Raw genomic sequence first — 60,948 nt, forward strand, 5'->3', positions numbered from 1 at the left:
TAGGTGACTTAGGTAGCTGTTGGACATAAATGAGGGTGATTATTACCCTAATTGTAACGTTCTTTATCTTGATGAGAGAGTTTAAGACCTTTGATGGTCGTTATTGAATGTGTTGGGTGGTTACTCATCTATCTTTGATGGCCTACTTATGACGCAATGATCGTCCATTAAGATGGACGATCTTAATGGTTTTTATGGACTCAACAATAACATAATATTATTATATAATATATTTATATATAATAAAAAACCACATCTAACAATCAAAGAAAAAAAAAATATATAACAGCTTAAAAACTTAAAGCAGAGATGCAAGATTGAATTAAAAATCCACCAAAAGAATATATATACACACACATACATACATAACTCTGAGAGAGAGTAATCACATTTTTTTTTTTTTTTTTAATAGGAGGAGAGTTCAAAACAAAAATTCATTACCTAATAGTGGAGATGCAAGAAAGAATTATAAACCTACCAAAAGGATAAAAAAAACTATGAGAGAGAGAGAGTTATCATATTTTGGTGTGGGAAACATGGATGTAATGAAAGATAATAGTTTATTTATAGTAAAGAAGATGGAATAAGAAGAGTCAACATAAGAAGAAAATAAATGTATAAAGAAAGAGTAACAGTAAGGTAGAGAAAGTGAGAAAGATCAAAAGGGTAGCAACATTAAAATATATATTTGTTTTGAACTAATAAAGAGATAAAAATCAAAGGGTAGCAACATAAATGGAAAGATCAAAAGGTAAAAAGTAAAAATAAATGTTGGAGAAAGTGAGAAACTAATAAAGAGAAGAAGAGTTAGAAATGAAAGAGTAAGAGCTGAAAATAGGTAGATGATGTGGCACAATAAAAGGGTAGCAACATTAAAATCTACATTTTAACTTTTGAATAAATAAATAAATAAATAAATAAATAAATAAATATATATATATATATATATATATATATATATATATATATATATATATATGCCATTGTTTTTCATTGGCCCAATTCGTCTTCTACTTTTTTTTTTTTAAGTAAACGGCTGTGAGGTTATTCAACTACTTATAATTTAAAACGGGATTGGGCTTGGCCCTGAATCCTAAGGGCTAAGAAATCTATGCAGTGGGGTTTGTATCTATTTTGTCTTTCCTCAATCCTCATAGAGAAATGAAAGATGGAGCTCTAAGTCTTGGGCCTGTCTATAGGCGACAATGATTTGGGATTTTTTTTGGAAGCTCGTTCATCATTTGCAACAACTAAATAAAGAAAGAATAAAAAAATGAAATAATATATATATATATATATATATATATATATAATATAATAGAGTAGTAAAAAAAGAAAAAGAAAAAGAAGAATGTGAGACATATAGTGTATTTTTAAATTAAGTAATTAAAACATATATATATATATATATATATAAACTTTTTTACAAAAAATTTAGTCCAACAAAAAATTTAGTCGAAGTATGTAAAAATTCTGGTGCTCTAAAATAAGGGGTAACGCACGAAAAAAAAAAAAAAAAAAAAATTTACCCTCTAAAAAAAATGAACAATTGACTTAAATATTTTTTTAAATCCAATTGAAATAAGCTTGAGTATGACTCTCTTAACGATCTATTCTTGCAAATAAAGTTACAATTAATTTATAAATTTGACCAAATCTGTGAGTATAGTAGTTGATTTTGAATGTGTTTTTTATTTGTTGTTTGTTAAGTGAGACCGGAGGCATGAGCCAGTCGCTAATTCAGTTAATAGTTAGCAAATGTTAACATTAAAAGAAAATTAAAAAATTAGACAAAGAATTTGGGATAGGGGAGTGATTGAGTGAAGAGAAAAACAAATGTTAAAACAATAAAAATTTTCTTAATACAATTACAAAGACCAATAGTTGTCAAAGTTGAGTTGGATTGTTAAATAAAACAATTTTATACAGTAAAGACATAAACTAATTGATAAAAATATGCTAACCAATAATAATTATAGTTCACTTGACAACAATAATTAACATCTTTATTAAATTTTTTAATCTGAGATAAATTTCTACTTTAGTCTAATAAATTTAGCTTAATCTTAATGTATGTATGTGAAACTCCTTCCTAGAATTGAACCCCGACCCTCAGGGACCGACCTAAGATTTTAAGCTAGTAGGGACCAGAGTAAAAAAAAAAAAAAAAACTACAAATAAGCATCCATATAATACTGAAAAAGTATAAATACATAAAATTGTTGTTTCTAAATACATTAAGATGCAATTATCTACCAAGAAAAAACAAAAACAAAATAATGTTTTTTTTAATATTAGGCTAATTAGGATTTTTTTTTTTTTTTGGGTTGAAGTTAGAGCATTCACAATGGTGGTGATAAATTTTTTAGTTTTTAGCACCTCAAAAAATTACTTTATCTATTTTACCACCTCACTTTACAATACACCCAATATCAAATGTTTTATTTTTTTATCACTTCATTTAAAATAATTTAAACAACTCATTAAAATAATAAATGAAGAAAGAGAATTTGAGTTTTTTAGTTGAAGAAAGAGATATAATCTTAATAAAATATTGTATTTTATTTTCAACAACTTGTTACACAGTCAACTGGTAGTTATACCAGTTTACTATAGTTACAAAAAATTTAGTTTTAACTTTTTTAATAACACATGATTTTTTGGTTCTTTGGAGGTAAAATAGTTTTTTTTGCTGAAACACAATCACTATTGTGAATGTTTTTATTGTTTTTGTTAAGTCGTTGGGTTGGATAGTTGTTATTTGAGTTAAACTAGTTAGGCTGATTAGGGAGAAGGATGGCCTAAGGTTTTAGAAAGAGGACCCAACTATAAAAATAAAATATATTATAAATATATATAAAAAATTGGACTGGGGCCCGGGCCCCCACCTAGGTCTGGCCCCCACAACCCTTGCTTCCACATGAGCTCACAAAAACCTATACTAGTCAACTGGCTATCAATCCAAGGATGCATGGTGGTATTGTACCCAAAGAAAATAGAATATTTCCAAGATTTAATCTTAGCAACCATAATTAGTATGTATATTATATTAAGAGAAATAGCATACCAAATGAAGTTATAATTTATGTTTTATTCTCTTCATGTACTATCGGCAAATTTGTAATAAAGAAACTCATAAACCGCAAGATTCATCTCTTACTCAAGATTCTTATTTCTTATTGATCCCTAGAAAAGAAATCCAAACACCGCGATCTAAAATGTAATAGTTTGGGGATGCTAGGGGAGATTGGTTGTTAGGCCATCTTTGTTGCAAGTAGTCATTGACAGAGACAGTGGAACGCATGACTTAAATCCCTTATACCAAATAAGCACGTGAGAACTAAAAATGTGAAAAAAAAATCTTTTTTTTTTAAGCTGAATGAATCAAGCAATAGAAAACGAAGCACTAACAAGTAACAACCAATAGATCAATGAATAGACTACTTAAATAAATGAATGATTCAGCATAAGCCACCAAAATTATTCAACTTTCCAGCTCAAGTTGCTCTATTCAATATGGTCGAATATATTGGAACTAACATAAATTAACAAAAAATATATATGATGACAAACAGTCAACGAAGTACCAGAACAACAAAATGCAAAGCCTATGAAAAGCTTAGGCACTTCAACTATAGATGCTTGAGTCTTTGGAAGAAAAAAAAAAGCTGATTGATCAGGATGGGGAAGGAATCCAGCAGATCAGTGCTTGGTGCAACTTCAGTAGTATTATTGCTTGTTATCTTCATGCTTTACGCTGCATATTTCACATCCGATGTTTGCCCATTTGATTCATGTAATTCATTTTTTTATTTTTTTATTTTTTATGTTAGCTTTTCACGAGTAATTATATAAGTTTTTGGCTCTGTGCTATTTTGGTTTTAACATCTTCTTCTTCCTCTCCCCACCATTGAGTATGCTAATTTGAGTTGTCTGGTAATGCAGGGAAGGACCATCTATCAAATTGGAATGGTAGTTGATAGTGACGTTATTACAAGGTGACGGAACATTAAGAAGCTGACGGAAGTTCACTCGTTACATACTAAATGCACGTTAAGAAACTGACGACAATACGCTATCCGTCAACTACTGTCATTGACACCTCTTTAGCATTCATAGCCATGCCCCTCACGCAGCAACGTTAAGCTGACGGATCACGTGGACGAGTCAGGGGTGACGACCTTACTGTAAGGTCTTTGGGCCGTGATGTCCTTGGCTGACGGACCACGTTGGCGTACGTAAGCTGACGACGGTATAGGAGTTACACGTTGACTGACGACCTTGGCAGGTGAAGGCTGAAGGAATAATCCAACTTTCATTTTTAGCCTATCTTGACCTCTGCCTATGTGAATATAAGGAAAGTTCTTGCGCTACGCGTTCGACTTAGTTAAGAAGATTCCTATAAGGAAAGGGCTCAACACAATAGGCAAAGATCCGCGAATCTTCTTTTTAAAAGGGAAAGTACTTCTTCACCAAGGCGCATATTTCGGCCACACACCACTATATATACCCCAAGACCTTCATGACCCAAAGGTACGCACTGATTACCTCAACTCGCTCTAGGGTTGTTTAAAGATTCTAACTTGATCGTCGGAGGGTCTTGGCGGCACCACACCGGTGCTCTCTGTCGATCACCTACTTTTCTTCGCAGGTGTTGCTTCAAGACGGTGGAGTACTAGCAGCTTACTGGTGATCTCTTAGGCATCATCAGTTGGCGCCGTCTGTGGGAAGAACAAGCATTTAGCCTTGCTCTATTCCTGAGACAAAAAGTTGTATGGTACTCACTCGATCGATGGCAACAGTCAACAACCAAGGCGACGAACCGCATGCTACAGCGCTAGAAAGGCAAGTTCAGACGCCCGGCCGCCGTCGAGCGCCTTACTAAACGGAATCACGACTTAGAAGAGCAACTACGGCAGATGACGGCGCACCAAAGTGCGCCGGGGGAGGACCGAGGAAGTAGCGAGCCGGAGGAGGAATGCCGTCGAGCTGGAAGGTAATCTTGCACCGACTAGGCTGGAGCGGCCGGAGACAAACCCGCCATCTGCCTCGGACTCTGCCACCTCGTATCACGGCCGAGATGCAGGAGATGAGGGAGCGCATGGATGCAATGATGAACGCCCTTAAAGGACGGGTATCCGGCAATACGGACGACCTAGTCCATAGAACGGATTCACCATTCACGCGTTGGTGAACTCATGCCCCGTCCCTCAAAGTTTAAAATGCCCCGTGGAAAACTATGACGGATCCAAGGACCCGTTGGACCACTGGAGTCTTTCGAACACTAATGCATCTTCGGGGTGTACCGGACGAAATCATGTGCGGGGCTTTCCTCACCACCTTGAAAGGGCTGCGAGGGATTGGTACGACGGAGTTGACGCCTAATTCCATCGGCACTTTTAAGGAATTAGGTGCACGGTTTGTATCGCACTTCATGGAAGTCATCGACACAAGAGGTCTATTGCATGTATGCGGGAATTAAACAACGAGAAGGTGAGACATTAAGGTCTTATATAGCCCGCTTTAACAAGGAATCCCTCTCGATAGACGAGGCGGACGACAAGACACTTGTGGCGGCATTCATGAACGGGTTACAAGAGGGTAAGTTCTTGTTCTCTACATGCAAGAACGACCCAAAGACTATGTCCGACGTATACTACGGGCGACGAAGTATATGAACGCGGAGGATGCCTTGCGGCCGGGGACGACTACAAACCCAGGAAAAGGAGAGACGGGAAGATACGAAACCCGATAATGGACGAAAGAGGGGGAGAACCGAGAGGGACGAGATAATCGACGACCCAAGCCGCCTACGGGAAGGTACACGAACTTCACTCCCCGAATGCGCCCATCGATCGGGTGTTGATGCGATTAAAGACGAGGAAACTTTGGCCTTTCTGGAAAGGCTGAAGGGAGATCCCAACGGGAGACCAAGGGATAGTCTGCCGATTTCATCAAGACCACGGCCATGACACCGCCGATTGCTACGACTGAAACGACAAATAGAAGCTCTCATTAGGCGAGGGAGGTTACGAGAGGTTTGTCAACAAAGAGAGGGCGAGACCCGCCACAAAATCAAGCCCCTCGGCGAGATAATGATCGCCCCGGGCAGCCCATAGGAGACATAAGGATGATTGTAGGAGGCACCACAAGGGCCAGATCTTCCAAGAAAGCCCGAAAGACATACATCAGAGCGGTCCAGAACGTCCAATCGGCAAGTCCTGCGCTTGGAAGGCCACGGATTGGAAATCCCCCCATTGAATTCTCGGAAGTAGACGCCCAGCGCCTCCATCACCCCCACGACGACGCTTTGGTCGTCACCATACAGGCGGGAGATTACAACATACACCGGGTTCTCGTAGACAACGGTAGTTCAGCAGACATCCTTTACTATCCGCTTTCCAACAGATGCGAATTGAAAGTGGAGCGACTAACTCGGTTAATGCCCCACTCATTGGCTTTGGAGGGGCGAGGGTGCATCCGCCGGGCAGCGTCACTTTAGCGGTCAACCGTTGGAGACTACCCACGACGCAGGTCACCCGGAACATAACATTCACGGTAGTCGATTGCTCGTCGGCTTACAATGCCATCATAGGACGTCCAACCCTCAACTCATGGAAAGCTGTAACCTCGACATACCATTTAATGATAAAATTCCCTACTGATCACGGAATTGGAGAATTAAGAGGAAATCAGGTATCCGCACGAGAATGTTACGTGGCCATGATGGAGATGGACAATCACATTCAAGCCATGAACATAGAAGAATGTCGGGTGGCGACAGAACCCGTCGAAAGGCTCGAAGACGTGCACCTCGACGAAGCCCACCCGGAGCGAACGACAAAAGTCGGAACCTTGGCCGACCCGGCGGTACGTCGGAAACTTGCTACTTTCTTGAAAGAAAACAAAGATGTATTCGCATGGAGCCACGAAGACATGCCGGGAATCGACCCGTCAGTCATGGTGCACGGAGTTGAACGTGTCGCCATCCTTTCCGCCCGTCCGTGAGAAGAAAAGAACCTTCGCCCAAGAAAGAGACCAAGCAATAGCGAGAAGAAGTCCGCAAGCGCAGGAAGCGGGATTTATCGGGAAGTGTATTACCCAGGCTGGTTGGCGAACGTCGTAATGGTCAAAAAGAACAACGGGAAATGGAGGATGTGCGTCGACTTCACGGACTTAAACAAGGCGTGCCCCAAAGATAGCTTCCCCTCCCGCGGGTCGACGTCACTGGTGGATTCCACGGCCAAACATCAGCGTTGTTAAGCTTCATGGATGCATTCTCCGGGTATAACCTTGATTCGAATGGCCGAGGCTGATCAAGAGAAGACTTCGTTCGTAACAAGCCAAGGCCTTTTTTGCTACAAGGTCATGCCCTTCGGCCTGAAAAACGCTGGCGCAACCTATCAGAGGCTCATGAACAAGATGTTTGCACAACAGATTGGAAGGAACGTCCAGGTGTATGTCGACGACATGCTGGTCAAAACGAAGGAAGAAGCTCATCTGGAGGATCTTAAGGAAACATTTGATACTCTTCGCTCCTACAACATGAAGCTCAACCCAAGCAAGTGTGCCTTTGGAGTGACGACAGGAAAATTCTTGGGATACATGGTATCCCAAAGAGGGATCGAGGCCAACCCGGACAAGATTCAGGCCATTATGGGGATGGCCCCTCCTAAAAATATCAAGGAAGTACAAAGCCTCAATGGTAGGGTCGCCGCGCTTAGCAGGTTTGTGTCGAAGGCTGCAGACAGATGTCTACCTTTTTTCCGAACATTGAAAAAATCCTTTGAATGGACTGCCGAGTGTCAACAAGCGTTCGAAGATTTAAAGGCCTACCTCTCTTCCCCACCATTGCTAAGCCCCTCGCAACCAGGAGAAGAACTGTTCCTCTATCTGGCCGTTTCCCCAGCAGCCGTCAGCGCGGCCCTAATTAGAGAAGACGATAAGGTCCAACGACCCGTGTACTATGCGAGCAAGGCATTGCACGGTGCGAAGAGAGATATCCCATGGAGAAACTTGCCTTCGCTTTGGTTACAGCGGCCCGAAAGCTCAAGCCATATTTTCAAGCCCATACAATAGTCGTCCTAACTCGCGACAAACCTTTGCGGCGGGCAATGGGCAGCCCTGCGGCTGCCGGTCGGATGGCGCTGTGGTCCGTAGAGCTAAGTGAATTTGATATACAATATCGCCCCCATGTTGCCATCAAGGGACAAGCGGTGGCTGACTTCATTGCTGAGTTCACCAACGCGGAAGGCGAAGAGGAAAAGATTCCCCAATGGGGCATTTTCACTGACGGGTCATCCAACAAGAAGGCTGGCGGGGTAGGGGTCGTTAACTCTCCGGAAGGCGACGAGCTAAAATGCATAATTCGCCTCGACTTTCCTATAACTAACAATGAAGCTGAGTATGAAGCCCTGATAGCAGGTTTAGACCTTGCTCAAGTTGTAGGGGCCACGAATGTGGTTGTTCATTGCGACTCCCAAGTCGTCACAAGCTAGGTAAACGGTGAGTACGAGTGCAAGGGTGACAGAATGAAGAGGTACTGGGAGCAAGCAAAAAAGAGGATGGACGGACTGCAAGCCAAAATAGTCCAAATTCCAAGAGGAGAAAACGAACATGCCGACCAACTTTCCAAAGCCGCATCTGCGGAAACTATGACCCCCATCGACAAGGTACTTTCTTTCATTCAGTCCTCACCATTAATTGACGTTGTCTGCGTACAGGAAATTGGTTCCGAAAACAATTGGACCACGCCCTTGATCTCCTACCTAAAAGATGGCACGTTGCCTGATGAAAAGGAGGCCGCCAGGAAGTTGAAGGTCCGGTCTGCACGGTTTGTCTTGATAAAGGACGTTCTCTACAAAAGGGGCTTTTCTCGACCATATCTAAGGTGCGTAGGCCCCGAAGAAGCAGACTATGTTATGAGAGAAGTACACGAGGGGATATGCGGCAACCACTCTGGATCACGGTCGTTGGTACAAAAGCTGATTCGGGCCGGGTACTATTGGCCAACAATGCAAAATGACGCCCGGAGTTTATGTGAGAGAGCTTGCGACAAGTGTCAAAGGTTCGCAACATCACCCGCGACCGGCGGAAGAATTGACCCCCATCGCCATGGCCATTCGCCCAATGGGGGTTGGATATCATGGGACCATTCCCGATGGCGAAAGGGCGTGAAGTTCCTCGTCGTCGGCATCGATTACTTCACCAAATGGGTTGAAGCTGAAGCCCTAGCCACAATTACTGAAAAGAACATAAGGGGTTTTGTATGGAGAAACATTGTTTGCAGGTATGGAATTCCAAGAGTCTTAATCTCAGAAAACGGTAAACAATTTGACAACGACTCCTTCCGAGCCTTCTGTTCAGAGTTAGGAATCAAGAACCATTATTCTTCCCTAGCCCATCCTCAAGCAAATGGACAAGTAGAAGTCACCAACCGATCCTTGCTTCGAATCATCAAGACTCGGCTCGAGGGGGCAAAGGGCGTATGGCCTGAGATGCTACCGGCGTGTTGTGGGCATATAGAACGACGGTGCGAACCCCTACGGGAGAAACCCCTTTCCGAGTGACATACGGAAGTGAAGCGGTCATTCCAGCCGAGATAGGACTCACAAGTTATAGGGTGGCCAATCACGACGAGGGAAGAAATGATCAAGAGCTTCGTTTACAATTGGATCTAATTGACGAAGTAAGGGCGGTGGGCGGCGAGACTCGCGCGATACCGGACCTCGTAAGCAAGCACTACAACTCCCGAGTCAAGCACCCAGACTACGAAGTAGGAGATCTTTTTTTAAGTAAAGTAATGGGCGCGGCCGAGAGATCCCACACAAGGAAAGCTCGGCCAAAACCGGAAGGACCCTACAAGATCGTATCATGGCGAAGAAAGGGCACCTATCACCTAAAGACTCTCGACGGGCAGAAACTGCGACACCCATGGAACGCCGAGCACCTCAGAAAGTACTACCAGTAGAAGATAACAAGCAGAACGTTACTCCTCATTACCAGTTTATGATCCTTAGTTATTTGTCTTAGCTTATTCTTGTCTACAGTATATTTTAAGTCCAAAGGGCTAAAAACTTATCTTTCCTATTTTTGAGCAAAATTTTACTTATGCATTTATCATAATAAGAGGAGGTTCATTCAGAAACGACTAGTGAATTTTTTAAAACAACAGGTCCTCTACATACAAGTCCACAAAGTGGACGGCCTACATCTAAGTCCAAAAGTGGACGACCTGCTTATAAGTCCACAAAGTGGACGACCTACATCTAAGTCCACAAAGTGGACGGCCTGCATCTAAGTCCACAAAGTGGACGACATGCTTATAAGTCCACAAAGTGGACGACCTACATCCAAGTCCACAAAGTGAACGACCTGCTTATAAGTCCACAAAGTGGACGGCCTACATCTAAGTCCACAAAGTGGACGACATGTTTATAAGTCCACAAAGTGGACGACCTACATCCGAGTCCACAAAGTGGACGACCTGCTTATAAGTCCACAAAGTGGACGGTCTGCCTCTAAGTCCACAAAGTGGACGATCTACATCTAAGTCCACAAAGTGGACGGCGTCGTGAATAAGTCCACAAAGTGGACAATCTTACACCTAAAATCCACAAAGTGGACGATCCCAATCTAAGGACAACAAGGTGGACGACCTCATTGCTATAAGGCCTTACCACCAAGCGCATAAGATGTACAAGGGCAATAAAATACTGATATGTTCCCTCTTGAGCTCGTCACCTTGCTGTGATGCAACAAGGTGACGGCGTTATGTTCAAAGTGACGGCGTTATGTTCATAATAACGGTGTTATGTTCAAAGTTAGCTGACGACATCGTTCGTAGAAAAATGGGCGTATTGCCAAATGAATACATCGAGCTAGATTCGCTGAAAAAGAAGCTGACGCCGTCATCAATTCAAAAAATTGGATTGAAGAAAAATACCGTCACCCTTAAGCTGACGGACAATTTTGACTTAATAAAAAAAACACACATGCTTGAAGCATAAAATGACATTAAAATTAAAATAGGCAATGTCTTTACAAAAGCCCAGAAAAATGGGCGCCAAGTACTACAATTTCGTCTACAGTTCTTCAAAAAAAAAAAAAAAAGAGCTTTAATCTCATGAGAGGGCGTCAGTGTTGTCCATCATCTTCAGCAGTGAAAGGCTGGGCACAAGAGAGAGAAGGACTGACGGCATTTGGGTCGCCATTGTGAGGATTTGGAGTCAGAGTGACGGAGTGATCCGCAGCTGGCTGGGCAAGGACGACGCTGTTGTCTCTCTGATTATTGTCGTCAGCATCTTCATGGACGACGTCGCTGCTGAGGGTTGACGGGATGGACTCATCCATTGAAATCCTTGACAGATCCAAGTCCGGATAGACGGATTTTACTTGCTTCAAGCAGTCCTCGAACCCGTCACCGTAGTAGGCAGCGCAAGCGTCTATAAAGGCCGACGAATCTTTGAACTCCGTCACAGCGTGTTTCTAGCCGTCTCCACTTGGACTAGGATGGATCTCAACTCCTTCTCCGCCGTCACCTTGGCCTCCGTCTCCAACTCCCGGCGACGGGTTTCCTCCGTCAGCTTCTCCTTATAGTCCTTCAGCTACGTGCCAAAGATTTTGTTCGCCTCCTTGCCCTGCGCGACCGTCGGCTAGGTGACTTGACGCGCTCGTTCGGACGGGTGATCACCCCTCCTTGGCGAGCACCTATTCGACAAGGCCTTCACGCGAACCATAGCCTACACTAAAAAAGATAGAACAACGTCGGGATGATTAAGGCGATCGAACACCAAAAGTAAAGTAAAAAGAGACACGTACCTAGTGAGGGTCAAAAGGGGTGACGCCCTATCTCGTCGGTAGTTTGCTCCGCACAAGGATCCGTCTCCTCATCCTTTAAAATGGATTCCGTCACCTGCGGCATAATCCTTGTGGGTCGGCGACGGCGTACGGATCCTTGGACAACGGGCCCTGACGAGGTCATCGAACCCTTGCCTGCCCCGTGAGCAGGCCTAGGAGGTGACGGCCTTCGAGATGACTGGTCCCTAGGAGTGGGGGCAACCTTCTTCCCCGGACGGTCTACCCTGCCGTCAGGTTTTCTCTTGGCCGCGGCCTTCTCCAGCGCGAGGGGGGGTGACGGTGGGGTTAACTCGCCCCGGCCTTCTCTTCTGTTTTTTTTCTTAGCCGCATTCAGGCTGCCGACCCTTTGTTTAGCTGACTCCATTTCTGCAAAGAATAAGGGTTAGAAAGAAACAACGTCAGGATAAAGACAAGAAGTTGAAGGACACTCACGTCGGCGAGAATAGGCGTTCAATTTGCAAGCCTCCTCCATCGGTTCAGGGCCACCACAATATAAGTGAAGGGTGTCTAACGTGATTAGATCCCGACACTTCCTCTCGTCCAAGGGAATGGCCGTCACTCGACGAATGAAGTCCTCTTGCTCCGCGGTGATACGTGGACGGTTGTTAGCTTGCGGTGAAAAGTGACGGGTTAGGACAACAAATAAGTAGACGGAGCGAGAAGGGCCGACGTATTAACTTTGAATCTCTAACATATGCCCATGTGTTGTCAAAACCACTTGGGCATCGTCTCCCACTTTCTTACGGACGACACACCCAATTCGTTCCTTCTACAAAGAAGTATCGCCGCTTCCACTTCCTATTGGAGTCAGGCATATCGGACACTAACTTCAACTCCTTATCCCTTACTGCAAAGTGGTACACTCCTTTTGACGAGGAAATGTGCTGAGGACAATAACACCAAAAGAATTCGTCCAAAGTCAGCTGACGGTTCCCACCACTCAGACGGCCCCACAAGATCTCGGCACCAATGAAGGTTCGTCAAGCATTGGGGCAATGCGGGCTGACGGATATCCCCGGGAAGTTAGCCAGCTGACGGTGTAATGCCGTCAGCGGCAGCCTTAGCCCAGCCGCGAACATGGTATCATACATGCCGACGTCCGCGGTTCGTCCGGAGTAACACTTCTCACCTTCCTCAGGAAGACGAATGGGAATGTCGTCTGGTATTTGATAACGGGACCGCAAACTTTTAAAAATGTTCTCCGTCATCGTTGGGAGAAAATTGTTGACGGACCACTCTGAGGGTAAGATGAAAGGACGGTCATCACTAGAGGATCCCGAGGTACTCTCTAAGGCTTCCTCATCGTCGTCACTCTCGCCTCGTCCATGATACTTGCATTTCGGGAATTCCCTGGGTCTTCATCGTCTACATCACCGCTCACCCCACTTCCTCTAGAACTCTCTACTTCACCGTCAGAATGAGTTGACGATTCTCTTTCTGACGACCAGGATAGGCCCTCTGCGGGCTCACGACCTGACGGGAAAACTTCGTCATAACCCGCTCCGTCGCGGATCGACGACTGGTCACTCGGTGTCTCCCTAGACATCTGACTACCTACAAACGACGGGTTTCTTTCTAAGATCCTAGGCAGACGACTTCACTAAAGGGCGACACTATAAGAATTAAAAAGTAGAGTAGCGACGACTTACGTGTAGGAGGACGGTCTCAGGAAGGCGGCAGGCTGCGCGGTTGACGATGTGACAAAGTGGCGATGACGGATTCGTTCTCTCAAGATGGACAAGGCAGAAAAAGTAGAAAAAAGGTAAATAGTGAAGTATATATAGGAGAGAAGAGGCGCGGAAGACGAAGCGACGTACCCGTTCAGACGCGGAGCCAATCTGCCAATGACATGTGTCCCACCATTTAATGAAGATGGCAAAAACTACCATGCACGAACCCTTTCCCCAATAACAAGAACTCCATGACCCGTCACTCATAGCTGACGGGATAATGGAGTGGGGGGCAGTTGATAGTGACGTTATTACAAGGTAACGGAACATTAAGAAGCTGACGGAAGTTCACTCGTTACATACTAAATGCACGTTAGGAAACTGACGACAATACGCTCTCCGTCAACTGCTGTCATTGACACCCCTTTAGCATTCATAGCCATGCCCCTCACGCAGCAACGTTAAGCTGACGGATCACGTGGACGAGTCAGGGGTGACGACCTTGCCTGTAAGGTCTTTGGGCGATGTCCTTGGGCGACGGACCACGTTGGCGTACGTAGGCCGACGACGGTATAGGAGTTACACGTTGACGACGACCTTGGCAGGTGAAGGTTTGAAGGAATAATCCAACTTTCATTTTTAGCCTATCTTGACCTCTGCCTATGTGAATATAAGGAAAGTTCTTGCGCTACGCGTTCGACTTAGTTAAGAAGATTCCTATAAGGAAAGGGCTCAACACAATAGGCAAAGATCCGCGAATTACTCTTTTTAAAAGGGAAAGTACTTCTTCACCAAGGCGCATATTTCGGCCACACACCACTATATATACCCCAAGACCCTCATGACCCAAAGGTACGCACAATTACCTCAACTCTGGCACTCTAGGGTTGTTTAAAGATTCTAACTTGATCGTCGGAGGGTCTTTGGCCGGCACCACACCGGTGCTCTCTGTCGATCACCTACTTTTTTTTCTTCGCAGGTGTTGCTTCAAGACGGTGGAGTACTAGCAGCTTACTGGTGATCTCTTAGGCATCATCAGTAGTCCCCACAGAAGAGAGGTCGATAAAGGCGTAGTAGTTGTTGACCCTCTAGAATTTACTATGAGAAGATTAGTGAGAGGTTAACTCTTTATCTTTAGCTTTTTATAGTTTACTTCTCAACATACTTTCAAATTACAACATAAGCTGTTATCTGTGTAAGTACCAATCTGGGAAGCACGGGTGTGGTGTTTGGGCCGCCGCACCCGCGTCCGACGCGGGGACGCGTAGGCGATGCCGTTGCCTGCGCATCGGTGCTGCGTCGAGCATTAAAAAAACAATTTTTTCGGCGCAATTCACGTCGATACGGCGCGAATTCGGGCCGACGCGTGCGAAATCGGGCCGATTCGCGCCGATTCGGCCCGAATCGGTCCGTATCGGCCGATACCGGCCGAAATCTGCCGATATCGGCCAAAATTCAAAAAAAAAATAAAAATAGTAACCGTTTAACTTGGCCGAGAAAAAAAAAAAAGTGCAAACGCACCGTTTGAAAAAAAACCAAAACCCAGCCCTCTCCCTCTTCATTTTTCTTGCGCCTCTCTCCCACTCTCTACCTTCACTCTTCAGCTAGGCTCTCTCCCATTCTCTGTATTCTAGTTATTATTTACTATTGCTCTTAAATTTGGTATATATTTATATAATGTGAAAAAAGTATGTTTAGCAATATATTAAAAATATAAATAAAAATATTTTTAATAATTTTTTAATCGCCGCACCCGCATCCTACTTTTTCAAAAGTTGCCGAGTCCCGCACTCACACCCGAATCCCGAAACGCACCCGTGCTTCATAGGTACCAATACACCCAATACAAGATTGCCCTTTAATTTTCTAATTCATGTAAACTAAAAAGTCTTATTTTTGCATACAGGTGAAGATCGAGTTCAGCTTGAAACCACTGGTTTTTCTTGCCACTCTGACCTTCACTCAGAAGTATGTGTCACAAAAAAACCAGTTACAATTGACAACAGTGCACTAATTGCTTACCTACAATCCTCTCAAGTCCAAGTTAACCACACGGTTAGACCATATGCTAGGAAAGAGGATGAGATGGCTATGGAACAAGTCTCACCTGTGCAAATACTTGATGGAAATGCTAGCTCACCTGCTTGTCAATTCACTCATGATGTCCCAGCTGTTGTGTTCTCCTCTGGTGGCTTCACAGGCAACCTATTTCATGAGTTTAATGAGGTCATCATCCCCTTATTCATCACATGTTACCACTTTAAATCCCACCTACAATTTGTCATCACTGATTTTAAGCCTTGGTGGGTCAGAAAATACAATCAGATTCTAACACACTTGTCAAAATTTGAGGTGATAATGCAGCAAAAGATGGAGGTGTTCACTGCTTTCCTGGAGCAATTATAGGGTTAAAGTACCATGACAATCTAGCCTTAAGTCCTACAGAAATTCCTGGAGGGTATTCCATGTTTGACTTCAAGCATTTCCTAAGAGAAACATATAACCTGAAGATAAAGAATGTTTCTGATATAGAAAAGCCAAAGCTGCTTCTTATATCTCGTCCTAAAACAAGAAAGTTTATGAATGAAGATGAAATGGTGGATATGATGGAGGAACTAGGTTTTGAAGTTGTTGTGGCAACGCCTAATAGGATGTCAAACTTGGACAATTTTGCAGAGGTACTCAACTCGTGTAGTGTCATGGTTGGAGCACATAGTGCTGGAGTTACAAACGCTGTGTTCTTGCCTGCTGGGGCAGTATTGGTCCAAGTGGTGCCACTGGGGTTGGATTGGGCTTCAACAGCTTACTTTGGTGGACCAGCAAAAGAGATGGGGATGCATTATTTAGAGTACAAGATTGAGCCGAAGGAGAGTTCGCTTTTCAAAGAGTATGGTCCAGACCACCCAGTAATTTCTGATCCCATGTCTATATTCATGAAGGGCTACAATGCTGCAAGAGCTACATATGTTGACGGGCAGAACCTGATGATAAACTTGGTAAGGTTTAGGGATACCCTTGAGAAAGCAATGAAGTTTCTTGGACACTAAATTGCTTTGATTTGGGAAAATAGATTTGGGGGTATATGTCATTATACTGTGAAGTAAGAGCGAAAAAATGCAGATAGAATTTTTTGAGAAACAAGGGTATCCATGAAAGTTTATTTTTAATGCTTTAAAACTTACAAAATAAAACGTAATGCATTTATTTCATTGATTGAACAACGTCATACATTTAAACCATTTAGGTACCGATCTGATCAAACACAGATATTATGGAATCACGGTAATATCAGCAAATTTAGCTCTAGATAAAGATGCAAAACTGTGTGCAGCTGTGCAAAAGAATGATTAACCTTTTCAATATAACTGTGTTTTAAGTATACATAGCTCATATGATGCATATAAAGTACCTTCCTTAATCAGTATAGGGAACAATGAGAGTGGGTGATGCATAAAGAATACAAGCAGCTTTAGCTAAAAAAGACACAGCAAGCAATCAACTGGGTTGCATACAACAATGAGAGTGGCTGATACATATGGAACTTTCACTTTATACCGTAAATGTTAATGTTAATTGTTAAAATGTTAAATAGGTACATTTTAGTTAAAAATCTACTGGCACAAACTAATCATGCCCAAGCAATCAAGTGAACATAAATCATTTAACCCCTATATCACATGGGTCTACTTGCAATTTCATAAGTATTCCATGTATTTTAGCTGTAGCCATTAACCTAGCCATTCTTACTGTTCTTCACTGATATTCTTCTAAACTAAACCTAACCATTCTAACTGTTCACTGATATTCTTAAAAAAGGAGCAGCATCATAGACAATTAGATTCTTGTAAGGCACGGATAATCCAGGAAGCTGCCATCTACTGTTGGTATTTGAACTGATGAAACGTATTTCTTGTCATGTGGTGGACCATCATCCTTCTCAAGGCTGCAAGTTATAGCAAAAGTACATTCAGATTCAATATCTTACAATGTAGATATGAAAGTGAGAATTTGAAAAAACAGTGAATACTTGAGAAGAAGAAAAGCATGAAAATTTTATATCCAACATAGGTGGTGGTTTGACGGTACAGTGGTACACCCATGGAGGAGATTAAGAAAAGCATTTCATTGCAAGATTAAAAACTGCAATGAAGGTGTGAGTGCCCATAACCACAAGCCAATAGAACAAACTACAAAGCCTACTAGTTTATGTTCATTTGACATGCAATAGAGTCAGTATTCCTGGTTCCAGTCATTGTGAACCCAGTAATCTAGCTCTTCAAAACATTTTATGCCATCCTTATGAAATTCTAAATCATAAACTATAGGAGAGAGAGGAGGGAGGGAGGGGGAGAGAGAATGAGAATACAGAAGGCTTGATCGTGGTTCAACTCGCAAAACTAACAGGCTCATCATCAAATAATTCAGAACACACAAACACAAACACAAACACACACACATACTCTCTATTGCTTCACTGCTTGTAATAAAGAAGCTCATACCTGTAAATAGGCTTAGGCCATTTTTTCTTGCCACAAAGCTCATGTAACTTCTGCTTCGCTCCATCAATCTCAAATGACTTATTGAGCCCAAAAGAAAAATCTAACCTCCCAACGTTAGTGGGCATAGATTCCGATAACTTGAGCAAAGCTTGCTTTGCTGCATTAAGCTTTGCAGTTTCCTTTTTCTCAGAAGAACCTGAGGCAATAAACTTACCATCGACATATACAGTCGCAACATTCTTTTCCCCATTCTTCCAATACTTAATGTCGACTTGCTTCCCTTGCTTCTGACACAACTCAAACAACATCGTGACGGGCTGTGGTTGTTTTTGCAAGTCTTCAAGTGTGAAAATAGGTTCCAAGAGAGCCCTAAAGATCTTCAAATATAAAACAACCAAAGATAAATTCTATATCAACACAGAGATAGACACTAAAAGTTCAAAACAAGAAAATAAAAAAGACAAGTCATTTGTGCCAAATAAGAAAAGATGAGTTAAATACACACCACCCATAATTTGTTGCAGGTCGAGATTGAGATCAACATATATAGCTGCTGCCACAGACTCTACAATGTCAGCAAGAATCTTTGGGGCTTTTACTAATCCGCCATATACAACTGTATCGTCCTCCTGACTGACTGCATCAGCAAACTCTTTAACCTATAGAAATAACACAAAACCGTTTGCATAGAACAAATCAAGAACCAATCTTTGCTCAAATTCTAAACAAATTTTAATTAAAGACAAGCATCCTCTCTCACATCTAGAAAATTGTTTAACTGAATATGTATAGTTTATTAAATTACACTTTCCTCATAGTGCGCATTCAAAAAACTACAATTCCATCCTTTTTTTTTTTTTTTTTAAGTATTGATTGTGTAATTCCATCATTTTGCTCATAAATTTATTCTACAATGCCTCAATCTTTCAATGTGCCACTTTTAAAACCCTATGCAACTTAAATGACATGTGAATAAATTGAAAGTGGAGACTGTTACTTTTTAATTTTTTTTTTTAAGACAATGACCTCTAGCTCAAGTTTGCACTTCCTTCTCCCACAAAAATTGTACTAGTAGTATTTTTTTTTCCCAAATAAAATTTAAACATATGAAAGGTCTGCTGATGTGGCTTGTTGTGATTGGTACATACATACACATATACAAAATTTATCTCTCTCTCTCTAGCCTTTTACTTATTTTTTCAGTTAAAGTAAAAACTGTAGCATTAAAAAATAAATTTAATCATTGTAGTAGACAATAAATTCATAATAACGTATGAAAAATAATTAATCTTAATGAAAAAAATAAAAGATAATATTAACAAACTAATAAAGAAATAAACTATAGAAAAAAAAAAAAATTGGAAGCTTTGTTTAGACCTTATCATGAAGAGGGGCGGCACTGTGCCTGATAAAGCGGGGGAGGCCGTGAGTCAACGGCGACGGAAATAAGGGGCCTAGGGTTAAGGATTTGAGAGAGGAAGGGAGAGAGGCGGAACGTGAAATAGAAAAAAATACAGAAAGTGTAAAACGGTGAGTGAGAGAGGAGAAGGTATATCCTGCACCCGGCATATATGCCGGGTGTCTCACACAGGGGCGGGCCCCACACAAAGTGGGGCCCGCCACTGTGTCTCACACCCGGCATATATGCCGGGTACAAGATATAAAAATTGGTGAGAGAGACTGAGATGTGAAAAACTGAAAACCCTTTAGGTGGGACAGCCCTTTGTAGAGATCGGTGCAGCAGTGTGTGAGGATATCTGGCTGAGGATCCAAATCCATTGCGTTCATCATTATTGGCCTTTTGCTTTCGCCTTTTTGGGGTTTGGGAGTGAAGAGGTTTTACTTTTATATGGAAAAGGGGCTCTGTATAGTTTCTACTTTTTAGAATTTCAAGAGTCCTTGCTGAGGTATGGAAAGTTTATAGTAGGATTAAAAGCGCGTGATATCGAGAGAGGAGATTCTAGGGGAGGAAGGAACAGAGATATCAGAGAAAGGAGATTATTTTTTTAGTTATATATTTTAGTGGATAATTATTTTATTGGGTAGAATAGGAAAATAAAAGATAGGATATTAATTATATTGTAAAATAGTATTGTATAATTAATAAAATAGTTTTTTTAGATGGTAAAATAAGATAGGATGACATTTCTGAATGTCAATGCTCTTACAACTGGGTACAATTCTTTCTTTCACAGTTCTGTAATATGACTGTTGTAAAAAAATTTTACGTTTGAAAAATATGATAGTAGGAAATATGACTGTGAGGGGATTTGAAAATTATAGTTATTGTAAAATTTGACTGGGAAATATGTCTATGGCTTTAAAAATTACAAATGTTATATCTACAATATTTTTATAATAAATTATAGATGATTTAGTTGTTACTAGATATTATTGCTGAGGCAAAAAAGTAATCTTAGTAGCACATTCAACTAAATCAATAACAACTAGCCACTTATAATTTGTTGTAAAAATATTGTGAACGTAACGTTTCTCTTTAAAAATATAGTAACTATTAAGAATTGATAAAGAAATATTAAAAAAAAAAAACAAAGAAAGATTAAAGACTTAATATTTAAATGGGATAGAAAAAAAAGATAAAAACTTCATTATAAACAATATTTCAAAAAGCACATTGGAAAAAAATAGAAAAAGTAAATTTAACTCTCCAATTTAGTAAGAAAATGCTTAACATTCTCTAATCCAAGTTTTGGATTTATTTGAAGAATTAAAAATATACCATTTAAAAATAATATTTAAGAGCGATAATGGTGTCAAATTGCCAATATGCTATTTTTAACAATCTACCCAACAAATTAGAGCAATATTGATGGTGCTATTGCTAAATATTTTAGCTATTGAGCTACAATTAACTACTATATATGGCAGTCTACTATAACCTAAGTTTGATAAAAAATAATTCTTTTTTATTCTATCATCAAATTAAAAAATATTTCTCTCTTACTTTTCACTCTCTCTTTTTTCTTTCTTACCTCTCTCTCTCATTTCTTTTTTTCTTTTTCTCTAGTGCTTCTCCTTTCTTTTCCTTTTTTTTTTCCCCTTCACCTCTCTCTCTCTCCATCTATGTTCTTTCTTTTTTTTTCTCTCTTTTCTCTCCTCTTTTGTCTATCTCTCCATCTATGTGGGTTTGGTGAAAGTGGTTGATTTTAGGTATGGTTTTGTGGATTTTGGCTATGGTGGTGGTGGTGATTTATTTTGGTTGTGATTGAGTTTTGTGAGTTTGGTGGTGGTGATTGATTTTGCCATTTTGGATGTGGGTTTCTTGGATTTTAGTAGTGGTAGTGGTGGTTAAGTTTGGGTGTGGGTTTTGTGAATTTTGGCTATTGTGGTGGTGGTGATGCACCATCACTATGAATGCTCTAAGTGCTCTAAGTATTGTCCATTCATTACTTCATATATTGATAGCTAAGAACGTTTTTGCAAATGTTTTTCATAACTTGTTAAGATCACAAGTTCTGATTGATATATAATTTTTTTTCACATGAACCAGCTGTCCAGTTTGTCCATAGTGTTGTCCAAGACCAAAAATGTTAACCCAGCATAAGACAGTTGTCCACCGCCAGGAGGTCGTTCGTGGGTATAAAGGTCATCCATCAGGGAAGCGCCTGGATGACCCCTCAACACTTAGAAACTATGAGCAAAATCCTTATAATCCAGACCATGTTCTAATATTACAAACTATGAGCAAAATCCTTATTCATCACTCTAACTTCCCACTAAGTTCTTAACTTCTATAGCAGTTGCAGAAGATAAGATTGAATCTTCTAACTTTTATTCGTCCAGTACCCATTGTCAGAAGCAAGTTACTTCTGTCAGACCCACAGCACCAAAAACCCTCGGATCTAGTCTTTCTGTCCATCAACCTGCCAAACTGAGAGCACAGATTGATAGATCGCACAATTCCAAGAAAAACCCAACCCAAATCAACTCCATCTGACACTGCACGCGCTCCCACACTCCACCAGAAGGATTGGTCTCGTAGTAACATGCTCCCATGTGCCTACACCCGCCACCGCCCAAATCTCACGCGCTATCACCCGCCCACGCAACCATGCTCCCACGCGCCCACACACCTTTCACTGTTGCGTCGCCACGTCAGCCCTAGTGACGTCAACACATGTCAGCCCTAGTGACGTCAGCATCCGTTGACTGCGCCTATTGACTACCGTTGTTGACTTTGATTGCCGTCGTTGACCGCCACCGCCATCGTTGACCTAGGTCAAAATTTTTCCAAGGGGCCTATCTTGCTCAGTTTTTAGCGTAGATTCCATTTCTGGGCTCCATTTCTTCGTTTGAGGTCCCTAAATCCCTCTTTTTGGTTATTTTCTTCATTATGGCTCCACAAAACGAACAAGATGTCATACGTCCTATCACCATTATGTTGGATGGTCTTACTAGCTATCATGCATGGTCTCAGAATATGATTGTCTTTCTCAATGGTCGTAAACTGTAGAGATATGTGACTGGTTCAATCCCTAAGCCAGTACCAAAACCTACATCCAAAGCCACAGCTACTGAAGATTCCTCAAAGATTGCAGTTACAATGGATGATTATGAAGAACGCCTAGAGGAATGGGAGAGTATTCAAAGTAAGATCTTGTCTTGGTTTATCAATACCTATATTCCCTCCATTCATAATCTTCTTGTCTTGAGATTGCTGAGGCTGCTTGAAAATTTTCGGCCAATCGCTATAATTGCACTAATGATTTAAGTTTGGAGTTCCACATTGAATCAAAACTTTATCAAATGCGCCAAGAGACAGGTCAGTCTATTTTTGATTATTATTCTCAGATTTCTACTATGTGGGAACAACTCTCTGTTGCAGATCCTCCACTAGTGTGTTCTAAGGACATTAAGCTCTTTGTCAAATATCGGGATCGTCGTAAATTTATGCACTTTATGATGGGTTTACATGAGGATTTTGAGCCTACTAGGGCTTCTCTGCTGAGCCGGTCTCCTACTCCTTCTCTTGTTGTAATCAAGGAGCTCATTTCTAAGGAGAACCGTCGGCTTACTCATCACATGTCATCATCTGATCATGTATTGGCTACACCATCTCCACAGCCTCTCGTTGCTGCTTTCACTGCTCCTCCACGAATAAACTCTAGGCGTCTCACCTCTCAGTCTTCCAAAGGTACTCGCTGCGAGTTTTGCCTTGCCAAAGGCCATGACATCTCAGTTTGTCGCAAACTGCAGAAATTTGTGCAAGAGCAGAATAAAGCTTCTCTTCCTCGGGCAGCTGCTGTATGTCCTTCAGATCCATTGGTTCCTACAAGTCCATCTTTGCCTTCCTCACTTACTACGGCTGATATTGAGGCAGTAGTTCAACAGATTTTGTCCCAAACTTCCACTGCCCTTTCTGTCACCTCAGGAAAACAACCTTGGTTTTTTGATACTGCATGTTGTAACCATATGACTCCTGGTGAATCCCAATTTTCTGATAAGGCACCCTTAGAACACCTTATCACCATTTACACTGCTGATGGAACTCCTATGCTTGTTAGTCATAAAGGAACAATCTCTTCCCCCGGTTCATCCCTTAGTGACACCTTTCATATCCCAAAGTTATCCCTCAATTTACTTTCTGTTGGTTAACTTTGTGCATTAGGCATAGATCTTCTATTTACTAATCATGGTGTGGATGTGCAGGATCCCCGAATAGGTGAAGTGCTTGGGATAGGCCGTAAGGTTGGTCGCATGTTTAGGGTTTATAACTTGAAGATTCCTTCACAAATTGTTTTTGCAACTGCTACCACTGCCACCCCCTCACCTGATCTATGGCATGCTCGTCTTGGTCATCCATCCTTATCTCGTCTTCAATTGTTAGCTTCTCAAGGTCATTTAGGTTCAGTTCAGTTTCAAAAATTTGATTGTACTTCCTGTCATTTTGGCAAACAAGCAAAATTGCCCTTTAATAATAGTGACTTATTTTCTTCTGCACCTTTTGATCTTATACATTCTAATATTTGGGGTTCTGCATGGTTCCCATTGAGGGGGGATTTAGATATTTTGACATATTTGTGGATGATTTTTCTCGATATACTTGGAATTATCTGCTTCACTATAGGTCTGAACTTGTGTCTATTTACCAAACATTTCATAAAATGATTGAAACACAGTTTAATTGCACCCTTAAAGTCTTTCGATTGGATAATGCCCAAAAATATAATGATAAATCTTTCCTATCCTTTTTAGACAGTCATGGTACGCTTCCTCAGCGGTCTTGTCCTTACACCTCTCAACAAAATGGTCGTGCAAAACGAATACATCGTCACATTCTTGATGTTGTCTGCACCCTTCTCATTTCTGCCTCTCTTCCTGAGTGCTTTTGGGGTGAGGCAGCACTCACTACTATGTACACCATTAATCATATTCCTTCACCAACTATACATAACAAATCACCATTCGAGCTTCTCTATGGCCAAACCCCTGACTACTCTTCTCTTTGGGGATTTGGTTGTGCTTGCTTTGTCTCTCTTCCTCCTCATGAACGAACAAAGCTCCAACCTTGTGCCCGTCTCTGTTGTTTCCTTGGTTATGGTGTCTCTTAAAAGGGGTTTCGTTGCTATGATCCCATTTCTCATTGCCTTCGTGTCTCCCGACATGTTGAGTTTTGGGACCATCGTCCTTTCACGAGTTTTCAGCAGTTTCCTGCATCCTCTTCCTTAGAGTCTCCCATTTTTACCGATCTTTTCCTCCTTCTCTATCCTGAACTTGTGGAGGATTCTTCGACATCGGCTACGTCTCCAGACAACTCATCTCCAGTTCCGTCCATGGCATATGACTCGCCTGTCTTGGATCCTGTGGCACCACCCTCTCTTGAGTCTCCTGTTGGTCCTGAACTTCGTCCTTCCCAGGTAAGCATTCCTCCCCCTTATCTTACTAATTATCACTGCTCTTTTTCTCTTGCCACCCTCTATGAACCTCACACTTATCGTGAGGCCCATACTGACCCTCTTTGGCAATAAGCTATGAACGAAGAACTAGATGTCTTTCATAAGAATCACACTTGGGATATGGTTGATTTGCCTCATGGTCAATCTGTAGTAGGTTGTAGGTGGGTTTACAAGATCAAGACCAAGGCAGATGGATCTGTTGAACGATACAAGGCTTGCCTTATTGCCAAGGGCTTTACTCAGGAGTATGACATTGACTATAAGGAAACATTTGCCCTTGTTACTCGCCTTATATCTGTCAGATGTCTCATTGCTGTGGTTGTTGTTCACTGTTCGCCTCTTTATCAAATAGATGTGAAGAATGCTTTCTTCAATGGAAACCTTTAAGAAGAAGTGTACATTTAACCACCCCTAGCTATCCATACTTAGGCAGTCAAGTTTGTCGCCTTCGCCGTACTCTTTATGGCCTTAAGCAGGCTCCTCAAGCTTGGTTTGAAAAATTTAGCTCAGTTGTTGCTCAGCTTTCATTCCGAGTCCTCATGACACTGCTCTTTTTGTCCGAAGATCTTCTGCTGGTATCACTCTTATTCTTCTTTATGTTGATGATACGATTATTACTGGAGATGATTCTGCAGGTATCTGCTCTCTTCAGCACTTCCTTAGTCAACATTTTGAGATGAAAGATCTGGACACTCTCAACTATTTTCTTGGGCTTAAGTTTACCTGGCCTCTTTATCAAATGGATGTGAAGAATGCTTTCTTCAATAGAGACCTTCAAGAAGAAGTGTACATGCAACCACTCCTTGGCTATCCACACTCAGACAGTCAAGTTTGTCGCCTTCCTCGTGCTCTTTATGGCCTCAAGCAGGCTCCTCGAGCTTGGTTTGAAAAGTTTAGCTCAATTGTTGCTCAGCTTTCACTTCGAGTTCTCATGACACTACTCTTTTTATCTGAAGATCCTCTGTTGGTATCACTCTTATTCTTCTTTATATTGATGATATGATTATTACTAGAGATGATTTTGCAGGTATCCACTCTCTTCAGCACTTCCTTAGTCAACATTTTGAGATGAAAGATCTGGGCACTCTCAGCTATTTTCTTGGGCTTAAGGTTACCTCATCCTCTGATGGATACTATCTTTTCCAAGCTAAATATGCTTCTGATCTTTTCTCCAAAGCCGGTATCATTGACAATAAGACTGTTTCCATTCCTTTGGAATACAATGCAAAGCTCACACCCTTGGATGGTGAACCTACATCTGATGCTACTCGCTATCATTATTTGGTTGGTAGTCTAATCTATCTCACTGTTACTCGTCCGAATATCTCACATGCCGTAGGTATGGTTAGTAAGTTCATGGATGCCCCTCGTTCTGTCCACTATGCTGCAGTTCTTTGAATTCTTTGATATGTCAAGGGCACACTTTATCATGGTCTCCACTACTCCTCTAGATCTTCTCTCGAGCTTCATGCTTATTTAGATGCAGACTAGGCAGGTGATCCAACTGATCGATGATCTATTACAGGTTTCTGTTTCCTGTTGGGTACTTCTCTTGTCTCGTGGCGTAGCAAGAAGCAGGATGTGGTTTCCCGTTCCAGTACTGAGGCTGAGTATCATGCCCTTGCTGACACCACCTGCGAGCTTGTTTGGCTTTGCTGGCTCTTGGCTGACATGGATGCTCCACAGCCTGCTGCCATTCCTCTTTATTGTGACAATCGTAGCGCTATCTACATTGCTTATAATGATGTCTTCCATGAACGCACCAAGGACATTGAGATTGACTGCCACATCACTCGCCAGCATCTCAAGAAAGACAATCTCAAGTTGTTCTCCATCTCCTCTGCTGACCAGCCTGTTGATATCTTCACTAAGACTTACCCGCCTGGTCGTCTTCGAGATCTTATATCCAAAACTCCAGTTGTCTTCCTCCTTGCCACCTTGAGTTTGAGGGGCGATGTTAGTGTATAGCTTAGACTAGATTAGCCCACTAAGCTTGGCCCAGTATATTATACTTGTAATTTACTCATATTACTTGTATTGCACACATACCTAGCCTATATAAGGCTCTCTATTGTACATTATTGTTCATACAGAATATACTAAGGATGGCCATGGGTAGGGTATGGGTATACTCGATCCATACCCTACTCGAAAAGTTTACTCATGTATACCCGAATATCAATACCCATTAGTATTCATACCTGAATCTTACCTGGATTTAATATCCATGGATATCTATACCCTACCCGAAACCCAAAACCTTTTTTAAAAATTTTTTTTTTTTAATTTTTTTGTATAAATCAAAAGAAAAACCAAAAGAAAAACCCTATTATTTCGGTTTTAGCTGCCTTTTGTTTTTAATTCATCAATCGCTTTCATCACTCACTCTTTCTCTCTCTCACTAATCACTCAGATTCACAGTTTCACTACAATTTTTCCCTTTCTTTCTCGCATTTGCTCTCCACATTTTTCTCTCTCTCCCAAACACAAACTAAGAGAGAGAGAGAGAGAGTGTGAGAAAGGAATCATCAAACCGAATGGAGCTGCTACAGTGAGAGGAAATCTTCAGAAATTTCTCCCTTACTTTTTTGTCTCACATTCTCTCCGCTCCTTGCCATTGTAATCACACTTTTACAGCTTTCTTTCTTCGGATTTAGATTCTGGTTTTTTTTTTTTCTTCTTTTTGCGGTGGAATTTGTCGTTTATTTGGTAGTGTGTGAAGCTTGAGTTGTGAGATGATTGGGATCAAATTGCAGCGATTTGAGGTTCTTGATGTCACGCAAAGCTAAGACAATGGCTAATGTGCAGTCTAGAGCTAAGAGAGAGATTGATTTGGTAAATTATTTTTATTTTTATTTTTAAAGTTTAATTCATTTTTGAAGTTTTATTTATTAGCTTGTTGTTATTTTTTGTGTGTGAAATTTGTGAGTGAGAGTGACGGTGAGTGAGAGAGGTTTAGGGTTTTTTTGTTTTGTTTTGTAAATACGGGTCAGGTTTGGATAATATCCATATCCTACCCGGTTAAGCTCTACCCATAAAGAACTAGGTATTACCTGGAATATTTGGATCGGGTAGGGTTAGATATCCATTACCCAATGGGTATGACCATCCCTAGAATATATAGACTATTCAGTCTTTTTTTCTCACTTTATATTCTTAATAGAAACTAGTTGTGAACTAATCACTAATGGATAGGGGTTTGGTCTGGAGTAAGTGTTAAGTTTAAATCTTTAAAGGCAATGACTTGATGTCAGGTTATGACAGCCCACTTGAAGAAGTAATTGTGACCTGCCTTTATTATAATCACACTTTGCAATCCCTTACATTTTATAGAATTTTACTAACAGATGCCCTTATTAAGGCACCTATTAATTAAGACATTTATTGATAAATTATTCTATGAAACTTTTTATGAAAAAATGAAAAAATAATTGACTTTTTTTACAAGTTATCCATTTTTTTGTAAAATAGATACTTAATGGATGCCTCAATAGCACCTGTTAACCGAACCCTTTCTAATATATAAAAGAATTTCTATAAATAATTTCCCTTCAAAAAAAAAAAATTGTTTCAAGATTCACATATAGTTGATGACAACCAAAAAATTCTGAAGTGCATTTTTCCTTTCCCTCAAATAGATTGCTAATAATCTTTAAAAACTTGACGGCATGTCTTATCTCTCTAAGGAAGGGTGCTCCACTGCTCCACGTACGGTTCTACTTGCTCTTGGTGTTATGCGTGGGGTCAGTTTCCTGGAATGTTCTTGCTATATTAATTTTCTTGTCCAAAATTTTTCGTATTATTGTATGTTTTACCTTTTTGTCATAAAGTTGTACCCCTTTTCCTCTTTTAATATGTGTGGTGTGTGAGCATATCCACGATAAGGAATAGGAACATTCTTTCCTTTCTTTCAAACTTCAAATTCCCTCTGTGTTTGTCTGTTGCCTCTTGAGGGGTCCATGAAGAGGCTGCTGCATAGAACCTCATCTTACTTTTGATTTTCTTATCACTGCATCATATACAGACAGAATGGAACCCAACCTTCAAAAACATTTTCATGGTATTTGCCTAAACCTTTGAGAGATTTGTTGTATATAATAAATCAGAGTAACATGTTAAACCTTTGGCTTTGTGTCAGCATGATTAGTGTGATGTCTAGTCCCAACTGCTAGCCCCTGGATATGTACCAATAATGATAACTACACTTATCTGTCTCTCTCTCTCATGCAAATATCTTACTGACACTTCAAGACGTATCACTTTTAAAATAATAATGAAGCATTATATTATGTCCATGACTTTGTGAAATTACATTTAGTTAAAGTCATTTTCGTCCTCATATTTAAACAAATAAGCTACCTAAACATAAGTTAACCAACTGTGTCTTTTAAATATAATGGATAGATTGTATTTTTTTTTGGGTAAAGATGGATAGATTGTATTAAAACTTCATAAAGGGTAATCTGGCTATTATGTATTTTCACTTGTATTTATAGGTCTAAGTATGGTTCATGACTAGATTGACCTAGCTTACAGGTATGTACCCAACTGTGCAGAAATGGACATAAAGAAAGTTGTTGTAAAAGACACCTTAACTACCAATAATTGTATTCATAGCTCAAATGTGGGATAAGTTGAGTTGATGCCAGCTTTGTTTGTGAAACACTGCTAAAAATAAATTAATAAAGTAATAACTACCCATTCTGACAGGTAAATGTTGCCAAATGTATCCTAAATGCGCCATTGTTTTTCATTGGCCCAAATCGTCTTCTACTTTTATAAGTAAACAGCTATGGGCTTATTCAAGTTTGGGCTTACAAACTACTTATAATTTAAAACGGGATTGGGCTTGGTCCTGAATCCTAATGGCTAAGAAATCTATGCAGTGGGTTTTATATCTATTTTGTTCAGTCCTCATAGAGAAATGCAAGAAGGAGCTCTAAGTCTTGGGCTTGTATTTAGGCCACAATGAGTTGGGAAGGTTTTTTTTGGAAACTCTTTGTTCATCATTTGCCTCAACTTAATAAAGAAAGAATATAAAAAATGAAATTATATATATATATATATATATTTAATAGAGTAGTAAAAAAAAACATAAGTGTGAAGCATAGTGTATTTTAAAATTAATTAATTAAAATAGAAAAAAAAAATCTTTTACATAAAATTTAGTCGAAGCATGTAAAAATTATAAAGATCTAAGATTGCATTAATTTGGGCTTGTATTAGGCCACAATAATTTGGGAAATATTTTTTGGAAAAGTCCAAATTTGGTTAAGATGGGGTGTAAAACCTATGTTTTACATCATCCAATAAGAGATTGTCACATCAGTATTTTACTTAAAATTCAATACATCTTATCATACCTAATAACATCTCAATAAACTCTCAATTTGTTGGATTTATATATGGGTATTAGAATTGATTGGGTGTAGTTGTACTTATTCTTAAATATATAATAATATGATGTGGCATTTTGAGATTGGAGGGGTAAAACATGGGTTTTACACCACATCCTTACAGAATTTAATATTTTTTTGGGAACTTTTTTGTTCATCATTTGTCTACAACTTAAAGAAAGAATAAAAAATGAAATTATAAATATACGTGTTTATTTAATAGAGTAGTAAAAAAAAACATAGAGAGTTAGGCATAGAGTGTATTTTAAAATTAAGTAATTAAAATAGAAAAAAAAATAGTCGAAGTATGTAAAAATTCTAAAGCTCTAAAATTACATTAGTTTGGGGAAGCTAAAGGAGATTGGTTGTTAGGCCATCTTTGTTGCAAGGAGTCGTTGACAGAGGCAGTGGAACGCATGACTTAAATCTCTTATACTAAATAAGCTCGTGAGAACTAAAACCGTGAAAGATATCTTTTTGTTTTTTTTGAAGCTGAATGAATTAAGCAATAGAAAACGAAGCACTAACAACCAACCAATAGACCAATGAATAGACTGGTTAAATAAATGAATGATTCAGCATAAGCTACCAAAATTATTCAGCAAAAGTTGCTCTATTCAATATGGTCGAATCTACTAGAACTAGCATAAATTAAACAAAATATATACTGTATATGATGACAGACACAATCAACACTAAGTACCAGAAAAACAAAACTGCAAAGCCTATGAAAAGCTTAGGCACTTCAACTATAGATGCTAGAGTCTTTGAAAAAAACATATCTGATTGATCAGGATGGGGAAGGAATCCAGAAGATTAGTGCTTGTTGCAACTGCAGTAGTATTATTGCTTGTTATCTTCTTGCTTTATGCGGCATATTTCACATCCGATATTGACCCATTTGATTCATGTAATTCCTTTTTTATGTTAGCTTTACATGTGGACAATTATAAGTTTCTGGCACGGTGCTATTTTGGTTTTAACATCTTCTTCTTCCTCTCCCCACCATTGAGTATGCTAATTTGAGTTGTCTGGTAATGCAGGGAAGGACCATCTATCAAATTGGAATGGTAGTCCCCACAGAAAAGAGGTCGATAAAGGCGTAGTAGTTGTTGACCCTCTAGAATTTACTATGAGAAGATTAGTGAGAGGTTACCGCTTTATCTTTAGCTTTTTATGATTTACATCTCAACTTACTTTCAAATTACAACATAAGCTATCTGTATAAGTACCAATACACCCAATACAAATACAAGATTGCCCTTTAATTTTCTAATTCACGTAAACTGAAAAGTCTTATTTTTGCATACAGGTGAAGATCGAGTTCAGCTTGAAACTACTGGTTTTTCTTGCCACTCTGACCTTCACTCAGAAGTATGTGTCGCAAAAAAACCAGTTATAATTGACAACAATGCATTAACTGCTTACCTACAATCCTCTCAAGTCCCAGTTAATCACACGGTTAGACCATATGCTAGGAAAGAGGATGAGATGGCTATGAAACAAGTCTCACCTGTGCAAATACTTAATGGAAATGCTAGCTTACCTGCTTGTCAATTCACTCATGATGTCCCAGCTGTTGTGTTCTCCTCTGGTGGCTTCACAGGCAACCAATTTCATGACTTTAATGAGGTCATCATCCCCTTATTCATCACATGTTATCACTTTAAATCCCACCTACAGTTTGTCATCACTGATTTTAAGCCTTGGTGGGTCAGAAAATACAATCAGATTCTAACCCACTTGTCAAAATTTGAGGTGATAAATGCAGCAAAAGATGGAGGTGTTCACTGCTTTCCTGGAGCAGTTATAGGGTTAAAGTACCATGACAATCTAGCCTTACGTCCTACAGAAATTCCTGGAGGGTATTCCATGTTTAACTTCAAGCATTTCCTAAGAGAAACATATAACCTGAAGATAAAGAATGTTTCTGATATAGAAAAGCCAAAGCTACTTCTCATATCTCGTCCTAAAACAAGAAAGTTTATGAATGAAGATGAAATGGTGGATGTGATGGAGGAACTAGGTTTTGAAGTTGTTGTGGCAACGCCAAATAGGATGTCAAACTTGGACAAGTTTGCAGAGGTACTCAACTCGTGTAGTGTCATGGTTGGAGCACATGGTGCAGGAGTTACAAACGCTGTGTTCTTGCCTGCTGGGGCAGTATTGGTCCAAGTGGTGCCACTGGGGTTGGATTGGGCTTCAACAGCTTACTTTGGTGGACCATCAAAAGAGATGGGGATGCATTATTTAGAGTACAAGATTGAGCCCAAGGAGAGTTCGCTTTTCAAGGAGTATGGTCCAGACCACCCGGTAATTTCTGATCCCAAGTCTATATTCAAGAAGGGCTACAATGCTACAAGAGCTACATATGTTGACGGGCAGAACCTGATGATAAACTTGGTAAGGTTTAGGGAGACCCTTGAGAAAGCAATGAAGTTTCTTGGACACTAAGAGAGTGTTTGGTATATGCATTTAAAAACATGTGTTTTGTTGTTTGAAAACATGTGTAGAAATACGTGTGAGTGAAAAAGTGTGTAAAAATACATATAATGTTATTTAAAAACATATGTTTTTTTTTTTTTAAATGATGTACCAAATATGACCTAAATTGCTTTGATTTGGGGGTATATGTCATTATCCTGTGAAGTAAGAGCAAAAAAATGCATATAGAATTTCTTTTTGGTCTTGCATAGATTAATTCAATCGTGTTTTTTTACATATTGTTTGAGAAACAAGGGTATCCATGAATCTTATTTTAATGCTTTAAGGGCAACCATATTAGTTCCTTTATTTTACACATTCATTTTTATACTAAAAACATACTTTTTCTATTTTATACATCCATTTTTACAAAACATCCACATCAGTTCATCTATTTTATCACCTCTTTTAATTAAATAATCAATTTCCTCAAATTTTTTTTTATTTCTCTCAACTACCCGGACATACATACCCGCACTCTCTCTCTCTCTCTCTCTCTCTCTCCCTCTTTTTTCTGATTTGTTGCTCTCTCTCTATACCAATCTCTCTACCCATCTCTACCCATTTTTCAGATCAACTCTTCCTCTCAATCAACTCTCCCTAGCTCCAATCCACAAGCACTGAGCTCCAATCCACGAGCTTCGAGCTTCAATCCACGAGCTCTGAGCTTCCTAGCTCCGATCCACAAGCACCGAGCTTCGATCCACGATCCATGAGCCACGAGCTCCGATCCACAGGCAAGACCCATGAGCTCCGAGCTCCAATCCATAGGCAAGACCCACGAGATCCAATCCAGTCAAGCATTGATCGTTCCATAAGCACTGATCAAGCATCGATCTATGTTTGTGTATCTCTGTGTTTTTTTTTTTTTTGAGCAAGTGTATCTCTGTGTTGATTTGTCTGTGTGGATGTGTTTGTGTGTGGGTGTGTTTGTGTGCATCTGAGGAAAAAGAAAAAGATGAGGAAAGAAGTTACTGAGTTTGTTGAGCACGTAGAAAAGAGAGAGAAAAAAATGTGCGAACGTGATATTAATAAAAAAATAAATTGACGAGCTACAGTAACTGTGTATATTTACACGGTTACTGTAGCTCGTGTAGGGATATACACATTTTTACACCATTTTAGAAACACTGATGTAGAGCATTTTTGAGGCAAAATGTGTAAAAGTGGTTTGTTTTTCTATTATACATGATTTTGGTGGATGCTCTCCACACCAATTCATTTAAAATTTTCTCTCTATTGTATACTAAAAACTTATTTTTTCTATTTTATACCATTACTTTTACAAGACATTTACATCAGTTTATCTATTATACACATTTATTCAATAAAATATTTATTCTTTTACAATTTTTTATTATTCCCTCCCTCACTTCCCCTCTCTCTCACAAAGCCACAATCGATCACTACCAACGATCACTCCACACCCAGCCACCATCATCACCACCCAGCTACCATCATCACCACCCAACCAGCATCATCAAGGAAAACCAACTCATTCAATCCTAAACCCATTAATCACCCACCCAACCCGAAACCCAGTCAAGCCAAATCATCACCCACCCAATCGGTGGCAAGATCATCAAAACCCACCAATGAACTAGAAAAAACAAGCCGATCAAGATTAAAACCCACCGACCCACACCCATAATCAACCAAAAAACCAGGAAAAAAAAAAAAACTGCAACAGTGAGATCGGAGTTTATGTGATCGGACTGAGGTGAGATCGGAGCTTTTGTGATCGAATTGAGGTGAGATTGGTAGACTGATCGGATTGAGGTGAGATTGGTAGACTGATCGGACTGAGGTGAGATTGGTGGACTGATCGGACTAAGGTGAGATCGGTGAGACTAAGGGAGAGATAAAACGAGAGAGAGGTGCGAGTGAGAAGCTGAGAGAGTGAGGTGAAGGAGAGAGAAACAAATATTAAAATAATAGATAAATGAGCTACAGTAACTATATAAATATATACGGTTATTATAGCTTGTGAATAAATTTGCACACTTTTACACCCACTGATGTGAGTGTTTTTTACTCAAAATGTGTAAAATTTGTATTTTTTCTATTTTAAAAGACTTTAAATGAACTGGTGTAGATGCTCTAAAACTTCCAAAATAAAACGTAATGCATTTATTTCATTGATTGAACATCGTCATATATTTAAACCATTTAAGTACTGATCTGATCAGACACAGATATTATGGAATCACGGTAATAAAAAAAAATTTAGCTCATAGCTCTAGCTAAAGATGCAAAACTGTGTGCAGCTGTGCAAAAGAAGGATTAACCTTTTCAATATAACTGTGTTTTATACAAAGCTCATATGATGCATATAGAATACAATGAGTCAATGAGAGTGGATGATGCATAAAGAATACAAGCAGCTTTAGCTAAAAAAGACACAGTAACCAATCAACTGGGTTGCATACAACAATGAGAGTGGCTGATACATATGGAACTTTCACTTTATTCTGTAAATGTTAATGTCAATTGTTAAGCTGATAAATAGGTACATTTCAGTTAAAAATCAAGTGGCATAAACTAATCATGCCCAAGCAATCAAGTGAACATAATTCATTTAACCCCTATATCACATGGGTCTACTTGGAATTCCATAAAGTCCATGTATTTTAGCTGTAGCCATTAACCTAGCCATTCTTACTGTTCTTCACTGATATTTTTCTAAACTAAACCTAACTATTCTAACTGTTCTTTGTTGATATTCTTCTAAAAAATGAGCAGCATCATAGATAATTAGATTCTTGTAAGGCATGAATAATCCAGGAAGCTGCAGAATTTTGTGCTTCCTTTACTCTTGACTTTTCATCTCCCTCTATATATAAAATACCATCTACTGTTCGTATTTGAACTGATGAAACATATTTCTTGTCGTGTGGTGGACCCTCATCCTTCTCAAGGCTGCAAATTATGGCAAAAGTACATTCAGATTCAATATCTTACAATATAGATATGAAAGTGAGAATTTGAAAATACAGTGAATACTTGAGAAGAAGAAAAGCATGGAAATTTTATATCCAACATAGGTGGTGGTTTAACGGTACACACATGGAGGAGATTAAAAAAAGCATTTCATTGCAAGATGAAAAACTGCAATGAAGGTGTGAATGCCCACAAGCCAATAGAACAAACTATAAAGCCTTCTAGTTTATGTTCATTTGACATGCCATAGAGATCAGTATTCCTGGTTCCAGTCATTGTGAACCCAGTAATCAAGCTCTTCAAAACATTCCATGCCATCCTTATGAAATTCTAAATCATAAACTATGGCCTATGGGAGAGAGAGGAGGGAGGGAGGGGGAGAGAGAATACAGAAGGCTTGATTGTGATTTAACTCACAAAACTAACGGCTCATCATCAAATAATTCAGAACACACACACACACTCTATTGCTTCACTGCTCATTATAAAGAAGCTCATACCTGTAAATAGGCTTAGGCCATTTTTTCTTGCCACAAAGCTCATGTAACTTCTGCTTCGCTCCATCAATCTCAAATGACTTATTGAGCCCAAAAGAAAAATCTAACCTCCCAGCGTTAGTGGGCATAGATTCCGATAACTTGAGCAAAGCTTGCTTTGCTGCATTAAGCTTTGCAGTTTCCTTTTTCTCAGAAGAACCTGAGGCAATAAACTTACCATCGACATATACAGTCGCAACATTCTTTTCCCCATTCTTCCAATACTTAATGTCGACTTGCTTCCCTTGCTTCTGACACAACTCAAACAACATCGTGACGGGCTGTGGTTGTTTTTGCAGGTCTTCAAGTGTGACAATAGGTTCCAAGAGAGCCCTAAAGATCTTCAAATATAAAACAACCAAAGATAAATTCTATATCAACACAGAGATAGACACTAAAAGTCCAAAACAAGAAAATAAAAAAGACAAGTCATTTGCGCCAAATAAAAAAAGATGAGTTAAATACACACCACCCATAATTGTTGCAGGTCGAGATTGAGATCAACATATATAGCTGCTGCCACAGACTCTACAATGTCAGCAAGAATCTTTGGGGCTTTTACTAATCCGCCATATACAACTGTATCGTCCTCCTGACTGACTGCATCAGCAAACTCTTTAACCTATAGAAATAACACAAAACCGTTTGCATAGAACAAATCAAGAACCAATCTTTGCTCAAATTCTAAACAAATTTTAATTAAAGACAAGCATCCTCTCTCACATCTAGAAAATTGTTTAACTGAATATGTATAGTTTATTAAATTACACTTTCCTCATAGCGCGCATTCAAAAAACTACAATTTCATCCTTTTTATTTTTTTTTTTTTTAAGTATTGTTTGTGTAATTCCATCATTTTTCTCATAAATTTATTCTACAATGCCTTAATCTTTCAATGTGCCACTTTTTAAACCCTATGCAACTTAAATGACATGTGAATAAATTGAAAGGGGAGACTGTTACTTTTTAATTTTTTTTAAAGCCAATGACCTCTAGCTCAAGTTGCACTTCCTTCTCCCACAAAAATTGTAGTAGTTTTTTTTTCCCCAAATAAAATTTAAACATATGAAAGGTCTGCTGATGTGGCTTGTTGTGATTGGTACATACATACACATATACAAAATTTATCTCTCTCTCTCTAGCCTTTTATTCATTTTTTCAGTTAAAGTAAAAACTGTAGCATTAACCAATAAATTTAATCATTGTATAGTAGACAATAAATTCATGATAAAGTATGAAAAATAATTAATCTTAATAAAAAAAAATAAAAGATAATATTAACAAACTAATAAAGAAATAAACTATAAAAAAAAAAAAAAATTGGAAGCTTTGTTTAGACCTTATCATGAAGAGGGGCGGCACTGTGCCTGATAAAGCGGTGGAGTCCATGGCGGACGGCGACGCGGGCGAGTTTCTCGGTGCTGATATTGGCGGCGCGTAGAGACGAGAGCTGTCCAGGCTCGAGGTTAGGGTAAGCCAAGAAGACGTAATTGCTGAGAGCGAGCCCGAGCACGGCGTCGCCGACGAACTCGAGGCGCTGGTAGGACTTAAACGACTCGCCGTTGTTATAGGAAGAGTGAGTGAGTGCTTCTTCTAGTAACGACTTGTCTTTGAAGCTGTAGGAGAGGATTTCTTCCACGGATCTTATGGAATATGCCATGTCATCAGCAGCACCACCGGATGTGGACGGCGGTGATGAGGAGGAGGAGGAGGAGGAGGAGAGTGAGGTGGCGGTGGGGATTGTGTAGAGGAAAGGTGAGACTGAGGGCATAGGGAGATTGTAGAGATCGGTGCACCAGTGTGTGAAGATATCTGGCTGAGGATCCAAATCCATTGCGTTCATCATTATTGGCCTTTTGGTTTTGCTTTTTTGGGTTTTGGGAAGGTTTTACTTTTTATATGGAAAAAGGGGTTCTCTGTTGCTGTCATATATATCTATAGTTTCTACTTTCTTGAATTTCAGGTTAACAGGAGTCCTAACTGAGGCATGTTGATTAAAGGCGCGTGATATCGACGCGCTTTTTGTTGCGTGAGGTGGTGATTTTTTTTTATAAATAATTTGCTCAGGTTTGGGGTTTGGTTTGGACAAGGATATTAGAACACGGGACATGATCCCATGATCTATATAGTTGTTGTTCAGTAAGTTGCTGTGTCTGAAACAATACAATTCCTTGGCTGTTTAAAATCTGGTATAATTATTTCTTTCGCGGTTCTGTAATAAGACTGTTTTAAAAATTTCGAACGTTTGATCGTAGGAAATATGACTGTTAGGGGATTTGAAAGAAATGACTATGGTAAAATTTGATTTGGAAATATGTCAATGGTTAAAAAAAAAAGAAATGTTATTTTCATAATATTTTCATACGTGGTTAGTTGTTTATTGATTCTTATTGTTGGCAAAAAAATAATCTCAATAGTAGATTCAAATTTAAACTAATAACAACTAACTACTTATTATTTATTGTGAAAATATTATAGACATAACCCTTCTTAAAAACTATTAGAAATTGATAAGAAAATATTTAAAAAAATAAAAATAAAGAAAGATTAAAAACACCATATTTAAATGGGATAGAAAAAAGAGATAAATAATTATAAAATAAATTTAAAAAAGTACACTGAAAAAAAATAGAGAAGTAAATTTAACTCTCCAATTTTGTAAGAAAATGCTTAACATTCTCTAATCCCTTTTTGAGTTTTGGATTTATTTGAAGAATTAAAAATATACCATTTAAAAACAATATTTATGAGTTTTGGATTTATTTGAAGAATTAAAAATATACCATTTAAAAACAATATTTAATAGCATTCACAGTAATAGTATCCAATTGCCAATATGTTATTTTTAACAATCTACCCAACAAATTAGAGAAATATTGATGACGCTATTGCTAAAATTTTTAGCAATTGAGCTACAGTAAACTACTATTTATGGTAGTAGCTTTAGTTTATGATAAATATTTCTTTTTTATTCTATCATCAAACTAAAACATATTTCTCTCTTACTTTTCACTCTCTCTTTTTTCTTTCTTCCGTCTCCTCTCTCTCATTTCCTTTTTCTTTCTTCTCTAGTGCTTCTCCTTTCTTTTCCTTTTCCTTTTCTTTTTTTTTTCTTCTCTCTCTCTCTCTCTCTCTCTCTCTCTCTATGTTCTTTCTTTTTTCTTTCTTTCTCCCTTTTCTCTCTTCTTTTGTCTATCTCTCCATATATGTGGGTTTGGTGGTAGTGGTTAATTTTAGGTGTGGTTTTGTGGATTTTGGCTATGGTGGTGGTGGTGATTTATATTGGTTGTGGCTGAGTTTTGTGAGTTTGGTTGTGGGTTTGGTGGTGGTGATTGATTTTGCCATTTTGGATGTGGGTTTCTTGGATTTTAGCAAAGGTAGTGGTGGTTAAGTTTAGGAGTGGATTTTGGCTGTGGTGGTGGTGGTGATGCACCATTACTATGAATGCTCTAAGTGTTGTCCATTCATTACTTCATATATTGATAGCTAAGAACGTTCTTGCAAATGTTTTTCATAACTTGTTAAGATCAGGAGTTTTGATTGATGCATAATCTTTTCACATAAACCAGCTATTACCACTACTTTTTTTATTATATACCAATCATAATATATAAACATGTCACCTTAGAGAGAGAGAGAGAGAGAGAGAGAGAGAGAGAGAGAGAGAGATATATATATATATATATATATATATATATATGTAAATAGTTACTTATTTCCCACAAGGGAAGAGCAATTGCAAAAATCTCAAAAAACTTAATGGAATGAAACATTCTTGCTCCAAGTTGTCCAACCCCTTGAATTATTTTGTTCGGGGTGCAGGTGAATGGCAGGAAAGGCTAATACGCTGATACCTGACAAGCAGGTTGGGAGATATAAAAGACAAGGCCTTTGTAGAGTTTATAATCCACAACCCAACTAGCAGAACTTTGTTAAGAGAGACGGTATGTCTTGCTTATGAATTGACAGCTGAAATTTTTTTTCTGAAACAATCATTGAGAACTACATAGAAGACACATAATTTGCTTATTACAGACTACCAAAGATAATCAAATCAGATTCTGTTTCTGAATGCAGAAACACTGACCACCTTTTTTTTTTCTTTAAAGGTAACAAGAAAGATAACATATTTACTCATTGTTCCCGTGTCTAAGAAAAAAGGTGTTACCATGTCCATTCAAAACATGATAATTGTGTTTGGGTTCACAATCATAGCTACAAATAAAGCTCAATTGAAAATCATACAATAGGCTAAAAACTAACCTTCTCCACAAGACTCTCAAGAAAATTTCACAAAATAACAAAACCTACTTTAGGAATGAAATCAGTGAGGGGGGTGGGGGGGTGGACTTACACGGAGGCAACTACTGAAGCTAGCATCTCTTAACATGTCCGGAAGGCAACTTCTTAATGCATCACAAGCCCTGCAACATAAAAATCAAAGAACATTTCCCTTAGAAAAAATAATTGAGAAAGAAGAAATCTATGCGGGAGAAGGATGTGGCAGCATAATTTGAGGGTTGTTCAGCAAGGGCTGCAACCATGTTCCCCAAAACTCTACCTACAGCAAAAAACTGTTCTGCTGTGGTACAGATATATTCCAAGCCCACATCATCCAACAGAATTTTTTTGAACTATAAATATTGCAACCTGCCATCAAAAAACCTTTTTCAGACATTTAAGAACCTTAAAATATGATAACAGGTACTTTGGACATGGCCTTGTTAATTAGGCAAAAGACGACAAGTTGAATGACTGACTTAAACAGTTAGAAATGTTGATGAGCAAGAAATGTGTGTCCATTTCTGGCATATATTTCATCACTTAAAAAGTTTCCTAGGTAATACTAAACCTGTGCCTCCTATGCAGCTTTGCAGCAACACCCATTAGAGATAAGGTTAATGTAGAAATAATAACTTAAAATGGAAAAAAAAAAAAAAGAAAAAAAAAAGAGAGAGACAAAAAGGGAACACATTTTGGGTTTCATTGATTTTCAATATGCCATATGTACAATACTGATCTGATCAGACAAAAATATTATGGAATCACAATAATATCAACAAATTTAGCTCTTGATAAAGGTGCAAAACTGTGTGCAGCTGTGCAAAAGAATGATCAACCTTTTCAAAATAACTGCGTTTTAAGTATACAAAGCTCATCCGATGCATATAAAGTACCTTCCCAAAAATTTCCTCAAAAAAAAGAAAGTACCTTCCCAAATTAGTACAGGGAGAACAAAGCAACCATAGAGAATACAAGCAGCTTTGGCATTAAGAGACAAAAAGCAAGCAATCAACTAGGTTGCATACAACAATGAGATTGGCTGATACATATGATGGAACTTTCACTTTATACTGTAATGTTAATGTTAATTGTTAAAATGTTAAATAGGTACATTTTAGTTAAAAATCTGCTGGCACAAACTAATCATGCCCTTGCAATCAAATGAACATAATTCATTTAACCCCTACATCACATGGGTCTGCTTGCAATACCATAAGGTATTCCATGATTCCATCTCATATTGATGAATAAGCCCCAAAGCCATGATCCAAAATATAAAAAAGAAAAAAGCCCCTCCAATCCATGTATTTTAGCTATAGCCATTCACCTAACCATTCCTACTGTTCTTCACTGATATTCTTCTAAATTAAACCTAACCATCATAACTGATATTCTTCTAAAAAAGGAGCCGCATCATAGATAATTAGATTCTTGTAAGGCACGGATAATCAAGGAAGCTGCAGAATTTTGTGCTTCCTTTACTCTTGACTTTTCATCTCCCTCTATGTATAAAATACCATCTACTGTTGGTATTTGAACTGATGAAACATATTTCTTGTTGTGTGGTGGACCCTCATCCTTCTCAAGGCTGCAAGTTATAGCAAAGGTACATTTAGATTCAATTTTTTACAATATAGATATGAAAGTGAGAATTTGAAAAAACAGTGAATACTTGAGAAGAAGAAAGGCAATGAAAAATTTTATATCCAAAATAGGTGGTGGTTTGACAGTACACACATGGAGGAGATTAAAAAAAGCATTTCATTGCAAAATTAAACACTGTAATGAAGGTGTGAGTGCCCACAAGCCAATAGAACAAACTACAAAGCCTACTAGTTTATGTTCATTTGACATGCCATAGAGATCAGTATTCCTGGTTCCAGTCATTGTAAACCCCGTAATCTAGCTCTTCAAAACATTCCATACCATCCTTATGAAATTATAAATCATAAACTATGGGAAAGAGAGAGGAGGGAAGGAGGGAGGGGGAGAGAGAATACAGAAGGCTTAATTGTGGTTCAACTCACAAAATTAACAGGCTTGTCATCAAATAATTCAGAACACACTCACACACTGGAGGCACACACACAAATATATATATAGATATATACTTTCTAATTCGTCACTGCTCATAATAAGAAGCTCATACCTGTAAATAGGCTTAGGCCACTTTTTCTTGCCACAAAGCTCATGTAACTTTTGCTTCGCTCCATCAATCTCAAATGACTTATTAAGCCCAAAAGAAAAATCTAACCTCCCAAAGTTAGTCGGCATAGATTCTGATAACTTGAGCAAAGCTTGCCTTGCTGCATTAAGCTTTGCAGTTTCCTTCTTCTCAGAAGAACCTGCGGCAATAAACCTACCGTCGACATATACAGTTGCAACATTCTTTGCCCCAGTCCTCCTATACTTAACGTTGACTTGCTTCCCTTGCTTCTGACACAACTCAAACAGCATCGTGACAGGCTGTGGTTGTTGTTGCAAGTCTTCAAGTGTGACAATAGGTTCCAAGAGAGCCCTAAAGATCTTCAAATATAAAACAACCAAAGATGAATTCTATATCAACATAGAGATAGACACTAAAAGTCCAAAACAAGATAATAAAAAAGACATCATTTTTGCCAAATAAGAAAAGATGAGTTAAATACACACCACCCATAATTGTTGTAGGTCAAGATTGAGATCAAGATATATAGCTGCTGCCACAGACTCCACAATGTCAGCAAGAATCTTTGGGGCTTTTACTGATCCACCATATACAACTGTATCGTCCTCCTGACTGACCACATCAGCAAACTCTTTAACCTATAGAAATAACACAAAACCATTTGCATAGAACAAATCAAGAACCAATCTTTGCTCAAATTTTAAAAAAAATTTAACCAAAAATAAATCCAAAATATACGGATCCTCATCAGAAAATTCACTTATAAACTCTTAAAGAGTCATACACACTGTTTATTCACATTCAGAGGATGACTTCAATTCATTGCTTTTTATTAGAAAAATATAAGCCTCCACTGCCATAGTCATAAAATATTTAGTTATTTGCACCAAACAAATAAGAGACAATATTTGTCATGATTGCCAAAAAAGAAAACACTTTCCTTCAGACAAATTCCGCTATAAAAAAAGGTCACTAAAAACTCATTACTCAAAACCTAAAATTTCTAGTGACAAAGAAGACAAAAAGTTTACGAACACAAGCATCCTCTCCCACATCTAGAAAATTGTTTAATCGAATACTTATAATTTAAAATACACTTTCCTCATACCCCCGCATTCAAAAATTACAATTCTATCCTAAATTTTTTTTATAAAAGTATTGATGGTGTACTTCCATCATTTTGCTCATAAATTTATTCTGCAACACCTCAATATTTCAATGTGCCACTTTTTAAACAGTATATGCAACTTAAACTACGTGTGCATAAATGGAAAGAGGAGACTGGTACTTTTTAAATTTTTTTTAAACCAATGACCTCTATAGCTCAAGTTGCACTTCCTTCTCCCACAAAAATTGGCATCCCCCAAATAAAATTGAATCAATAAATCTAGAAAGACAATTTTTGTTTTTCACAATTGCTGATGTGGCTTGTTGTGATTGGTGTATAATAGAATGACAGTGAGCAGTAGATCCATGTGAAAGCAGAGTTACTCTAATCTCAACTTACCATTTTAATAAATTGTAAAGTAAAAGGTTTTGAATAAATAAAATTGATTTAAAAAAAAAAAAATTACAACCCGAGAGACTTGAACTTGGACCAAAATTCAAGAACAAAAATTAACGCATACATACATACAAACACAAACAAAATTTCTCACTTTTTTTTTTTTTTTTTTTTTTTTGAGACAGTTTCAACTTATTATATCCGTTAACGATTCATTATAATCAGACTAAATCACCCCTCAGTTTTTGGCGTACACCAACCCAAATCTTTTATTCAAGCGTCAAGACTTTAACTGTTAATATTAAAAACTTTAATATTAGAAGCTAGCTAACCAATGAATTTAAGCATTGTAGTAGACAATAAATTCAGAATAACGTACGAAAAATAACTAATCCTAAGGAAAAAAATAAAAGAAAATAAAACATTAACACTACAAAAAAAAACTAATAAATAAATAAATTTAAAAAGAAAAAAAAGTTGGAAGCTTTGTTTTGACCTTATCATGAAGAGAGGCAGCATTGTGTCTGATAAAGCGGTGGAGTCCATGGCGGACGGCGACGCGAGCGAGTTTCTCGGTGCTGATATTGGCGGCGCGTAGAGACGAGAGATGTCCAGGCTCGAGGTTAGGGTAAGCCAGGAAGACGTAATTGCTGAGAGCGAGCCCGAGCACGGCGTCGCCGACGAACTCGAGGCGCTGGTAGGACTTGAACGACTCGCCGTTGTTGTAGGAAGAGTGAGTGAGTGCTTCTTCTAGAAGCGTCTTGTCTTTGAAGCTGTAGGAGAGGATTTCTTCCACGGATCTTATCGAAGATGCCATGTCATCAGCAGCACCACCGGATGTGGACGGCGGTGAGGAGGAGGAGGAGGAGGAGGAGGAGGACAGTGAGGTGGCGGTGGCGGTGGGAATTGTGTAGAGGAAAGGTGAGACTGAGGGCATAGGGAGATTGTAGAGATCGGGACACCAGTGTGTGGAGATATCAAGCTGAGGATCCAAATCCATTGCGTTCTTCATTTTGCTTTTATGGAAAAAGGGACTCTCTCCGTATACACTATACATGCATATATATATATAGTTTCTTTCTAGTTCCTACAATTTCAGGAGTCCCTCCTAGCTGAGGAATGATTACGAATAGTTATAGGAATAAGATTAACAGCGCGTGGTGAGACGCGCGTTTTGTTGCGTGAGGCTGTGACATTTTACTGAACTCATGTAAAAGACAGGGCACGTGGCAGAGAGAGAGTGTCTGAGACGCGTGCTTTCTTTGAGTTTGAAGTCAAGGACACAGGACATGAATTTGTTGTTCAGTGAGTCTGATCTAATTCCTTGGCTGTTATAAATCTGGTACAATTCTTTCTTTCGCGGTTTTGTAATATGACGGTTGTAAAAAAATTGAACATGAGACAATATATATATATATATAAAATAACAATAAAAAGACAGATGGGAAATATGACTGTTGGGAGACTTGAAAAATATAATTGTTTGTAAAATTTGATTTGAAAATAAGGATGAAATTTGACATTTAACATAATTTTAGAAATTATTTTGTTAGTAAGTACGTTTTTTAAACTATTTAGGGAATTGGCATTTTGAGCTTTAGAGGTTCAAGTTTCGTGAAAAAATTCGAGTCTTGAAAATTCGAGTTCTATGGGCTGGCAACATAGGTATGGAATTGTAATCTACATAGAATTCAAGCTTAGAGAGTTCTGTAAAGGTGTTGTCATTTTTCTACTTCATTTTTTTCAAGCAACCATCAACACTCATGCCCCACCCTCTGCTTCATTCTTCTTAAGCAACCATCAACACCCACACCCAGAAGATTGAAGGTTGGGGTTTTTGAGAAGGTCGAAGGCATTGGTTCTTGGGGTTTTAGAAAAGAATGAAGGTAGTGGCGAGGGTGAAGCACGAAGGTAGTGGTTCTTGGTGTTTCTGAGAAGAACGAAGGCAAGGGTGAGAGGTTCAAGGAGATGGGAAAATTTGTTAGGTTTGGTTTTGCTGGTACGAGGAACTCGAGTCTCAAAGATTTGAGTTTCATGTGGATTTTTTCTTCCACATTAACTTAGAACTTGAGTTTTTAAGACTCAAGTTTCTTCACTGAACTTAAGTCTTAGAGGCTTAAGATGCTAGTTTACTAAAATATTTCAAAAAATTGTTAACTAATGAAATAGTTCCTAAAATTATGTTAAATTACAAATTTCCTTGGGAAATATGACTATTGGGGGAGATTTTAAAAATATAACCATTGAGAATTAATATAGAAATATTAAAATAAATAAAAATAACAAAGGAAGATTAAAGAAACAATGTTTAAATAGGATAGAAAAGAGACAAAAAAATCTATTAGAAAGTATAATTAAAAAAACACATACAAAATGGTGTAAGTTTAACTCTCCTGGAAATGCTCTAATCCCTTACCGTATAGTGTCTTAGAGTTTTGGATTTATTTGAAGAATGAAAAATATACCATTTAAAAGCTGTGTCCAAGTATTTCTCAATTCATTTATAAATTGCTAATAATGCTTTTGCAACTCTTTTTCTAAAAATGGTTAAGATCACAATATTTTTATTTTTATTTTTTTATGAATAGAAAAAATGAATAAAGGACAACCTAAGTTAGTGTTTTTCACCTTAGTGTAACCATAGTGACACCTTGCAAGTTGGTATCTTCCAATTAGTTAAGATCATAAGTAATGACTGGTGTAAAAAAAAATTTCACATAAACCAACTATCAACACTACTTTTTTTTTGTGTATATATATATATACCCATCATATATAAACACTAACATAATTTGATTGGAAAATATGGATGAAATTTGTCATTTAACATAATTTTAGAAATTATTTCGTTAGTAAACACGTTTTTGAAACTAAATAGGAAATTAGTATCTTGAGCTTTAAAGGCCCAAGTTCGGTGAAGAACTCAAGTCTTAGAGACTTGAGTTCTATATGTTGGCAACACTGATGTAGAGTAGTAATCCAAGTAGAATTCAAGCCTTAGAGACTCAAGTTTCGTAAAGATTTTGTCATTGTTCTGCTTCGTTCTTCTCAAGCAACCATCAACACTCACGCCCTACCCACTACTTCGTTCTTCTTAAGCAACCATCAACGCCCACGCCAAAAAGATCGAAGCTTGGGGTTTCTGAGAAGATCAAAGGCAATGGTTTTTGGGGGGTTTTGAGTAGAACGTAGGCAGTGGCTAGGGTGAAGAATGAAGGCAATGGTTCCTGGTGTTTCTGAGAAGAACGAAGGTAGGAGCTGGGTGAGAGGTTCAAGGAGATGGAAAATTTATTGGTTTTGCTGGTATGAGGAACTTGAGTCTTTAAGACTCAAGTTCCACGTGGATTTTTTTCTTCCACATCAGCTTAGAACTTGAGTCTCTAAGACTCAAAGTTTCTTCACTGAACACAAGCCTCTAAGGCTTGTAATGCTAGTTTACTAATATTTCAAAAATCTGCCAACTAACGAAATAGTTGCTAAAATCAGGTTAAATGGCAAATTTCCCTGAGAAATGCAACTATTGGGGGAGATTTTAATAATATAACCATTAGGAATTAATATAGAAATATTATATATATATATAAAATAAAAATAACAAAGGAATATTAAAGAAACAATGTTGAAAGGGATAGAAAAGAGATAGAGAGTCTATTAAAAGGTATAATTAAAAAAACACATACAAAATGGAGCAAGTTTAACTCCTGGAAATGCTCTAATCCCTTAACATGTAGTGTCTTAGAGTTTTGGATAAGAATGAATAAGCATTTCCCAATTCATTACTTAATTCATATATTAATTTCTAATAATGCTTTCGCAATTCTTTTTCTAAAAATTGTTTAAGATCACAGGTTTTTTATTTTATTTATTTTATGAATTAAAAAAAAAAAAATAGATAGAAAACAACCTAAGTTAGCGTCTTTCACCTTGCAAGTTGGTGTCTTCCAATTCGTTAAGATCATAAGTAATTATTGATGTAAAATCTTTTTCACATAAACAACTATCAACACTACTTTTTTTATTATTATATACCAATCACAATATATAAACATTAAACATGCCACTTCATCGGGATAGAAAGAGATGTACAATGGTTATTTTTATTTCCCATGAGGGAAGAGCAATTGCAAAACATCTCAATAAACTAAACGGAATGAAACACTCTGGTTAGGCCCCTTAAATTATACTGTTCGGGGTGAAGGAGAATGGCAAGAAAGGCTACGCTGATATCTGACAAGCAGGTAAGGAGATGCAAAAGACGAGGCCTTTGTAGAGTTTATAATCCACAACCCAACCAGCAGAACTTTGTTAAGAGAGACTGTATGTCTTGCTTATAAATTAACAGACGAAATTTTTTTTCCACAACATTCATTAAGAACTACATAGAAGATACATAATTTGCTTACAGACTAACAAGGATAATCAAACTGGATTCTGTTTAACTAATTACAAGATAAAAATCGCTAGTTAGAGCCATTAAATTAAATTAAAGAGATAACCGGTTATCAAAAAACAAAAGAAAAGATAGATAGGCGACTCTCCCTATGCTACCCAATCAGGAGCAGGGATTAAAAAAAAAAAACATATGAGAAGCCGGTCAAAACATTGCACAATGTTTATTAGTTCACCATCATATGATCAAATCCTGCTCCGGCCTGTAGTGAAGGAACCCGGTTTCCTCCAACATTGTGAAGCAACTGTTGCAGCCACCTCCTTGTTGTGGGATCTTCCTGGAAGCATAAATGAAAATCATGAAATTGGAAAATAAGCAAACAACAGGGAGAAGTAAAATAAAAATAAAAATAAGCAGAATTAAGTGATTTGCTTTTGGTCAAGAAACTAGCAACCAGTCAAATTCTCTCAATTGTTTTGCCATCTATGTTTTTTTCTGAATGCAGAAACACTAACCACCCTTTTTTTTTTCTTCTTTAAAGGTAACAAGAAAGATAACATATATACTTAATCATTGTCCCCGTGCATACGACAAAAGGTGTTACCATGTCCATTCAAAACATGATAATTGCGTTTGTGTTTACAATCATAGCTACCAATAAAGCTCAATTGAAAATAGGCAAAAATGCAAAATTGACCCTCTAACTTTTAGCTTTTGTCATTTCAGTCCTCTAACTTTAAGTTTTGTCATTTCAGTCCTCTAAGTTTCAATTTTTGTCAATGTGTTATTCTGTTAGGTTTCAGTTACTATTGCTGTTAAGTTTGACCATTTTAAAAAAAATAATAAATTTTGCAATTAAAAGAAAAAAAAAACTGTAAAAAAAAATGCAAGGGGAACAACGTTGTACCCCTTCCTCTGAAATCAAAACTGGTGGAAACGGAAAAAGTCCGTTTAATTTGTTTTTGTTCAGCAGGAATGTGCTTTTCTGGCGGTGCACAACATGAAGATTGCTGACCTTTCTCCTCTGGATTAGATTTACACAAACAACCCATTGCCAAAAGGGGAGAGGGATAGTGAGATAACACTGATCTTCCCTTGAGGTTGATTGTGGCAATGACTCCTTTGTGCCATAATTATTTCCAAAGCCGCTTCGGTTCAAAGTTTTATCCAAAAAAATCAGAGAATGAGAAAGAGAAAGGGGATTAGACTTAGCACTCCGTCGTCGGTTGCGGGTGGAACTGTGTCTATGACGTCTCGTCTCTGGGTTTCAGTTTTAGGTACTAATTTTGTCTCACCAAATTTTTTTTAATCCACCTGTACCAATCACTGTGTGCCATGTGCTTATAATTTTTTAAGTAAATTGGTTCGTTCTAAGGTCAATACTAGAGTATGTCAGGGTTCCCTTTTTTTACAGCTTTTTTTTTTTTTTTTTTTTCTTTTAATTACAAAAATTATTTTTTAAAAAAAATGGTCAAACTTAACAGCAATAGTAATTGAAACCTAACAAAATACTACACTAACAAAAATTGAAACTTAGAAGACTGAAATGACAAAATTTAAAGTTAAAGGACTGAAATGACAAAAGCTAAAAGACTCTAGTTTTGCATTTTTGCCTTGAAAACAATACATACAAGGCTAAAAACTAACCTTCTCCACAAGACCCTCATGACAACTTCACAAAATAACAAAACCTACTTTAGGAATGAAATCGGTTGGGGGGGGGTGGGGTGGACTTACACGGAGGCAACTACTGAAGGTAGCATCTCTTAACATGTCAGGAAGGCAACTTCTTAATGCATCACAAGCCCTGCAACATAAAAATCAAAGAACATTTCCCTTTAAAAAAATTTTGATGCAGGAGAAGGATGTGGCAGCATAATTTGAGAACAGGAATTGCAATCTATTTAACCAACCTTGGATTGTCAGACAAACGAAGATAGCATCGAATAATATGTTTCAAAAGACGGGACGAGGGTTGTTCAGCAAGGGCTGCAACCATGTTCCCCAAAACTCTACCTACAGCAAAAAACCGTTCCGCTGTGGTACAGATATAATCCAAGCCCACATCATCCAACAGAATTTTTTGAACTATAAATGTTGCAACCTGCCATCAAAAAACTTGTCAGATATTTAAGAACCTTAAAATATGATAACAAGTACTTTGGACATGGCCTTGTTAATTAGGCAAAAGATGACAAGAAGACAAGTTCAATGACTGACTTAAACAGTTAGAAATGTTGATGAGCAAGAAATGTGTGTCCATTTCTGGCATATATTTCATCACTTAAAAGTTTCATAGGTAATCCTAAACCTGTGCCTCCTGTGCAGCTTGGCAGCAACACCCATCAGAGACAAGATTAATGTAGAAATAATAATTTAAAATGAAAAGAAAAAAAAGGGAACAAATTTTGGTTTTCATTGATTTTCAATATGCCATATGTGCAATATGCCAAGACTATCAGGAACAAATGAGATGCAGATTTAAAACTCTAAAAGGCCACCTCATGCTCAAGACTGTCTAGTTAGTGAAGTCTAGAGAAATAAATCAGGAAACTCAACTGTTTTTGATAATTCACTGCCCATTTCCATGGTGCGCAAGCAGAGTGGAATGATTTCTGTTGAGAGGAGGAAGCTGATAACTTCTGTATCATCAACCTGGGAAGAGAAAAAGAAAGAGCACTTTAAAAAAAAAAAGTCCAAGAGTAACAGATATATGAGCCATGGCATAGAAATGCTAGTTACTATGAAACACAATATATCAATCTGTGTGTGTGTGTGTGTGAGAGAGAGAGAGAGAGAGAGAGAGGTGTACGCAAAAAGGGGGAGTATGAGCAAAACTGCAACTAGGTATTAATATGGAACTCCCTCTGTCCCATATTGGTGGTTTTGTTTAGAAAATTGTACTTTTTTAGGGAACATCATAAAATGCATTGCCTTTCAAATAAAAAGTATTCATTTCCAAATCTACACTCATTAATTTAAACTCTAATAAAAAGAGGGATATTGACTTTTTAAAAGTAAATGATAAGAAAGTTATCAATATTTGTACCCATTGACTTTTCAAAGATGGATATCTTTTGGGACTCCCCAAAATGGAATAGAGAACCAACAATATAGGACAAGGCTAACAATCAATTATATACAAAACATATCTGAATTTTTTTTAGGGCTTAGGGATGAAGAATATCTGAAATAAAATAAATGAAATGGAGCAAAATATAGGTTATTCTTTATCAGCTCCACCATAATCACAAGAATCCATCTAAATTGCTTATAGAAAAATCAAATATGTTACCGTTTTGTACATCCGTTTCTTTGTGGATTAAGCAGAAAATAAATGGATTTCAGACACATCAAAGTTACACTAAATTGGCAGTTAAGCGAACATCCAAGCATTGGATGCAAGAATTTCATCAATATGGGCCAGGGCATACATTAGGTTACAATATTTTATTCTCAGATATCATATTGCATTACGCCTAAGGGTGCGTTTGTTTTGACAGTAAACCAATTCCGGAAAATGTTTTCAGCATTTGCGGGTGTTTGGCAACACCGGAAATTTTGGTCAAACGGAAAAGAGGAAGCGTTGACCGTAAAACAGACCCTCCCCACCCGGAAAATAATTTCCATGTGTATTTTACCTTCAAATTGAGTTTTCCGTTGGAAAACACAGAGAAAGAGAAGGAGAGGGAGAGAGCAACAACCACACCAGAAAGAGAGAGAGAGCTAGAGGGAGATCGCCGGGAAGCCAAGATCACGCTGTCCTCAACCCAAAGGCTCGCCGGCGAGCTTGCGCCGGGCGAGATCGAGGCGCGATCTCGCGCGGTCGAGCTCGCGCCGGGCGAGATCGACGCGCGTGATCGCGCCGGCGAGAAACCCTCCCCACCGATCTCACTCTTCCTCCTCCCGAGATCGCGCCGGGCGAGATCGACGCGCGTGATCGCGCCGGCGAGAAACCCTCCCCACCGATCTCACTCTTCCTCCTCCCTGTCTCACCTCCCTCTCTCAATTTGATTTGGCCGGTGATTTGATTTTTGTTTGTTTAGAAGTTCATGGATTTTAATGTTTTATTATAAAATTTGTTTGGAATGTGAGAAAATGGTTGAGAAAATGTGAAAAATCAGTAAAAAATTTGCATTTTCATAATATTACCAAACACTTGAAAATATTTTCCAAAGTTTTTTTTAAAATGCCACCAAACATCTAAAAATATTTTCCTTTCCCGAAAATATTCTCATTTCCTGAAAATATTTTCCGGAATTGGTTTACTGTCAAAACAAACGCACCCTAAGTACTAGCTAAGAATTGGATGTCAATATTCTATTCAGAATTTAATATCTGTTTGAACATGATACAATCATACAACTCCAAAATCACATATCACTATCAACTGAAATAAAACAAGAATGACCATGAGTTCAAACAATTTCAGCAAGCATGAAATACCTTTACTAAGGCACCAATGACACCTAAGCTAGTCAGTCTCAAGTACTCAAATGGCCTTAACTTGCTCGTTGTATTTAGGAAGGGGTACAGATACAATGGTATATGAGCTGCAAAGGAAAAAAAGGTCAGTTGAACGAATCATTTCTTGAAACCTGTCCATAAATAATCATAACATGTGACTCTTATGAACCTGCCAGCAGATAATCTTTTTATGAATAAAAGGTCAAAATTTTCTCTATTTCTTTAGTTTTTAAGCAATAATGGTGAACGTTATTAATTTACTATAAGCAAAAGGTTCCATGTACAAGATGTTCAAGTTTTGGAATGTTTTAAGCATAGAGGTACATTGGCCTTTGTTGGTTCTTTTCTCTTTTTCTCTTCTCTCTCTTTTCTTCTTCTCTTTTTAAAAATATGTTCACGGGTACTGTTCATACAGCTCTTAAACACCATAAAATTCTCCCTTTTCCTTCTTCCTTACAACCCCAAGTTCAACCCTTTTCTTTTACATATCAAAACCTAGATCGGCAGATCCCCACTTGCTTTCTTTTACCAAATAGCCGTTAAATAACTCATCAAACCACTTTTTATTTCCTAACACAATCCTATAACCCTTCTTTAACAATTTTAAACCTAGATCTACAAGTTCTCCTAACCCTAAGCCCACCACAAACACATCTAAACAAATTCCCCTAATTTGTCCTACGTCAATCAACCATCAAAGCTAAGAGAAGAATGAAACTCAAATATAGAAGTACAATGAGTAAAACCCCAAACCCAACACCACTCAAAAAAGGCATCACCCACTGGACACCAAACATGATAAAAACTTCACCCCACAAAGCTTGCAGTATAGCAATACATGATCCATTGTTTCCCCGCTACACCAACAAAAGCAGCACCAGCCTATTAAAGTTAAGGCCTTCTTGATCACTTTATCAATAGTGAGAATATATATATAACCTTGTAGCAGTCATTCAGTCACAAACCATTACACCCTAATAATTGGACACATGACCTTGGTGGAAGGAATTTTTTTTACGTAAGTGGAAGAAAGAAACTACTAGCAGAATGGAAGAATCAACTTTTGTTATGGGTTTCATCAAAAAAATATTATCTAATAAGACTAACAAGAGAGAAGTTACCGCCCCCCCCCCCCCCCCCCCCCAAAAAAAAAAAGGCCCATCCCCCAATCATTTTCCAACCCAACCATCAGCTTAGCTGCACCCCATAATTTAACTGTAGTTGATCTCATTTATAGGGTACACCAGATACTACTGGGATTTTGTATGCAACATGTGGAAAATGCAAATGAACGAACCTCTATATAACACTATTAAAGACTTCCACATAGAATCAAAACAAATAATTTTGTTCTCACATGTTATGCAATTGCATCAAGAATATAAGACCAGATTGAAGTGGGTAAAAAAGTATTCGCATGTTAAAGATATCAATAAATTACCATTGAGGAACAACATCCTTGTGTCAGGGTGAGAGGCTACACACTGTAAGAAAAAAACGAAAAGAACACAAAGCATCAGCATGACCTATATATAACGATTTAATAAAAACAGCAACAATTGCAACATGCATTTTTCCTCTACTAGATTAGGCAGGTAATTTCCACAATGAGGGAGGAATGAAAGACCAAAAAAAAAAAAAAAGTGGCATGGCTATCATATCTAAAATACAGAAAACCAAAGCATATTTTGTCAAAATTCACAGCAATACATGCAGAAGAACTTTACAATTGCACAAGTTGTTCATTGAAGAGGGAGTTTATCATTCTGTAGAATTGTTTGTCAAGATATTAATCATATGGTCTTATGCAATAAGCAACAACAGCTCAACCACCTACAACAATCAATTACTTCCTCTAACAACTTGTGGGCATAGTCTTCTCGATCCATTTAAGGTGAGGGGTGAGGACCACATTATGTGCACTGACATTTAATCAAGTCAAAGGTGCTTCATCATCACAATTGAACAATCAAACTCAAAAATCAGTATTTAAAGCTCATGTTACAATTGTCAGCTCAAAGAAAATGAAAAATAAAGTCCATACAATAGTGACAAACCAAAATTAGTGGAAAACATTTTACCTGAAGAAGTGCAAGAGCATTGCAAACTCTATTTGATTGCGCAGGAGTTAGATTTGGTGGTGACAATACAGGGTATATATAAACTATCTCCTGCAAGTAGAAAAAGGCTCAACATCATGGAAAGGACATCATAATCCCCTGTCAGTAAATCCAATTTTGGATAATTCAACTTCTAGAAAGAAGCAAGCAATATACATAATCACAAGAGCAAATAAATAACTTTGCTTCTTCACTGAAAACATCTATATATAATGACAAACAATATACACGAAATATGTACAAGCCAAATATATAATGACAACATACACAATGAAATATTTTCATTGATAACAAATTGACACGTTAAATCCTTATTAAAGAGGGAAGAAGGGGGGGGGGGGGGAGAACAATTTGAAACACATTTTTACCCAAATAAATCGATATATACAACCGCAACTGAAGTGACAATAAAGATTGACCATTTAAATCAACTACCCAACTGCAGTATAATCTTAAAGCAATAAACATAGATAATTCAGCCTTAGTCCTCCGTCATACCTTCCCACCCCACTTTTTGATATTCACCCTTACTTTTTTCAGCTAATGATCATAAACAGGCAATACAGTAACAGCTCGGCAAAATTATGTATGATAGCAGAAACCATCAAATTTTGCTATCAAACTTGGAAGAAATTTTGAGGTAACTATTTTATAATCCCAAACACATAAGATGCTAAGATAGATGTATTTATAACAACTGTGAAAAACAGGTTGAGAGGGAGAGAGAGAGAAGAAATTAAAACCAATGAGAATAAATTGACAATTATAAAGAGCATACCTGTAAAAGTGCAGCAATAGTACCAAAAGAATTCCACAACAATGGAGCCAAATCTTGAAATAATTCTCTCTTCTAAAATAGAAAAAAAGAAAAAAAACAAACATAAATTAATTAGGCATACCTGAATAAGTGCAGCAATAGTACCAAAAGAATTCCACAGGGAAGGAGCCAAATCTTGAAATAATTCCTTGTTCTAAAAAATGAAACCAAAGGCAGACAGAAGTTTATAATTACAGCATACAACAGCTTAATTGCATAACCATTCAAAGAAAAGAACATGGGCATATTTCATACAAAGATTTCAACAAAACCAGTCATTGCACAAATCCAAGTAGTACAGTATCTATATTGTTTTTTTAGGCAATAAAGTCCAATTTTTTTTCTTTTATGATAAAGAAATATGAAATCATCTTGTACAAGCACAAGTACACACGTAATCTCAATATCAAAACCACTTGCAGCGTACTATCAGTATCAAACTACTAGGTAAATTTATCCTAGTGGTTATGGAAAATCACATGTCTCTAGGCATATTCAAGTTAAGGAGACAAATTTAAAATTTCAAGTTACAGGAGATAACAACGTCCTTTATCTATTTCAGAATTGAGGGGTGGGGAGTGAATACCGTGTTTAATGACAACAGAGATGTGCAAAAAAAGAGCTCTAGCTCAAATGGAACCTCCTCATCAACAAAAATAGAATGGAGGATGGGGTCTTTGTTTCAAAACCCACTTTTTCATTGGGTACAAGAGATAGTTAAAGCTAGCTTGTGACTAATATTTGAGGTAGATATGTTGTGTTGATTTAACTACCTATTAGCTTCTAACAACACACTGATTTAACTGCCAATGAAATCAATGTGTTGTTAATCTTTAAGAGTATCTAAGGTTTGAATGAAGCAAATCCAGATGAAAACAACACTGAAACAAGGTTATTAAAAATATCCAATCATTTGATCCTCACATTTTCCCAATTGAGACACTAATTGCCAACATGATAAAAAATTCTCTCTTGGCCATCGCCCATAGCAATGAAATTTTGACATCAAAGTTTAAATTCAATGCTACTGACTGAAAGTTTAGGATACATTGGCATAAATGTAACATTTAAAGGTTGATTATAACACACATTTTAACTTTAAATTTGAAAACCCAAGAAAATACCTAAACGCAATTTTCTCAACCCTAGTATCCAAAATGAAGAAAATGATACCACCTCTACAGTCGAAGCAAACTGTAATTAAAGGTACAATCCCAATGAGTTAGCCAATTAGATGATTAATGCAGTCATATTAAACAAACACTATTACAACTGTTTTCTTCTTAAGGTGCATCTAAATGTCAGCATATTCCAACAAGATCTAGTTCAAAAAGTATCCTCTTTGCATAAGAAAGGGTGAAAGGTAAGGTCGTGGGTAAAACCCACTAGGTGCATGTGTAAACTTACCAATCAAAAATATTCTAGATATTAGCATATTATCCAGATTCTTCAATTATAAAGTAGTGTAATGACTCCTATGATAGTCGATCCAAAATATTGTAAACCATCTCCATCAAGCCTAGAAACCAGCTTGGTTCCCATTCTAGCATCCCACTCCCCACAATTTTCCAAATCGATACTGCAAATTGCATGCAATGTTGGATGTCATTTACATCCTACTCGTTTCAAGATAAAATACGAAAACCAATTCAAACCAAGTATGAATGAGACCATCATGTCAATTTAGAGGTTATGGCCCATGTTGTCTACTTGTTTGGTATGTGTTCATGCCATTTATGACAATCTCTATTTCCCAACACGGCTGAAAAATTCAAACCCAAAACCATGATTGCATACATGATACAACTGTTTGTTTAGGTATTCTTTTTTTCATAAAACAGAACACCTAACATGCCAAATTTAACATTTCCATCTAAAGCATCCATCAAAAATTCAATCTTTGTCTTAATGGATTGGATAAATTCTCCAAACCAATTTAGAGGGATCTCCTCCTACCCATTACACGGCCATTAGATGACCATCTACGTGTATTTTAAATAACACAACACATTAAATGATTTAAACAAGTCAGGTCCAACGACTATCAAATACATGATGTGATTAAGAGTTTAGGTGGATGATCATTGTATCAGCTCGTGGTTGTTCGGAGGAATTTTTGGATGAAATTTTTGTCCTACCAAATATCTAAACCAAGAAATTTTATATATATATTATATATTTTTTTTTCTAGAGCAACTTTGATTTGAACTCCCCGCCCTTCTCTTTCTCCCTCAACAGAATAAATCTCCACTATAAATGCAACTATCTAACTCAGACGAGGCGATCTTCTCAATCAGAATCAAATTAAAATATAAAAAAATTCAACTTTCTTCTCTTCTCATCAGTTTTCCCAGCAACCAAACACAGGTCAGTCAAAGAAAGCTAACTAATCAAAAACCCTAACTTCCACATTACCAAACACACAAAATGAACATAAAGACCTAATTTTTAATAAGCAATATATCAGATAAAGCAATCAACTTTGAAAAAAAAAAAAAAAAGCGATAAAAAAAAATCGAAGGGTTTGCGATTATGGTACCTTAGAGAGTTCAAGGAGAGCGTTCTCTCGAAGATCAGGGTTACTGAGGTCGAGCACCAAGTGCTCGGCCGATGCCATTTTCCGGTCCTTGCTGGGCGGAGCTCCGGCGGCGCCTGGGGCAGACGCGCTCGGACCTCCGAACGGCGCGTTCATGGAGAGCGATTGAGGTAGATTCGCCATCGGCTGCCAAAACCGTGACTTTTTTCTATGGTTTTTTTTTTTTTTTTTGGAAAATAATATTAAGATAGCATGTGAGAGAGAGAGAGAGAGAGAGAGAGAGAGAGTGAGGGAGAGAGAGACAAGTTATGTTTTTTTTTTTTTTTTAATGATTTTTTATGTACGTGTCAGTGTTGTGACTGTTGTCGTTGATGTTTCAAATTTCAATTCAATTCGGAGTGGGGATTTGGTTGTGGATAATACGATAATGTAATAAGTTGGTTGTGTGTTGTTCAAGTGTGACTTAGGGCATTTCTTACTTAACAAATTAATAATTTTAGAAAACTTTTGATACTATTTTGTATTAACATTTTCTAAAAAATGAATTATTTTTCAAAAAATATTTACTATAAAACTATCACATTTAAAAAAAATAAAAATTGGTTTCAATCTTAAAATGAGTCAAAAAAATTGTCTCTAAACTTTCTTTATTTAGTTTCACGTGAAATAAAGTTGTTTTTTCTTATTTAGCATTAGGTGAGATGAAGTAATTTTTCATAAAATTTTAGTGGAAAGTAACTCTATCTCTTATCTAAATTAGGGAAGTTAAGGAGATAATTTTTCTTTAAATTTTTTTATACTACCAAATACAAGAAAATGTAAAAAGTTATCTTCACATAAAAATTTTCATTGAAACAAAAGAAGTGTTATGAAAAATATAAAAAAAATTATCAAAAAAATCAGTTACTTTTTTTCTATAAAAAAAAATACTAAAAATATTTCTTAAATCAATTCCTTTAAAAGTTCCATTAACTTTTTCCTAGTTTAAACAAAAAGAAAGTATTTGGTATCAAATAATACCAAATTAGTTGTATTGGAATCCAATAAATGAGGACAAATATTAGCTAGTGACTTGAGGAAAATAAATTCTAGGGTTTTTTAACCCAAAAAAAAAAATCAATTTTAAGAGAAACATCTCTCATTAGAATTGTAAGTGCACGATTGCACTTGGACCCAAGAACAGTTATGGGCTCAGGCCCAATGAGCCTTAAACAATATGAATTTGTAGAGTGTGGGCTTGAAACCCAGGTTAGAAGTGTATGAGGATGAAATGACAAACTAAAGATTGCAAGTACTTGGAAACAAAAAGGATTAATGTAACAGCCTCCTGGACGTAAGAAGAGCTATTCTTATATTATATCTCTCTCTTTGTCCTTTTTCTTTTTAGGTTACAAAAAGTTCCGTCCCGTTTCTGTTCTAGGTCCCTCCTTAAATACTCCTCTTTTTAATACTTTATCCACGTGTTGCCCCCAATTCCTCCCTTAGCCTAGATATTTCTTTTCTTAGTGCCTTTGAACAAGAATAGAAGTTTCCTTCCACCGTTTAAGTGTCACTTCCTCATTAATGCGGCCAGGGTGGTAGGTGCAGGGTCTTTAATGTGGAGGTAGCAGCCTTTACCTTTGATATTCTTCCAACATCGGCGCTTCTAGGACATTCAAGGGTTCTCTCCCTTTAACCATTGGTCTTGACCGTGTCATTCTCTAACCTTTACCATGAAGTCCCGGGTTCTCTAGTGTCGATCAGGGAAAACCATCCCTGGGACTGGATCCTCGGCATATGGGCCGACTTAAAGTACCCACAAGCCCTAAACTCAAGAGCAGGTCGGCCTTACTTAGCAAGACCCAACGGCCCATATTCCTATCAAGATATTTTTACTCCCCACAAGAATTTATTCTTATTTTAAACGATGTTTTTCGAAAGATAGTGAAATTATATTCAAAACGGTCCCCACGACTTAATTAAGTGTAAAAATATGGTCAATTTTGTCTTTTTTTTTTCTTTTCTTTTTTAATATCTTAAGTGAGATTATAATCAAGACTCAAGAGCCTTTTATAACTCATCAGATTCATTCAAATTTATAAAATCCTTCTACATTTTGTCCTTTTTATTTTGTTAAAAAAAAAGGTTAAGGAGAAAAGTTGTCACAATAAATTTACCGGCATGTAGTTGTACCTAAGCAACCTATATATTGAGAGAAATTAATGACCAAATGATATAAAATCCGTGTTAGACAGACATCATAAGTTGAAACTATCTCAAGATGCATTTTAGTATTCAAAAAAGTGAAATGTAATTAAAAAAAAAAAAAAGAGTTCTTTGATAATATTTTTGGGTTTAGTGAAATGCTTTGTACGAATAATAT

The 60,948-nt window shown here is 37.8% G+C and overlaps 5 protein-coding genes and 1 pseudogene across 6 annotated transcripts; 2 read left to right on the plus strand and 4 right to left on the minus strand.

The window, feature by feature from the left end:
- The first annotated feature begins 13,570 nt into the window (after nucleotides 1-13,570).
- Nucleotides 13,571-16,576, plus strand: LOC142639383 (alpha-1,3-arabinosyltransferase XAT3-like). Its single transcript, XM_075813575.1, has 3 exons — nucleotides 13,571-13,610; nucleotides 15,436-15,729; nucleotides 15,894-16,576. Exons 1-3 carry the CDS (start codon nucleotides 13,571-13,573, stop codon nucleotides 16,574-16,576), a joined length of 1,017 nt encoding a protein of 338 aa, XP_075669690.1.
- A 483-nt stretch (nucleotides 16,577-17,059) lies between these two features.
- On the minus strand, nucleotides 17,060-19,597 carry LOC142639384 (ribonuclease 3-like protein 2; annotated as a pseudogene).
- Nucleotides 19,598-31,042: 11,445 nt separating this feature from the next.
- Nucleotides 31,043-32,921, plus strand: LOC142640357 (alpha-1,3-arabinosyltransferase XAT3-like). Its single transcript, XM_075814418.1, has 3 exons — nucleotides 31,043-31,251; nucleotides 31,385-31,492; nucleotides 31,654-32,921. The coding sequence occupies exons 1-3, from the start codon at nucleotides 31,137-31,139 to the stop codon at nucleotides 32,793-32,795; spliced, it is 1,365 nt and encodes a 454-aa protein (XP_075670533.1). The 5' UTR covers nucleotides 31,043-31,136; the 3' UTR covers nucleotides 32,796-32,921.
- A 2,351-nt stretch (nucleotides 32,922-35,272) lies between these two features.
- LOC142640360 (ribonuclease 3-like protein 2) lies at nucleotides 35,273-38,680 on the minus strand. The gene is made up of 4 exons (XM_075814421.1): nucleotides 37,641-38,680; nucleotides 36,771-36,923; nucleotides 36,266-36,642; nucleotides 35,273-35,744 (listed from the first exon to the last, which is right to left on the minus strand). Exons 1-4 carry the CDS (start codon nucleotides 38,145-38,147, stop codon nucleotides 35,570-35,572), a joined length of 1,212 nt encoding a protein of 403 aa, XP_075670536.1. The 5' UTR covers nucleotides 38,148-38,680; the 3' UTR covers nucleotides 35,273-35,569.
- A 2,940-nt stretch (nucleotides 38,681-41,620) lies between these two features.
- On the minus strand, nucleotides 41,621-45,382 carry LOC142640359 (ribonuclease 3-like protein 2). Its single transcript, XM_075814420.1, has 4 exons — nucleotides 44,753-45,382; nucleotides 43,238-43,390; nucleotides 42,735-43,111; nucleotides 41,621-42,173 (listed from the first exon to the last, which is right to left on the minus strand). The coding sequence occupies exons 1-4, from the start codon at nucleotides 45,311-45,313 to the stop codon at nucleotides 41,999-42,001; spliced, it is 1,266 nt and encodes a 421-aa protein (XP_075670535.1). The 5' UTR covers nucleotides 45,314-45,382; the 3' UTR covers nucleotides 41,621-41,998.
- A 3,209-nt stretch (nucleotides 45,383-48,591) lies between these two features.
- On the minus strand, nucleotides 48,592-58,923 carry LOC142640813 (uncharacterized). 2 transcript variants are annotated; one of them, XM_075815087.1, is made up of 9 exons: nucleotides 58,590-58,923; nucleotides 56,133-56,204; nucleotides 55,195-55,284; nucleotides 54,555-54,597; nucleotides 53,093-53,199; nucleotides 51,206-51,301; nucleotides 50,560-50,750; nucleotides 50,384-50,453; nucleotides 48,592-48,983 (listed from the first exon to the last, which is right to left on the minus strand). In XM_075815087.1, exons 1-9 carry the CDS (start codon nucleotides 58,767-58,769, stop codon nucleotides 48,873-48,875), a joined length of 960 nt encoding a protein of 319 aa, XP_075671202.1. In that variant the 5' UTR covers nucleotides 58,770-58,923; the 3' UTR covers nucleotides 48,592-48,872. The 2 variants fall into 2 exon arrangements, with proteins under 2 accessions (XP_075671202.1, XP_075671203.1); XM_075815088.1 differs by lacking the exon at nucleotides 56,133-56,204 and adding an exon at nucleotides 56,012-56,083 and having other exon boundaries at nucleotides 58,590-58,890.
- Between the last annotated feature and the right edge of the window lie 2,025 nt (nucleotides 58,924-60,948).

The sequence above is a fragment of the Castanea sativa genome, chromosome 6 (assembly GCF_040712315.1).
Source record: "Castanea sativa cultivar Marrone di Chiusa Pesio chromosome 6, ASM4071231v1".
In the NCBI taxonomy this organism is placed as follows: Eukaryota; Viridiplantae; Streptophyta; class Magnoliopsida; order Fagales; family Fagaceae; genus Castanea; species Castanea sativa.

What these genes read in the sequence shown, in the direction of transcription:
- LOC142639383 (XM_075813575.1), top strand. Translation starts at nt 13,571, where the DNA reads ATGACGGATTCGTTCTCTCAAGATGGACAAGGCAGAAAAA. An exon ending in AGATGGACAAGGCAGAAAAA is followed by an intron (nt 13,611 to 15,435) that starts GTAGAAAAAAGG and finishes TTTTGCATACAG; the next exon opens with GTGAAGATCGAGTTCAGCTT. An exon ending in CTCCTCTGGTGGCTTCACAG is followed by an intron (nt 15,730 to 15,893) that starts GCAACCTATTTC and finishes GTGATAATGCAG; the next exon opens with CAAAAGATGGAGGTGTTCAC.
- LOC142640357 (XM_075814418.1), top strand. Translation starts at nt 31,137, where the DNA reads ATGGGGAAGGAATCCAGAAGATTAGTGCTTGTTGCAACTGCAGTAGTA. An exon ending in TATTGACCCATTTGATTCAT is followed by an intron (nt 31,252 to 31,384) that starts GTAATTCCTTTT and finishes CTGGTAATGCAG; the next exon opens with GGAAGGACCATCTATCAAAT. An exon ending in TATGAGAAGATTAGTGAGAG is followed by an intron (nt 31,493 to 31,653) that starts GTTACCGCTTTA and finishes TTTTGCATACAG; the next exon opens with GTGAAGATCGAGTTCAGCTT.
- LOC142640360 (XM_075814421.1), bottom strand. Translation starts at nt 38,147, where the DNA reads ATGATGAACGCAATGGATTTGGATCCTCAGCCAGATATCTTCACACAC. An exon ending in CCGCCCCTCTTCATGATAAG is followed by an intron (nt 36,924 to 37,640) that starts GTCTAAACAAAG and finishes TTATTTCTATAG; the next exon opens with GTTAAAGAGTTTGCTGATGC. An exon ending in ACCTGCAACAATTATGGGTG is followed by an intron (nt 36,643 to 36,770) that starts GTGTGTATTTAA and finishes TTATATTTGAAG; the next exon opens with ATCTTTAGGGCTCTCTTGGA.
- LOC142640359 (XM_075814420.1), bottom strand. Translation starts at nt 45,313, where the DNA reads ATGTATAGTGTATACGGAGAGAGTCCCTTTTTCCATAAAAGCAAAATG. An exon ending in CTGCCTCTCTTCATGATAAG is followed by an intron (nt 43,391 to 44,752) that starts GTCAAAACAAAG and finishes TTATTTCTATAG; the next exon opens with GTTAAAGAGTTTGCTGATGT. An exon ending in ACCTACAACAATTATGGGTG is followed by an intron (nt 43,112 to 43,237) that starts GTGTGTATTTAA and finishes TTATATTTGAAG; the next exon opens with ATCTTTAGGGCTCTCTTGGA.
- LOC142640813 (XM_075815087.1), bottom strand. Translation starts at nt 58,769, where the DNA reads ATGGCGAATCTACCTCAATCGCTCTCCATGAACGCGCCGTTCGGAGGT. An exon ending in AAGGATGTTGTTCCTCAATG is followed by an intron (nt 53,200 to 54,554) that starts GTAATTTATTGA and finishes TTTCCTTTGCAG; the next exon opens with CTCATATACCATTGTATCTG. An exon ending in GCAGTGAATTATCAAAAACA is followed by an intron (nt 50,751 to 51,205) that starts GTTGAGTTTCCT and finishes TTTTGATGGCAG; the next exon opens with GTTGCAACATTTATAGTTCA.